The 67,685-nt window shown below is 43.6% G+C and overlaps 9 protein-coding genes across 13 annotated transcripts in view; 3 read left to right on the forward strand and 6 right to left on the reverse strand.

The window, feature by feature from the left end:
- plk3 (polo-like kinase 3 (Drosophila)) overlaps positions 1 to 9,608 on the reverse strand; it is a 9,911-nt gene extending 303 nt beyond the window's left edge. The window contains exons 1-15 of the mRNA XM_030363939.1: positions 9,279 to 9,608; positions 8,099 to 8,206; positions 7,866 to 7,982; positions 7,333 to 7,462; positions 6,965 to 7,052; positions 6,495 to 6,590; positions 6,039 to 6,237; positions 5,410 to 5,536; positions 5,067 to 5,182; positions 3,970 to 4,090; positions 3,539 to 3,622; positions 2,550 to 2,712; positions 2,197 to 2,326; positions 1,938 to 2,051; positions 1 to 1,789 (exon numbers count right to left, since the gene is read on the reverse strand). The exon at positions 1 to 1,789 is cut by the window's left edge and continues 303 nt beyond it. Of these exons, the coding sequence (XP_030219799.1) occupies positions 1,592 to 1,789; positions 1,938 to 2,051; positions 2,197 to 2,326; positions 2,550 to 2,712; positions 3,539 to 3,622; positions 3,970 to 4,090; positions 5,067 to 5,182; positions 5,410 to 5,536; positions 6,039 to 6,237; positions 6,495 to 6,590; positions 6,965 to 7,052; positions 7,333 to 7,462; positions 7,866 to 7,982; positions 8,099 to 8,206; positions 9,279 to 9,497 (2,010 nt within the window). The 5' untranslated portion in view covers positions 9,498 to 9,608 and the 3' untranslated portion in view covers positions 1 to 1,591. The remainder of the gene's footprint in view (positions 1,790 to 1,937; positions 2,052 to 2,196; positions 2,327 to 2,549; positions 2,713 to 3,538; positions 3,623 to 3,969; positions 4,091 to 5,066; positions 5,183 to 5,409; positions 5,537 to 6,038; positions 6,238 to 6,494; positions 6,591 to 6,964; positions 7,053 to 7,332; positions 7,463 to 7,865; positions 7,983 to 8,098; positions 8,207 to 9,278) is intronic.
- A 594-nt stretch (positions 9,609 to 10,202) lies between these two features.
- cacybp (calcyclin binding protein) lies at positions 10,203 to 13,735 on the reverse strand. The gene is made up of 6 exons (XM_030364157.1): positions 13,348 to 13,735; positions 12,313 to 12,523; positions 12,118 to 12,214; positions 11,930 to 12,029; positions 11,571 to 11,665; positions 10,203 to 11,171 (listed from the first exon to the last, which is right to left on the reverse strand). The coding sequence occupies exons 1-6, from the start codon at positions 13,363 to 13,365 to the stop codon at positions 11,009 to 11,011; spliced, it is 684 nt and encodes a 227-aa protein (XP_030220017.1). The 5' UTR covers positions 13,366 to 13,735; the 3' UTR covers positions 10,203 to 11,008.
- Positions 13,736 to 16,068: 2,333 nt separating this feature from the next.
- Positions 16,069 to 18,484, reverse strand: mrps14 (mitochondrial ribosomal protein S14). Of its 2 annotated transcripts, none has more exons than XM_030363522.1 (4): positions 18,206 to 18,469; positions 17,700 to 17,849; positions 17,210 to 17,374; positions 16,069 to 16,598 (listed from the first exon to the last, which is right to left on the reverse strand). In XM_030363522.1, the coding sequence occupies exons 2-4, from the start codon at positions 17,769 to 17,771 to the stop codon at positions 16,416 to 16,418; spliced, it is 420 nt and encodes a 139-aa protein (XP_030219382.1). In that variant the 5' UTR covers positions 17,772 to 17,849; positions 18,206 to 18,469; the 3' UTR covers positions 16,069 to 16,415. The 2 variants fall into 2 exon arrangements, with proteins under 2 accessions (XP_030219382.1, XP_030219381.1); XM_030363521.1 differs by having other exon boundaries at positions 16,074 to 16,598; positions 18,352 to 18,484.
- Positions 18,485 to 18,703: 219 nt separating this feature from the next.
- On the forward strand, positions 18,704 to 25,890 carry LOC115548715 (G2/M phase-specific E3 ubiquitin-protein ligase). 3 transcript variants are annotated; one of them, XM_030363517.1, is made up of 13 exons: positions 18,704 to 19,059; positions 19,460 to 19,579; positions 20,398 to 20,604; positions 20,821 to 21,059; positions 21,156 to 21,256; positions 21,383 to 21,543; positions 23,117 to 23,311; positions 23,620 to 23,706; positions 23,808 to 24,061; positions 24,142 to 24,267; positions 25,045 to 25,185; positions 25,352 to 25,460; positions 25,575 to 25,890. In XM_030363517.1, the coding sequence occupies exons 4-13, from the start codon at positions 20,838 to 20,840 to the stop codon at positions 25,790 to 25,792; spliced, it is 1,614 nt and encodes a 537-aa protein (XP_030219377.1). In that variant the 5' UTR covers positions 18,704 to 19,059; positions 19,460 to 19,579; positions 20,398 to 20,604; positions 20,821 to 20,837; the 3' UTR covers positions 25,793 to 25,890. The 3 variants fall into 3 exon arrangements, with proteins under 3 accessions (XP_030219377.1, XP_030219376.1, XP_030219378.1); XM_030363516.1 differs by lacking the exon at positions 19,460 to 19,579; XM_030363518.1 differs by lacking the exons at positions 18,704 to 19,059; positions 19,460 to 19,579; positions 21,383 to 21,543 and having other exon boundaries at positions 20,045 to 20,604.
- On the reverse strand, positions 25,774 to 28,624 carry LOC115548716 (uncharacterized). Of its 2 annotated transcripts, XM_030363519.1 has the most exons (6): positions 28,144 to 28,611; positions 27,901 to 28,034; positions 27,163 to 27,310; positions 26,811 to 27,059; positions 26,428 to 26,698; positions 25,774 to 26,100 (listed from the first exon to the last, which is right to left on the reverse strand). In XM_030363519.1, the coding sequence occupies exons 1-6, from the start codon at positions 28,536 to 28,538 to the stop codon at positions 25,900 to 25,902; spliced, it is 1,398 nt and encodes a 465-aa protein (XP_030219379.1). In that variant the 5' UTR covers positions 28,539 to 28,611; the 3' UTR covers positions 25,774 to 25,899. The 2 variants fall into 2 exon arrangements, with proteins under 2 accessions (XP_030219379.1, XP_030219380.1); XM_030363520.1 differs by lacking the exon at positions 26,811 to 27,059 and having other exon boundaries at positions 28,144 to 28,624.
- Positions 28,625 to 29,025: 401 nt separating this feature from the next.
- Positions 29,026 to 35,740, forward strand: ripk1l (receptor (TNFRSF)-interacting serine-threonine kinase 1, like). The gene is made up of 11 exons (XM_030363515.1): positions 29,026 to 29,176; positions 29,481 to 29,655; positions 30,008 to 30,164; positions 30,405 to 30,542; positions 30,721 to 30,952; positions 31,412 to 31,561; positions 32,073 to 32,149; positions 32,390 to 32,465; positions 32,814 to 33,416; positions 33,568 to 33,708; positions 34,343 to 35,740. Exons 2-11 carry the CDS (start codon positions 29,498 to 29,500, stop codon positions 34,636 to 34,638), a joined length of 2,028 nt encoding a protein of 675 aa, XP_030219375.1. The 5' UTR covers positions 29,026 to 29,176; positions 29,481 to 29,497; the 3' UTR covers positions 34,639 to 35,740.
- Positions 35,741 to 35,742: 2 nt separating this feature from the next.
- On the reverse strand, positions 35,743 to 44,220 carry LOC115548718 (opsin-5-like). The gene is made up of 6 exons (XM_030363523.1): positions 43,976 to 44,220; positions 43,045 to 43,135; positions 41,955 to 42,117; positions 41,495 to 41,622; positions 40,604 to 40,941; positions 35,743 to 37,695 (listed from the first exon to the last, which is right to left on the reverse strand). Exons 1-6 carry the CDS (start codon positions 44,003 to 44,005, stop codon positions 37,039 to 37,041), a joined length of 1,407 nt encoding a protein of 468 aa, XP_030219383.1. The 5' UTR covers positions 44,006 to 44,220; the 3' UTR covers positions 35,743 to 37,038.
- A 12,443-nt stretch (positions 44,221 to 56,663) lies between these two features.
- Positions 56,664 to 66,963, forward strand: mep1bb (meprin A subunit beta b). The gene is made up of 14 exons (XM_030363996.1): positions 56,664 to 56,794; positions 56,927 to 56,945; positions 57,096 to 57,146; positions 57,301 to 57,344; positions 57,436 to 57,514; positions 58,090 to 58,207; positions 58,577 to 58,755; positions 60,236 to 60,454; positions 61,186 to 61,338; positions 62,094 to 62,309; positions 62,818 to 63,285; positions 63,957 to 64,136; positions 65,236 to 65,407; positions 66,039 to 66,963. Exons 1-14 carry the CDS (start codon positions 56,711 to 56,713, stop codon positions 66,259 to 66,261), a joined length of 2,205 nt encoding a protein of 734 aa, XP_030219856.1. The 5' UTR covers positions 56,664 to 56,710; the 3' UTR covers positions 66,262 to 66,963.
- The window catches only part of phlpp1 (PH domain and leucine rich repeat protein phosphatase 1), a gene marked incomplete at its 5' end in the record, with an annotated part of 17,293 nt that continues 16,331 nt past the window's right edge, over positions 66,724 to 67,685 (reverse strand). The window contains 1 exon segment of the mRNA XM_030363995.1: positions 66,724 to 67,685. This exon segment is cut by the window's right edge and continues 2,146 nt beyond it.

Below are 67,685 nucleotides of genomic sequence, written 5' to 3' on the forward strand. Positions count from 1 at the left end.
TTAGGGTTACAGTACGAGTACAATAGGTCATCGGCCGTCATCTCTCGATAGTAGATATTACTGGGTTCTACGTTTATGATACCAGTCGTTTTTCTAAAAGCTTATACCAGGTAGTGAGACTGTAGCGCTATTGGGCAACTCTATTTCCATCCCAACTCCAAGTACAAAACGTATAGCAACTGCCTTCGAAATCTGGGGCCGACTCTAGTTTGCATCCAGCACGACATACGCACAAGGGCCGTTATTGCACTTCACAAACATCCCCCAAAAGGCACTTATCTCCCCCTCCCTCCCCAAAGCTAACCAGCAGTTGTGTTATTTTCTCAGCAGTCCATTCCGCATGTGGCACAGACATGGTTCACCAACTTGAAGCTAAAATTAAATTAAAAGAAAGAGGGTTATTTTGGCATCTCTAGGTTTAAAAATTAATAAAAAAAAAGAGTGAAGAAAATAAATATAAATGTTTAGCTTTTCGAAATTAAGATGTATATAAAAAGGAATTGATCTAGTGCAAAAATTGTGTGACTCCCATAGCCCCTTCTGTATGCGGTGTACTAACGTGATTTGAAAGCAAACGTGACCACAGAGCAAAAAGAGAATCCTTTACATTCTCTCACACCTATTGGCATCACCATAAAAAAAATAATAAGGCTGGAAATGTTGCTTGTGCGAGTGAGATCCAAGACTACCGTAAGCCAACGCTTCTAGTGGCTGGCGAGCGGAGAGTGGGGGGAAAACTAGGGAATGAAACACAGATTTGTGTGCACCATGTTCCAGACCGTACAGACACCATCTGAGGGTGGGGGTGCCCTCTTGCTGCCCCCCCCCTCTTCCACACAGGTCCCAGGGAACCTCTTCACCCATGGGGGTCCCATCAGTTCACCGGTCCCCTTTGGAATAGCCGGACGCCCGAAAGACACCCAAGCCGGTAGGCCCCTCTTTTGGGGTTTGCGAGTGTTTCGGATGCAATCTCGCTTTTCAATGGAGATCCGACATCGGGAGAGAGGGGGAGGGGGGGGGGGGCAACACTACTTACAGTAGGTGGGTTGGCTGACAGAGCAGTCGTTTTCGACCCACGATGAGTGCTAGGGATTCGGGAAGGGGCATGGTTTAGTTTGGCCTCTGCCCAACAGGCAGCCTACTTGGTTCCAGGCAGACTAAAACTGAACCATATATAATGGTGGTTAGTCCCTTATAGTGTAGGCATCGAAAACTTCCAGGTGGAAAACTTCGAGGCTGAATAGGCACAAACCTCTCATTAGGGGGTTGCCACTTTAAAAAAAAAATATATAACTAAATAAAAACAGGCATCCACTTCCTGACTACAACTCCCAACATGCTCCCTCCAGGGAAAACAAGAACTTGACCCGCTTTCCAGGCACCAGTCTAGATAGAGCATATTGAGAGAAAAAAAAAAACACAGTTGAGGTTCCGATCCACTGCCTTTAGCAACAAAACCCCAAATAAACCCCCAGTCCCTTAAGAGGATCAGTACGTTGTTGGTGGGTTGGGGGGGGGGGGGCAGAGGGGAACGCGTCTCCCAGGCATCCATAGTTCAGTGAGCCCGGTAGCAGCAGCAGCGAGCAGCGGCTCAGGCGTCTGCGTGGTGCTGGAGCAGCTGCACCACGTAGCGGAGGCGGTGGCGCAGCTCTGCCGAGCAGCCCATCTCCGACAGCATGCTGAGGAGGTACGTGCAGGAGACGCGCTCGCGGCTGATGAAGGTGAGCAGGTAGGAGCCGTCCGCCGCCTTGCACAGGATCACCTTGGTGTGGTCCGTGTAGAAGTTCACCTGATTTGGGGGGGGGGGGGGGGGGGCAACGTTGGGTTATTAGTGGAGAGTTTAACGCAGGAGAAACACATTTTTTTAGTTTGTAGTCTTTATAAAAATGAATAAAAAAAGTGTTGAAAAATATTGTCGAGGGGTTGTCGGTTCGAACCTGTAGGGTGCCGTTGTTGAAGAGCATGACCAGCGCGTGGTCCGTCTTCACCCACTGCAGCAGCAGCGGGGGTGGGCTAGAGGAGGCCTGGTCCTCACAGTGCAGGTCTCCGCCCTGGGGTGGGGGCAACATCAGCTTACATTACATCACTGCAGTGTTTTCCCCGTGTTTTGAAGGTCAAAGTCAGTCTCTCTAGAAAACCCACTCAAGTCAATTTTTAACTGTAAAGTGTGCGAAAAAGCACTCCAATCGGCCTCACCTCCATCAGGTTCTGCTCCATATAGTTGGCCATGAGCTCCACGATCTGCTTCTGGCTGTGGAGCTGCTCGGGCAGAGCGCTGGTCTGGAAGGTGAAGTGTTTGTTGTTGGTCAAACAGTAGTGGATAGTGCTGTTCAGAAAGAAAACAAACGGCCGTTAGTTACGCCACATCATACAAGTCTCCAGGGCCAAATCCAAAATGGCTGTTTTACTCTTCCCCCCTCCCCCCCCCCCCCCAACCTGAATAGAGCCATTGTGCAGGTGGTCAACTGAATCGGCCTACAGACTACTTTTGTTAAACCAACGCCCTTAGGTCATCGACAAACATGGCGACGATAAGAGTAGACCCTTACTTGCGCTGGTCACAGAGGCTAAAGTGGGTTCCTTCGTTGAAGAGCACGCCAATGCTATGGTTGGACAGCTGGTAGCCAAAGCCGTATTTGTTTGAGTAATCGACCCATTTGGTCACCCACAAGAAGGGTTCGGGTCTGGACAGACACGGGGGGTTTCTTGTCGCTGGGGAGGAGATTAATAGGAGAGGGAAGGAGGGGGAGAGGGAGAGGGAGACAACAATGGAAGGTTAGAACACGCCATGCGCAATGTGATTACAATGTAGTAAGGGGAGATCGGGTCAGTTAATTTGGAACATTAAGGAAAATAAATGGTATGTAAAAGAAGGACGATTTGAAGGAGTCATTCCACTCGTGACTCAACACGAGTTAAGAGACGGGGGGGAACGGACCTAATTCAAAAATAAATAAAATGTATCCCCAAGCAAAGGAAACGAAAAAACTGGGCACCGGGGCAGAGTAAAACACTGACAATGGCTGTTTGTTATTTAGTGTAAACGCGACATTTAACACCCCCTTTTACTTCACTTGCAAAGCCACTCCCTATGCCATTTGTATCCCGGACTACTGGAGAGTCGCTTTTGATTCCACTTTCAATGCGTTACTCTAAAAGCCAGTCCCACTTCTGTAGCCCTGTTTTAGAATGTTGCAATCTCCCGTCCCTAGAGAGAACGCAATTACATAACCAAACTTTTCGCCGGAGAAGGAAGAAACGCATCAAGACAGCACAGAAGAAAAAAAAGACTCCCATCTGCAGTAAATCTATGAGAACCATTTTAAGCAGCATCAGCAAGGCCCCCGAAGAATGTATATGTACCAATAGAAGAGTGGTTGAATACTCTACTTGGTCAGGTTCAGAGATAGTAAATGCATTTACAAGATGTATATCTGTAATTGCTGTGGCTTATTCTCTTTTTTTTTTTATTGCATGTTGTTGCAGTGCGTGCTTCAATTCTGCAATGCTGGTAGGAAGAGTGAGGGATTTGGCCTACCTGCGGGCATGGCTGACAGGCATGTGTCGAGGACTTTAGCTGCCGATTCAGCAACAGCTGCAGGGGTGGAGCCATCCTCACACGCTGAAAGGAGAGCAAGGGGAAAGGAAGTCAGAAATGTTTGTTTTTTTTATTTCAAGTTGCCTTTGTGATACTAGCTAGGCAACGCAAGCTAGTGACCTGGTATAGGGACATGGAATGACAGCAACAATCAAAAGGAGGAACAAAAAGCCATTTGTCAAAGACATGAGCCATCCGCCAACACACAAGCCATTTTTACTCAAACAAAGTCATGGAACAAATGTAATTATAATCCACAAGCGGCTTATCAAACCCTTCAAAAGTAGAACGGCAACCATTGCAGAAGCAAACCTATGGAATGAACCCATGAGCAAATGGCATGCATTTTCTACAGCGCTGCTTTAACCTACGTTCTGCGCTGCTGGCCATGGTGCCCTTGAAGGAACGCGAGACAGACTTCCTGGACTCCTCCTCAGCCGGTGTGGGCTCCAGGGGCAACGAGCTCACCAGCTGACCGGCAGGAGAGGCCACCTGGCACACAAACACAATGCGGGTTGACAACATGCTGACGGGGGGGCAAAGACAACCTGTTTTTCGGGTCATGTGTTTACACTCAAGATAATGATTTGAAGAGAAGGGTCCACATCAAATCAATAAATGGAAGGGAGACTTCCTGATCGATTTACTTAATGGGATAATTGGGGAAGAAAACCAACTTAAACTATCGTAATGGAATCACAAGAGCGCTATAAATAGCCTCCCAGACAAGGGTGACAAGACACTGCCAGCTGCCATCTTGGCTTGCCTGACGCTCAATTAAAAAAATAAAAACATAAGTGCCATGATTCAGCAATACTGGATCTTTTTTTTGCTGGAAAATAAAGTAGGTCAGCTAGCTGTCAACACCCAGGTACTTTTTCACTTTATTTGTCTAGTAGCCAAAATAAACAAATGCCAAGAACAGCATATGCTTATTACACTGCAGCTTAAAAAACAAGGCATCTTGCAACTAAAAGCTCTCCAGAGAACAAACTACACATTATTTATCCGCAATTTCCCCAGAAGGATAAATTAAGTATTTCTGATTGGGAGACATTTTTTGTTCTTCCCATTGGTTCAATTTACTGGAAGCCAAGTGTCATTATCAAACGCCTTTATAATTTTGACTCAGTACGAGTCTAGTTACATAACATTTTTATACTAATTAAAAAAAACCGCTTCACGACTTTATTTCACACTATTTCCCAGAAAAACTGCCGAGCGTGAACGAAAAGGCAGAGTGGAGGTGTTAATTAAGAGGCTGTGCTGTAACCTTTGAAGTAACACATCTCCCGGTTTCAGAAGGGATGTGCGTGCGTCTGCCAACGCAAACACATCAGGTACTCTCCCTTCAGCGTGCAACGAACAAACGGCTAAACCCCGGTCGCTACGGAGCATAAAACCAACACCACTTTCAAATAAGCTTCTACCGCATAAAAATATAATGGCAGCAAAATAAGGTCATCACCTCGTTCGATCCGACTGTTTTGTAGCTGATCTGTCGACTGATCGAACATTTTACAATCCCCGACACCAGCCTGGAGAGATCCTTCTCGTCCTTGTCGTCGCATGGAATCTTCTCCGCTGTTGAATGAATCCAATCAATCAATCCACTAGAACGACGGGATCATAAACTACAACATTGACGTTCAATGTTGGCATCATCCTTTTTAAAATTTAGCTTACAGACCGTATTGAATGTCACGATGCATTTACAATCTTGGTGAGTCTACCAAAATAACACAAACGGGGGGGGGGGGGGGGGGGGAGTCAAATGGGACGTTGACTCGGCAACACAAGTAGGCCCTCACCTTTGGCTTTTTTCTTGCCGAAGAAACTCTTTGCCATCTTGGTGAAGAATTTCTTGGCCGGGCTGGGCGGATGGAGCTCAGGCACCATGACACAGCTGCTGGCGGGGAGCTTGTCTGGAGTGAAACCCTGCAAACAGAGGGGACAGAATGGAGTCAGCGACCCAGCACCAAGACAAACAACCAGGGAGACGGGTCGCTCTGCGTTATAAATAAATGATCACGTTCTTCTAGAAGGAAGTCTACAGCTGGGAGGTTAAGACGCAAACGTTCTCCAGGGTCTGCTGCTCCCATTCGGAAAACAAGGGCTTTCCGCAATTACTAAATAAATACTGCTGAAGTCGGAGAGGCATTGGTGGAATTGTTTCCAATTGCTAAATTCTTGAAGCTCACAGCATCAATGTTAGTCCCGTCTGAAGAAAATACCAGGACTTGTTCATTATCCCACCGATACTGTGCATATTTGGATTAAACTATGCTAGTCAACAGTTGGTTAGAATAGGCCAAAATTAGCGCCAGGAATCCTTCACAGGCTCCTAGCCAAAACGCTCACCGCAAACTAACTGAATATAGCCTGTAGAAATTCCTTTCTGGTGGTACAGAGAAACACAAAGGGCACATTTTTTGCATACTTTGGTGAAGAATTCGTGGCCGAGGATTTGGTCCAGGTTGAGCCGGTTGGCGGGCGCCTTCTGCAGCACGCTGCTGATGAGCTTCTGTGCGGCCGGAGAGAGGTTGGAGGGCAGGTTGTAGCGGACCTCCTTGATGCACTTATAGGTCTCCTTCAGGTCCAGCGTCTCAAAGGGAGGGTTGCCGCACATCAGCGTGTACCTGGCCGGGGGAAATAACAATTCTGTTAGTTGAGCAAACATTGCATTTGCTCAACTGAAATGAACATTTAGGAAAAAATATATATACTGAAATCAATGGATATACATATTTTTTTTAATAATATTTAGGTTTTTTTGTAGCTTCTTAAAAAAAAAAAAAGCAAGCAAATTAACAGTTAAGTAGCACAAGTGTTCAGAGAACAAAAAGACACACAAAGAACCAGTGTGTCCTCACACAGTAAATAACCAGAGACTCACATCACGCAGCCCAGCGACCAGACGTCAGACTCGGTGCCGTGTCCTTGTCGATTGAGGACCTCGGGTGCCAAGTAGTTGGGCGTTCCACAGATGGTCCTGGGACACAAAAGCAAAACTCTGTTTTGTCTGGTCATTGTTTGTACTGGATGACCTTTGGGGGAGGGACAAACCCACACACACCTGTGGTGAGAAATAAGTTCCTCAAGGCTTACAAAATGAAAGAAAGGAATTCTATTGTGTGTGGTGTGGATCGTGCGTCTGATCATTGAGAATAACACTAGGGTATATTTTACTAATAGCTTAGTAAATATCGACTCACAGATATAGTTTAGATAATGACAATAAACTTGAAGTTTTTCATGCTCACGCTTTAAGATATGGAAGCTTCAAACTGGAATCGTGTAGTTTGACAATGGGTATTTTTATACACATTGCATACTCGTACAACCGATTTCACGAACATAACTCACTTTTTCCTCATTTCCACAGTCTCCAGTTTAGCTGCCAGGCCAAAATCTCCCAGCCGCAGTTCCATGTTCTCATTGATAAAGAAGTTGCCTGGAACAAGGGGAACAAAGCCATGCGTCCAGTCAGCATTCTGAACAGGTAGCGCATACCGAACCCCCCCCCCGCCTACATTCAGGGCTGCCTTTACAACGCGCAACACAACGCGACATGGATTACACCACACACATTCCCCGCTAAATCAATTAAACACAACGAGCATCCCACATAAACTACCTACTGCTCACTTAAAGGGAAACTCGCCATTTAGAGCATGTCCCACGCCATGACAGAGGCCTGTGACCCCCGTAGTAGCGTTACGTGGGCTACATACCTAGTTTGAGGTCTCGATGGAGGATGCCTCTGTTGTGAAGATACTTTAGGCCCGATATGATCTGCCGTAGATAGTAGCGCACCTCCGGCTCCGTCAGTGTGTGCCTTGCCTTCCAGATGTGCGCCAAGGACTGTGGAGAGACAAGGATAGGGTGTAATGAACGTGGGGTCACACCTCCACCCATGCGACACACAGCCATCGCCTCCTCCCTTGGCATGAACCAGGCCGCTGGCATACACAACACGCTCACTTCCATGGGGCAGTTCCGCAAGGCATGCTGATGAATTGCTGAGGGGAGAGTGGGTATAGGACTTGAGTGAAATCAATCCTGCATTGGCGGACGGCCAGGGAAAGACTGAGGTATGCTTTGGGTGGTGGGGGGGGGGGGGGGGGGGGGGGGGATCAGAGGGGGTTCTCTTGCTGGCACAGTGCGGAAATTAATCATTGGCATTATTCAGTGAGAAACAAACCACGGGATAAAGGCTGTTTGGAGATGGAAAGGGGCTCCATAGCCGACCGCACACGGAACCCACCTTTCGACTGCAGAGCTCCAGGAAGATGTAAATGTTCTCTTGGTCCTCGAAGTGATGGGAGAACTTCACCACGTGCTTATGCGACAGGGTTTTGTGGAGCTCAATCTCATTCGTGATCTGTTGGCGCAACACCATAGCATTGGGATTCGAATGAGTGATACAAAATGGAAGTAGGGGGCCTCTCCAGCACCAAATATTTGCGTAGTTTAAGCATTGAAAAATGAAGAGCGTACCTTGTCTCTCTGGTGTGGTTTGGAGACCCGACTCTGTGGAATCACCTTCACTGCATACATTTTGTTGCTCGTCAGGTCAGTCATCTCATAGCATCGTGCAAACCCACCCTGGGCCAGACAAAAAAAAAAAACAGCCACGAACGGTCAGATTGGAAAGCAGCAGGTTGGAAATCTGCAATGACCCCCACTAGCATGGCTTTGTCTGGATCGATAGCTGACAACAACAACCAACATGATTAAAGCTCAATAGTGATGACATCGTCTTCCTGCAAGGCCCGACACAAACACAAGACAGTTCGAAACAAAGGGATTCCTATCTATCGATAGACAGCCCATTGAAGACAACTCACCTAAACGGCAGATATGACAAACGTTTAGGCGAGTCCAACATGACTGTTGGAATCACGTGCAGACACAGTAACTGAAGCAGACACAGTAATTGAGGAAGGACCACCGTGCGTTATCCTTAGTCATCGACAGTTAAACGTTTGATTAAGACTCTAGGAGGACCTATGGGGGGGGGGGGGGGGTGTAGCAGACGGATTTACTGCATTCATTAACCGTGAAATTGACAAGAGATTCTAAGCTATGCGGCAGGGAACAGAAGAGACTTGGCCGGCTGCCCGACGGAGCGCATCGGTGTCGAGCAACACGTTGGTAACAGTTGCTCCATCATCGCGCATCGCAATTTCATCCTGTAAATAATTCAGACAATATCGCGATTCTTCGCATTTCTCGGTTAGACAGGATGACGCTGTGGGAGGGGATGGCAAAATCAGTCGTTTTTTATACAATGGCTTTTCGATGGGTCGGCCTACGTGTGAGGGGCTATCATTAAAATCCCATTCGTTAGATACTAGCAGACCAGGGCATTGGGTCCCTACATTTACGCGAACGGCGGGCACACCTTGAGCTTGATTCATTCAGCAGTGACGCGCGGAGCGGTGGAAGTGTTTGGTCATGTCCAACACGAGGTCGTTCCCCGGTCTAAAGATCGCGGCTCTGGGGTACAACTATTTGTGATCCAATTGACGTCGTTCATTCATGTACGTTATCCATAGTCGTTCAAATGCCATTGACACGACTCGTCATTAAATGACAGCCTCATCCAACAATCCAATTGTGTTAATATATGTCGACAAAATAGGGTTACTGATATCAAAATCAAAATTAAGACTACCTTCCCCAGGAGCTTTCCTTTACTGTAGGATCTGCCCGTCTTTGGATCAGTCACCACCGGAGCGAGCTCGGGTTTGATCTGCTCGGTTTTATTCCTGTTGGGTTTCATCCTGGGAGCAGCTGGTTGTGGTGGTCCATGTTCCGGACAAGGTTTCAGTAAATCTGGATTCATGGCGTGGCACGAAAGGCGCTGAGCAGCGCTGAAACAACCGGTATCCATGTAGCGCAATTAGGAAATACTTATGTCCAAATATCCTTTTCGATTGTCCGCTCTGCAAATCACGCGTTGGTGGCAATCAACTCCAGTCCATCTGACTTGCCTGGGCAGAACGCTCTGGCGGATATATCAACTGGGAGCTGACGTCAGAGAGAGGGGCGGGTAAAAAGGTGGTGCACTTTTGGAGAAAGTCGTGGCGATTTGTCCAGACATATTCCCGAAGAAACAGCTGTGCAAACCCAACGCACCGCCCTCCCCCTCCAAGCTTGACTTAAAATTATGAATGAACCTTAACAAAGAGATAAAAGCATCGGACTTACTGCGGGATAGTCATTTAGCAGGCCTGGACGATTATAAATGATTCTAGCAACCGTATAAGCCCGCCGGAACAATGACAATTACTTAGGTTTGCAATAAAGTTTGAGACACGAAGAGGGTATGATATTCAAATATGCTATATTTTTTCATAGAAAATCCATTATACCAGAGAACTACACTAAAATCGATTACGCATGAGGTTACACATACTGGTGCGCAGTATTGGTGCGCTCATCATAGTACGTAACAGTCACTGTTGCCCCCTGGTGGACGTTATGAGGAGAAATATGCATTCAGATCTGAAATAATCAGACAACATCTTACCAAATAAGAACTGAATCACATTAATGGCCAGCAATTAGACAGAAGTCAACACAAAAAAGCCAGATATTAGAATATGGTGCATTGTTTTAATAGTAGCCAAATCATTTATGGAATGCCACAGGTTTTATAAACACCATCATATTTCAACAGATTCAAGTAGGATTTCATCAAGTTCACCTCAATACAAAAGGTAGTACTTGTGAATGAAGCAGTATATGAGCATTAATTTGCATTAAGCCAAGAGAGGACTGGTTTGAAGGAATGATAAGGGACTGTCTGGCACATACGGCGAATGGAAGGTTACTATGGATCACTACTAGGCCAATGTCCGGATTCAACTTGGTCAGAATGACAGCAGGTCAACTTTGACAAACATTAAAATGTCTGACATTTAATTTTATACATTTCTGGTCATGTTATTTATCAGGAAGATTGAATCATGATACATAACGGATGTATGTATGGATTTCACACGTTTTCCTTATCTTGGGATATGTGCTATTCACTGGAATGAATTCTTCATAGCAATGTCATCACTATCATATTTGCATCCCCGTTTTCATTACTATGAGATAAAACGTACAGTTGGAATAAGCCATGCTACCATTTATGGACCACATCAATGATGCCACACAGAGAGATGCGAACGCAGACCCAGCCTCAACCCAAATCAAAAACATCAGTTTCATGTAAAAAAATTAAATAAAAAGAAAACAAAATGCAATCGTCGACACATGCATCCGAATCTCAAACGACAGCAAATCCAGCTTCCGACCTTACAGGTCCATCACGACCCCTTGTGTGACACGTCGCGTTGCCGTGGAGACCCAGGGAAAGGGAGGGAGGGAGGGAGGGAGTAAGAAGAGCACAGCTCAGAGGTCCATCATGTCTTCTCCTTTGAGCTTCTTCTCCTGGGACTCGGACCAGGCCTTGTTGATGGTCCTCTTCATCTCGTCGTCCCCGTCGGAGTAGATCTTCTTCAGCATGCTCATCAGCCCATCGCTGGGGTCGGCGGTCTCGTTCGGGGCCGGCTTGCTGTTGGAAGAGGAGGGGAGGCGGGTTAGTAGAGGCTACGGTGTGTGTGTGTGTGTGTGTGGGCCGGTGTTTGGTTGTCAATACGGTAAAGGACTGCAGGACGCTAGGGGCTAAACGGGGCCAGTAAGGATAAATGTTTCAATGGTAGCACAGACCACATCCACCTGAAGATTAGACCCACCTTCTCTAGTGACAATTAATGTGCTGGTAATGGATGTAGCTGGCTGGTAGCCTACATAATTAGCCCAGAAATCGTTTCAAAGGGTACAAAAATAAGCATAACACATAACACAAATATGCACAATTACCATAATCCTCTAAAGACACATTAAACTTAACAATGACTGTTCAATTATTTGGCTATAGTGTATTACATAAATACAGTAATTATCAGCTTACTCCTTGTCTTTACTCTGCTTCTCAATCTGTGTTAGACACTCCCATTTCTTCGATGTCTGTTTCCTGCACATGATGAGTAGCATGTCCGTCTTTATCTGTTGGGATAATAAATCAATTATTTTAGTAATAAATTAAATAATGACATTACAGGCAGTTACGGAAAGAAAGCATTGAAATTCCACTGTATAATAGATATGTGGTGTCAAGATGAAAACAACAGATACAATGCCAAAACAATAGATACAATGCCACCCAGTGGACAAAGTATGACTTGCATTTGACCAATGCCAAACCCAAATGATAAACAACCTTTATCTAAAATAACATTTACAGACTAATTTAGAAGGGCTCGTAGTCACCTTTTTACAGCTCTCCCCTGCATCGATGGGGCTCAGTAAATTTAGAATGGTCATCTGATGATTCTTTCCGTCCAGATCTTTGACCAGAACAGAGAATGACCTGTAGAAAATCAAAAAGTTAAAAAGCGAAAGATGCTTCAGCTTTTTGAAGAGACTCCTTTAAATCTGCAAAAAAAAGTGCAACATACCTTTCTTTAAATTCAACCCCCACATTTTCTGCTGGAATTGTGTGTACACCCTTCAATGTGAGGTAAATCTTGACAAATTTATCAGACTGGTCCCACCCTGAAATGAGAAGACAGACAGTGAAAATGACTTTTAGTCTCAGGGCAACCCTTGGAATTAAAAGTCCAATGCAAGTCCAAAGAGTGAAAATGACACACCGTAGTTAGTGATTTTGACGGTGTATGCTGCTTTGGTGGCAGCTGTGGGGTCTGCCACTCTCCTGGCTTGTTGCTCCTTCTGTTGACGTTTAGCTGTGATCTCCTTCTCCACCTTCTTCTGCTCCTCTTTCAGCAACTCCTGCACCCTCTTCCTCTCAGCCTTTGCAAGGAGAGAACCCAGCTCCTGCAAGTCTGCCTCCAGTTGGTTTATCTAAATTGGGGTCAACAAGGTACCAAACTTCATGACAACAGCACTGAAAAGACAACAGTCAGCATTGGCATTAATGTTGTTGGCAGGTGCGAGATTTCCCTAGTTAACTGATTAAATAAATTCACTGACAATACTGTTACCATACGCTCTTCATATGAATATATTATAAGAGGTACTCCTGATTTACCACTTGCATAACCATGTGCATCATAAGACCACACAAGTTAAAAAAATTCGTTTATCATGTTTAAATAAAACAATTATCATAATTACGGATCATTATCATCAGCAACCAAGGTAAAACAATTTCACTGGTTACCTTAAAATAAAGATTATGAACGGTATAATATAATATATAATTTAAAGCACTTAAAAGAGTAAAGAGTATAAAAATGGTATAGTACAGTACTATGGAATAACCAAATACCAATACCAATGGCTTTTATGCTTCGTGTTGGAGTGTGTCTAATTATCGAGCTTATAGCTCCAGAAATATCGGAGTGGGGTAGCAGGATATTCTAGTTAGTGTGCCGCCAATTATTCCTAAGAGTCAAACTGCATGTTAACCACCAATATAAAAAAAAAAAAACACAACCGTTTCGGACATGCAATAAGGATATCAATTAAAATCCCAATCAGTTGAACGATAAAGAAGATCAACCTCACTTTCGATCCGAGTGAGATCAAATATGACAATTGTATGTGTCGGTCGCTATCAATGTGCTAGCTACCGACCGCTGTACTGCGTCGTATTATACTTCCACAAGGAATCACTGTTCAGTTTCTCTATCCACATATTAAGGAGGCATAACAACCAAAGGTACCTGTTCGGTAAGGTCCATTGCGGTTTTGTTGTGATGTCCTGTGAAGCTAAACTTTCCTTTTACACTTTTCTGCAGTAACCTTCCCGATAGCCAAATCTACTAGCCTGGGAGTTACATGAAATTACGTCCGACCGACTCCGATTTTATTTAGTTCCGCATGTACTTGAACCTCAGCACACTAATAAAGTTAGACGCATGTAAAATCACAGAGACAGACAGAGAGAGAGACTGAGAGAGCAACAACCACCACATGAAGAAACCTAGACTGCTTGGTTAAAAAGAGTGGAAAAGAGTTAGTGCACCTCTACCGAGCCTGCTGGTGCTGACGCTGACTAACACACATCAACCTGAGCTAACACGTGAATCAGTGCATCTCGGTCGAACCTCTGTGCCAGCTGGTGCTGCAGCTGACAGACACCAAGCTGAGCCAACACGTGAATCAGAGGCAAATCCTGACCCAGTCCACATTCTTGCAGTGGAAACAGGAATATAAAGGACACAGAATGACCTCGCTGCTGCTGAGGGATCACCGAATGTGGTCTTGTGGTCACTGTCAGGCAGAGAAGGCTGAGACAAAGGAGCACTTCCTTTTTTATTTACATAAAAAAGACATTTTAAATCCACCAAATTACAAATATACATTCTGAATTTTGCAGACATAGAACATAAGGACAACATTGCAATTTTTCTTGGTGAAGGTCCTTCTGCTGCCCTGGAAGCGCAAATGTCCTGAAGTGTCATAACCTGAGAGATTCAGTCTGACTTTGTTTATAACTTTGTTGGTGTGTAAAACACACATTTTAATCTTTATTTTCTAAGATACTAACATACATCCACATTACTGATGTTGCTTAATTATTTGTAACCAATCTGTTATTTGTGCAATTATTCTTGTTTAACTTAAATATTTCTTTGTCAATACTGTACTCAAACAGTCATGCTAATAAAACACTTTTAATTTAATTGAGAGAGAGTGAGAGAGTGAGAGACAGACAGACAGACAGACAGACAGGGAGACAGACAGAAAGAGAGACTGAAAGGGAGACAGAGAGAGAAAGACAGATAGACAGAGAAAGAGAGAGAAACAGAGAGACAGAGGGAGAGAGAGAGAGAGAGAGAGAGAGAGAGAGAGAGAGAGAGAGAGAGAGAGAGAGAGAGAGACTGATTAGGGAAGAAGCAGTGGCTGCTTCCTGCAGTGTGTGGCAGCAGTGGCTGCTTCCTTAACTTGACTCACCACCCCAACCCGTCCTAGGAGCTTAAAACCAGAGGAGCTTAGCTCAAACCCTCTCACTGACTGCTGCTCCATCCCTTAGACCGGTCACATCTCAGAGTCTGGATCAAGGTCAGTTCTACTGTTCTATACTCATATCACCTATATCTATATCTTTATATCATGTACATGAGACAGTGGACCATGGCTGATATAGGGAGGATTATAGTACTCTGTGTACAACAGGTGTGTTTAGGACATTTTGAAACAAGGATTGTGTATATAGTATTTGGCATGCTCATTCTAGTAAGTGGGATATAAAATGTAATTCAGTAATGAGTCAGAGCTTATAAGAGCTGACCTAACAGAATGTGCCTACATAAATCTATGTTTCTGATAAATAGATAGTTGATTTCCTGTGTGTGTATGTGTGCTTGTGTGCGTCTAGTTGTGCTAAACCAAATAGTATTTAATTAATAAGAAGTGTATCAGCATTCAATATACAAAAATCCCCCAAAAATAATAAATAGTAGTAACACATATAATTTTTGTTGCTTTTCAAAATGAAGATAGTAATAAAATCACACATAAAAACAGCCTAAAAAGCAGAATGCTTCATTTAGAATAAAACTAAGGACAGACAGACAAGGTAGTATGGAAACATGTCGACGAGTTCAAAGCTATAGAATATAGTGAAGGACTATGCAGACTGAGGTGGTTAAGAGACAGAGAGAGAGACAGAGAGATAGACGGAGAAAGAGACTGAGAGAGAGAAAGCGAGACCGAGACAGAGAGAGACTGCAAATGTCTGATGTATTCAAATGATTCTAAATCATCTATTTACATTTAGGCATCCGGTCCTTCTACCGTGTGCCTGCGTGTGTTTCATCGCTGCAACTCTCCGGAAAATGCTAGACGTCTCACTCTTGAATGTTCGATGGTGTGTGTGTGTGTGTGTATCGGAGGTCAGGCATATTAAAATCACCAGGCCGGTGATCACAACACATTAGTTTAGGCCCTTTCATATATTCTTTATGGAGATAATTGACCCTGATTGTCATTTAAATGACTAATTCGGACTGCTCCTGCTACTCATTTCCATTTTCATACTTTAAGTGTGTCTTTATAAAATCGATGTTCAAATGTCATTCCCGATTCTCAAAGACCAAACAGCACAACACAACGAAAATAACAAGCAGGAGCCCCTTTGTCCCGGTGAGGTCCTCACAGTGGGTTTGTTGTCTTACAAAATGTGTGTCTGTGTGTGTGTTTTGACCAAATAAGACAATATTTATTGTAAATAAGATAAAATATTTGCCTTGCTTGATAAACAAAAATATGAAACAATGGGAAAAATATATATGCATAGTTGCTATATCTATGTGTGTGCACAAGCGGGGCAGTGTGTTGAACTTGGTTGGGTTCCTGGGGAGAGTGCTGACGGCCTTTGGAGCAAAACTCAATCTCCCTCTCTGGGCTATTGAATCAGTTTGAATGAACATTACGAATGGTAACATTATGTACATTTATTTCACATGTATGCATAAATAGGAAGTCAAACAAACACATGTAATCATCCATTCAAATTGAGAGAGAGCAAGTGGCAATGCATGAGGCTGGCATGAGCATGAATACATGACAACATTATAGTGGAGAAACCAAATACCAGCCCATCAATATTCATGTTACATAGGATGGTGCCTAGTCCTGATGGACACCAAGGTACTCTGTGGAATGATATTGCAATCATATTTATCCGGAAGATGAGAGAGGCCCAAAATGAGCAACCGTCCGCCGGTTATGGTTCCGTCCCGTGTTCAGCTAGCCATACCCCCTCGGCCACCCGGCTCGTATCCAATCACCACATGGCTCTCATGATCCCGGACATCTGATTGTGGTCTGCAAGGTGACGGAAGACGATGCGGCTGAGCCTCCACCTGCGCTTGACCCCGCGGGGTCGCGAGGTCATCACACACCTGTTGCGGATCCTCACGGGGCAGCTGTCCCGGGGCAGCGCCGCGATCTCTTTGTCCGCCACTTCCTGCAAGAACACACATTTTGGGGTTATTTTTGTAGGAATTTAAAATAAGAAATGTATATTAAAAAAAACAGGTTGTTTGATTCAGACCATGGAGTTGCTAGGAGACAGTATGAATGCTCAATGCATGTGTGAATTATTGTATGGTTATGTACTTAAATCTATTACTTATTAATGATTCATATTTTCCTTCTGTGATTGTGGATGTCAATTGGACAGGAATATCTCATCGTGAAATGATCTCACAAGTGTTAATAAGCCAGGTTAACACTTGCCAAATGTAATTTACAGCTTCCGCTATAATGGTTCATAAAATCCCTAGTACTTTTCTCTGAAATTAAAATCCTCAAGGTTTAACCGGAGCCATGCAGATAGATACAGAGGGATTTATGAACAGTTGTCTTGACTTAGTAAGGTACATTTATAGAGAGAAACATTATATTCATGGTGTCATCTAAATATCATCGAATGAACTGTGTGCATATAGTGAGAAAAACAAAGTTGCACCTGTTACTCTTAGACATATTTCTAGTCATGACAATCCATAACTAACACTAACAAACATTGAGTTTGCAAAGCAATTTGATCCTTACTGTGTTTCAAAAATGACCAACCTGAAGCTCTTTGGGCAGGATAGTATTCTTCCGCAGAGCATTGATTCGTACTCTCTGGTCCGCATAGTCAAACGCCATCTGCCTTCTCTTGACGTCTCTTAGCATCCTCCAGTCCACATAGTAAGATCGAACTTGTTGCACCCGACCCCAGCAGCTCGTCAGGGCCTACAAAGAATCGTTTAGCAATTGCAATATAATAAAACATCCCTGCTGTTTTCGGTGAGTCACCAGGCAGGAAAGCTACATCTAGGCATCAAGCAGTGAAACTCGTAATTTATTATAATTGAACTTGTCATGAAACTTTTCGGGTGTAATATGATAAAATAAATACACATATGTACGTAGATTGGACTGTATTTGTCATTGCAGGTCAACAATTGCTTGTCAATGCTCATTTTGGATCGACACAATATGTCTGTCAACGAATAAGATACAAACTAGAAAGAGGTAACTATCACACATCAATCAATACAAAAGTTATGATTGTCACCTGATTTGGTGCTCCAAGAGTTGAATAAAGGGCATTTAACCCCCGCGAACACGCCAGCCTGCACGCAGCCATGTTTTTCAAAGCTCCTCTGTTTGTGTTTCCTGCTAACGTCGCCCCTCAGCGGCCGGGAGTCTGCGCATTGTGGAGGCGCTGTTTCGAATAATAAAAGGAAAAAGGAAAAAACGGACGAAACAAATTAAAACATGAATATGCAACAAATGAAAATATTCCTACAATGGATATTGATTAATCAATTTAATAAAGTCAATCTAAATCCCAGAATCAGTTAATTATGTGTTGTTTTCAGCCGTTGCATATCTATGTGCAGTGAGTGATACACAGGAATGAATGATACATCACTCCATCATTCGTACTAACTAGTGAATCATGCTGAACTCGTTTACTGTTTGTAAATTGCAAGCGTCGATTAGCAAGAAGTAAGGTTGGGCGCGCAAAGCCCCATTGGGTTTTAAAAGGTTCTTCCTGATTGTATCGCAAATGCTTACCAGTGACATCTGGTGGTTAGAAGACATGATGGCGGCTGTTAATTCAATAGTCCAGGACGAAGCTAAATGCCACTGCCCCGACACTTTGGGTTAACAGAGGACAACGTGTTATGATTCACTTGTGAATAAAAAACGATTAGGCCTACCTGTATGTTTTATTTAAACCATTTTTGCTAGTGCTGAGAAATTTCTGGTACAAGCTCTGACACACTGTGCCGATGCAGATTGCTTTGAGGAAGTTCAAGTGACACGAGCATTGGCGCCTCGATGTCCCCCTTTGCAAAAGGTAGGCTAAATAATAACAAGTGACTCAACGTAACCACACCTGGTATGGAGGACTAAAAGTGCCACAATTAAATAAATAAATACACCATTAAATAATTCCTTAAATGTGTCATTAATTAATTAAAATTGGAATTAAATACATAAATGTTTTATTAAATGTGTCATTAATTCATTAATTAAATACTATTTAATTAATTTACATTTACATTTCATGATTTACATTTACATTTCATGATTTACATTTACATTTCAGGATTTACATTTACATTTCATGATCCTGTGTTGCAGTGCTTCATGAAATGTCAAACTGTCAAACTCGCCCATCAAAGTTGGTAGGCGGATCCTAACGCCTGATTGGTTACCCTGCGCATCAAGTCAAGGCAAATCAATTCCAGATAATGCATTGACGCAGAGCGAGTGAACGCATACGGTTTAAATGTCTAAAAGCTGCCCGGAGCTGCTGCGAGAAGCCGCTAATTTAATAGAAGAGGCTCTGAGCAGAACTCCTCCGGCTCCGACGGCTCAGTCACAGCAGACACCTGCTGCTCCATTACGTACACCCATCCAAGGTAAGCTAAGTAATTTCATGTTAGCCGGGTGTGCTACTAATCACAGCAAGGGCTAGCTAAATTTGCTTCGTGTGTAATACGTTCGTTGTTAATGGTGGGAGCATAAAACTAGTTCGCTAATCGGCTAAATAGTGTGAGCTGATTTTTGGCGGGAGCGTGTCTATGTTCCCCGGGTCCTATGTTCCCCGCTTTGTATGAGACAGGGGAACATATGACCCTTTTAAAAAAAGGGTCATATGTTCCCCGCTTTTCCCAAAAAGGGTCCTATGTTCCCCGATATGTATGTGACCGGGGAACATAGGACCCTTTTTCTGAAAAAGGGTTCTATGTTCCCCAGTTGCGGCGGGGAACATAGGACCCTTTTTTCTGAAAAAGGGTCCTATGTTCCCCTGTCTTCCAGACAGACCATTACTGGACCATTACTTCCACCATTACTGGAAGAGGACGTCTGGTTACGGGAAACCCATTTGATACCTGTTCCACTGTTAAATAGCGGCCCAAATTGGTGGGCGCTATCCTGGTAATTTCTCTGCACAATTTGATTAGCTAAACATTTGTTTAGCCAATTCATGTAAAACTATGAGGGTTTTGATTGACCCGACCCTATATTTCCCTATCCTCGAGCCGGGTCGGGCCGGGCCTTTGATCGAGCGTTTGTGTTTTTTTTTAATCATTGCTTTATTGGCCTAATCTGAGGAGAAATCTATGCCATAAACAGAAATATTATAGGCCTTTATTGCACGGGTCTTCTCAATGCCGTGGAACGCTCCGTTCACTTGCATGGGTAGTGGTCCGGTAACTTCAACCCCAGCGTCTTCGGTTGCTAAGCGACGTCAACGTCTTTGGCGGACTATTTCACTGCTGATCAACACTACGAATGCTGGTAACGAATAATTTGTAAAAAGACACACCATGTGAAGTTATTTTTTCGTTTTGGCAAGTAGCTGTGGATTGTGTAATAAGCGGGATAATGTATAGAACGTCGCCGGTCATTATCGAAAATAAGCCCCTTCAGGGCGAAGCAAGACACCTCCGCTGCACGTCGGTGTCCTGTTCGCCCTGTCGGGGATTATTTTCCCAATGATGACCGGCGTTCTAGATTCATTATTCCTTACATATATATTTAGCAGAGTAGGCCTACGTAACTAATGTGTACAAAGTTACACATGTATTAAAAAAATGTCGGGTTGAAATCGGGCTCGGGCTCATAATATTACATAATACAGAACGTGCTCGGGTCTATTTGGGCTATAGAACCCCCTAGCTCCGGTGTAGCATCCCAAGATAGAAGTTGAGGCTGCTTTAGCTGTCTGGTGACCATTTTTATCTATGTTGCAGCTGAGGTAGCAAGGCTCTTTGCGCCGTATAACGGCGGAGCCAGAAGAAATATCACGAGACGACCAGCTCAAGTCCAAGTGAGTCGAAGAAGCTATACACACACTGTGTGTTGTTTGGCTGACCACAAGGCGGATAAAGTCCCAAGCGTACAGCTTAAAGCGGACCTTCATACTTCAGGACTTGGAGAGCACAAAGTGACATTTTCAGGTCAGTGCGAAACTAGGCATTTACCAAAACCAAAATAAGTTTGTACTGTCCGGCTCGTTGAAATGATTTGCAGTTCTACTCAGCATTTCTTTTTATAGTTATAAATATTTCCTGTTCATATTTGACTCAAACTTAATTGATTTTCATAGTGTGAATAATAGTTATCACAGGCTTATTTGAGTCAATATGAGTTATGATTTTTTTTATTTTCTCCAGGGAATGACAGCAATCCCATGGTCATAACAAACAAGTTGATGGAAGTATTTCCGAAGCTCCAAGAAGGGGGAGGCTTCGAATTTTTAAAAATTGCAGGATCTACACGGAGTCGAAATCTGGCATTGCTTCAGTGTCCCAGCACTGGATACACGCTTGCCTATCTAAAGGATCCAGCTTCGATGATTGGACAGGCTACAATCTTCATTCGTCCGCTTCAACAGGATCTACCCTTCGATTGTGTACATACATTTACAGAGACCTAGTTCAATACATAATCAAAACAAAGCTTACTGGTGACTTTCAATCATTAATTAAACGCTATTTGTTGTTGTTAGGAGAGCTCAAGTTCTGCCTCTGGTCCAGTCATCCCCTGCATCACCTGTCAGAAGGAGGTTCCCTTTTCAGAGATGAAGCTGCACAGATTGAGCTGCAATGGGTATGTACTTCCTAAAGCAATGCAAGGGTCGCATATTAATTTTTCTTTGGGAAAATGTCTCTCTTAAGAGTCTTGTGCACACAAATAAGGGAGTATGACCATAATTTAAATTTTGTTAACTTCAAGGACACCCATGCAGGAATCAGAGAAAGAACAAGAGGGAGGCCCAAGTGATAGTGAGACCGTCAGTGACAGTGTTCCAGTGAGGCCTGGAACATCAGCTGAAAGTGCAGAAGTGCCAGCAGTGATGGTCAACGAGGAGCTGGATAGTAAAGAAGCAGACAGCGGTTTGTGTCATCACGATAGGGTTGCTATAACTGAGCAACTGAAACAAAGTCAATAGAAAAATAACACGATATAATTAGATAAGATAATACAGTTACAGACATTAACCTCTTAAATCCGAGCGCCCCCGGGGGCGGGGGCAGCTGCACCAACGTGTGCTGTAAACAGCTGTAAACAGCACCACCATGCTCCAACATGTCCATGTTGCATACCCACGTAACGGGAAGAAGCTCGGCTAAAAGCCCATGATAACCATTTTTACCTAAACAAAACACAATTCTAACAACAAGCAACTAAATGAGCCCGTAGCAAAACACGCAAAACGTGCATGCGCGCATACTGGCCGTCGCCGATTTCGCTACTCCATGCCACCCACACAAAATAGGTCATATGAAAGCTGAGGCTCCACAAATTCCAATGATATCACTCCCATCACTCTACGACGAAAACTCACCGAACTAGCAACCAAAGAAGAGCAAAATAAACAAAACAAATCAAAAACGTTATACAGTGTGATACTTTTGAATGGCGAATGGTGTTTTTTTTACATGGATTCGGGTCCCTCGATTTGACGTTCCCTCGACTCTATTGGCTCTTACGGTTCGATAGAGGTGTCAATCATCCAAATTGACCAATGCATACCCACGATATCTTGGGTATATCCAGCAGTGGCATGACAGCCCTTAGTGTTTATAGTTAGTAAGTTATAGTTGTTCAAAGTTGCTGCCAGCGTGTTTATATATATATATCTTTATCCCTAGTGATTGTAGTTTTTAGCTGTGTTTTTACCTTTGATTTTACAGTTTGGTTTTATTATATGTATTTCCCAAATATATCTGCTCCAGTTGGAGTCAAACTTCATTTCGATTGTATGGTTTACTTTGACTGGAAAAAATGTATAGAGCCCTGGGTGAATTTTCAAAACAAGTCAAAAATGTTGAATTTGGATGGAATGAATACCTATAGTGATATGTCAGTGAAATAAAATTAGATTTACAGTCTGGTACCTTAGAAAGGTCAAATGGTGCCCAAAAGTGCCCAAATGGCACCATTTAGTCCGCCTGGACCTACCTGTACTAAAACCTCTCTAAAATCACTTTATTAGCATTTATCCTGGAACAGGGTACTCATTAGATGTTGTTATATGTTTCCCTAAAGGTTCTGGGCTACTATCCCATAGTTTCAAGGTGGTATTCACTCTAAGTAATGTGTTTTCTCTAGGCGAAAATTTAAAATTGACATTTCTTACTATGTTCTAGCAGAATTTACTCTGACACAGTAACATCTATATTGATTCTGACACTTCTGCAGTCCCCTCACAGGTGTTACCTTCTTTTTGAAACCAACTTTATTCATATAGCCCTTGTAGTTGTGGAGGCATACTCTATTCATTTTGGGCATGTCATTTCGGGCAGGAGGCCTGTGAAATAGGCCTAGGGCTTAACAGGTTAATAACATGCAACTGGGTTATATTTTCTAACTGTTCCTATATTTAAATTTTGTTCAGAATGCTGTTTTGCTGTTGTCTTGGATGTCTCTCTGGAATAGATAACATTATTGTTGTTGTTTGTTTAGAATGGAAGCTTATTGAAGAACCGTCTCAAGCTGCCAAAGTTTTCAAAGAGAATCTGCTGAAGGAACATGCATCTGGGACACCACTTCGAATGAAGATGGATTTAAGGGACTCTGAAGAGGACAGGGAACGGGAACTTCTCTTGTTCTATAAACAGCAGCAAGAATGGGCATGTCCACTTCATTGTACTCTTGTTGGTAAGCAATATAAAGTTTGTAAAATAAATGTATAAGTAAAGTTTATACCACTCAAGTATCTTATATGGAATTGTTAAATGGGAGAATGGAATCCAAACAACTATATAATTGATGACCACTAATGAAAATATACCATGCAATATTCTCCTGTAATCTGAAAGAATCAATATTAAGGATGCTATTCTAGAATTACAGCCAATAGAATATTGACTATTTTTTCCCTTGCTTGTTAAATGTTAACTTATCCAGTTACCTGTATTAGTCAGCCACTGTTTTTCCACTGTGTTATTCTCAGTATTTTATTTCAGGTGATGCTGCTGTCGGAGAGGGAGTGATGAGGTACTTTCTGACAACGGTGATATCCAAACTCCAATTTGGATTCAGTCTAGATCTTGGTAAGTCTCTTACTATTTGAAGGTTAATATGTACTTTTAAAAATGTATTTAAGTGGTTTAATTGTTGTGACTTTATCCCCTGCTCTCTTGATATTTTACAGGAGGAATGGGCCGAACACTGCTGTTTGAGGGTGAACCTGACCATCTTGTTCCAGCAGCATCAGAGGCACTCATTGAAAGCAATCTCTTCCGGGTTGCAGGAAGGATGTTGGCCCACAGCTTTCTGCATGACGGTCCCCATGTCACAGGATTAAGTCCTGCTGTGATTCATGTACTGTTCAATGGGGATCCTGAAATGGCAACTGTTGTTACAGAAGACTGTCCTGATCTGCACATCAGGAGTATCATAAAACTGGTATGTAACATATAAGAAACTTTGTCTTGCAAAAAATATTGTTTGGGCAAATATAATAACTTGTACGGTCTTGATTCTAGCTTGAACAAGAAGAACTCACACCAGAACAGAAGGACACAGTTTCAGATCTTTCCATGTCTTGGGATCTTCCAGCAGTCACCAAAACAAATCGGAGATGGCTACATAACAAACTTCTACTCCATGCAGTGAGTTCCTGCTGGTTAAGTCACATAATTCATTGCTGTAGTTGTTGAAATTATAGTTATAATTATAAGTGTTGTAAACTCTGGCTTGTTATGTTATCACTGGCAGAGATGGAAAAGGCCAAATTTCAGTGGTGAAATTCATGCTATGAATACTTAATGATATTTAGTCTTTGCCTATTGTCATGTTAGTCCTTCAAAACCACCATTTAATGTATATACAGTTTTAAAAAATCACACTACAGTAAATTGAGAGCAGCTTAACAACACATGTCTGGTTATGTGAATTTGCTTTTTGATAATCTACTTTAAAAAGGTGATACAGTCAAGAGTTCACCACTGTTAACTTCTTTCATTTACAGTTTTTAAACATTCGCAATAGACACAAGTTGCTGAAATTTAGAAAGTGGAATTCCCCCATTTATCCATTAGTTATGTCTTAAGCAGAACATTTTTGTCAAGTGTGCATGAAGCACCGCATATTCTCAATCACAGGCAAACTGGGACTGTAGACAGGACAACTAGCACTCTTTAACTTGTCATCCAGGTAGAATGTGATTTGTTGCAAAATGAAGGGAAAATACACATGTAAATAGTGGCATACATTATTTTAAAATGTGTAAATGTCTTGTAAAGGGTTGCTATATTCTGTACTAGAGTTTGAATGGATTTTATAAAGCACTTTATTGTGCTTTTATGAACATTTTCCCTACTATGCCAACTTTTGTAAAATTTGGGTTGAGGATTTGGACTGTAATATGGGTCGGTTCTGTCTCTTAGGTCATTGGGAGGACCATGCGCCAGATCAAACAGTTGAGAAAGGGACTGAAAGATGTGATGGTATGGCCCCTGCTGACATCTAGGCCAGATGTTGTCCCACTTATTTTCCCCAAAATGGCTGAAATGCAGTTCACACCCCAGGTAAGTCAGTAATTTAGTTATATTTGTCACTTTACTTGATGAATTTACATGTATTTTCAATGACTGAGCTGGTTATTTTTCCTTTTACCAAGAATGTGATCTGCATATTCCTTCACCAAAATAAATTCTCCCTTTTAAAATAATTACAATTTGTGTATTCTTTAAGATGCTCCTACAAAAAATCACATGGCCAGTTGAGGACAGTGATGATGAAGACTTTGACTTAGAGTCCACGTGCCGCGTCACTGGCTTTCTAAGGTTGTTCATTGAAACAGGTATAAACACCTTATTTGGCTAATGCATTGCTCTCTTTACAAATGCTTCTATGTCTCATGGATAGATGTGATCAATTAGAACTAAATGTCTTGAATCCATTTTATGACTTTTAGCTTCATCAGGTACCCTGGCCCAGCTGTTGACATTCTGGGTTGGCTGGGAGATGCTTCCTCCCAAACTGAGAGTGGAGATTTCTGGGGGAACCCTTCCTACGTCCTCCACATGCTTCGAAACACTAAAGCTGCCAGCTCATTTCAAAACCTACATGGATTTTGAGGAAGCACTTGTCTCTGCCATAAATAGTGCACAGACTGGATTTGGACTTGTTTAATTTTTTCAGACAGATGTCATTGAATGCACTGTTAAGTAGGTCAGGTCAATTGACACAAGTTCAGTGTCTTTGAAAACTAATAAACAAATAAAACACTGGGTTGGACATCAGTCTGCTATGATTCTTGATAAAACTTGCACAGTCTCTACGTATAATCTAAGTGCATCAGTTAAAGAAACTCCTGGAGCTGGCAAAATGGCAACCTCTTCATCTGAGAGCTCACGGGCCAGCTGAACCTCAGGGACTGACACAGTGCCTCCATGAAGACTGTGAGGTCCGTTCCAGTCGATCCCATACTCTTCAGGAACCTGAATGGAGGACAAGCATGATCAATCTTGTACTTAAAACTAGTTTGACATGTCATTACACAATGTAGTTAAGATTGTTATTTTTGGTCACCAAGTCGGTGAGAAATTAAATGTTGCCTATTCAATTGTTGTTTTGTAAAATAATACAGTTGTGCATAGTATGCACCGTAAAAATTACAGCTCAGAGGTTGATCTTTGAAAGCTCAGGAGACTGAAGAAACTATAACCTATGTTTCATTTAAAGTAGCACGTTTAGCACAATATCTTGTCCCATTATTCCTTTGGGGAAACAGACAGTGAAGTGTTCAAAGTTGATTGTTCTTTAACCTCAGTAGGATCCTCCATAGGGCCTTGCTCTCTGTATCTTCTCCAGAGTTGCTGTGGCGACTGATTCCTTTCAGTTCTAAGACCATGAAAGTTCCAAGCATCTCGGAAAGAGTCGAGGCTTTGCTGAATTAGTGGAAGGAAGATCCGGTGCAGTGCGAAAAGATGGACTTCATTGTCTGGATTCAGTGTTCCCTGATCTTGCAATGAAGTGAAAATCTGATAGAAGAGGTCCAGGGCATGTTCATAAACATCTCTCCACATCCTCTCTATTCTGTGTTAAGGATAAAATTGACAAATTGTTAATTTACGTGACATATGCTAAAGAAGTACATTAAACTGGTACGTTTGTTTTGTGAGCCTAGTTGTCAAACATATTTATTTACCGCTGATTGTGGACACTTCTGCCTGTGATGTGTGAATTCCTGTCGGTACCTCTGCTTCTGATCATGAATTCTGCTACATCTGCATTCTCCCCCCCTTTATCAGACCGTACCCTTGATGGCAGCCCATACTGCTCGGCAGCGGCAATAAAGCTCTGTAAGACCGTCTGAGCACGATTATTGCCAGCCACAGTCAGGTAGACCACTAAACGACTGAATCCATCCACCCCACCATGGACAACAAATCTCCACCTGTCAGCCAATTGTGAACACATGAAAAATAACAACTTTATTGTAAAGCAATTCTAATGAAACATCTAGAAAGATGCATTGTTTATTTACTTATATCACTGACCTGATGAGCTTATGGTGGCCATCTATATGCCACAAAGAGTTTGGGCCAGGAACAGAATACTGTCGTCGTCTTAATACACGCAGCCTTAGACGTCTCATGTAGACTCCCTCTGCATCGACTCTGCGTAAAGACTCTTGCAGTCTTGAGACTGAGGGGAGGAAAATAAAACGAATAACCACACACTCACTGGCTACTTATTTTGAGGAAATAGTGGTGTCATAATGAAAGACATGACGTGTGTATTTTCTATTTTGGATTTTTGAATGATTTTTTGTTTAAGAAGACTCATTCCCCCTGGGTTGTATGCAGTAAGCGAGGTGTGTTTATTTACGTTGCATGTCATGTTAATTAGGTTTGTTGTCCCGTTGTCATGGCGACCACTGCGGTCCAAAGGAAGTCCGGTTTTCGCTACGGCTAGGATACTTGTTACAACTGTATTTGTGTTATCGCTCCTCCAGTGATAAGCCAGGTCTTGATTTTAAATACAGGGCTTTAATGATCGTCAACCCGTGAGAACCAGGTCAAAGAAAGAAGATATAAATGAACAAAAAATAATGCTGTATGAATGTCTAATAAAGCTTGCGTCATAACATAAATACAACTAATCATCTGACACTGGAGGTCTGCAGCCAGACCCCTCGCAACGTCTTTCCATAAGCGGACTTCCTTCACCTTTCAAAGGGCAGAGCTCTGTATTAAAAAAATAAATGTAAATAATGCTCATATTAATATACTCACTTGGAACACGCACACCTCTTGCATTCAGATGACCGCGCATTAGCTTGTAGCCGGTGTTTGGATGTCTTCTGTGAATTTCACTTACAATACGGTCTAACTCCTCATCACTCATAGCTGAATAGAGGTCTGTCTTTCTGCACAAACAAAATATCAACATCAAGTAATGTTACCTTAAACATAATATCCTTTCTGAGTGGATGAGACCAGCAATCCCTAAACTGAATTAAAAAAAAGTGTAAATACCTTAAACCGTTTTGTTTCATGCGCCTCCTGATGGTCCTCTTTGACACTCCGAACATCGCTGCAATTTGACCCGCGGGTAAGCCACTAAGAACTTGATGCTCCAGAACTGCACTCGGTATGTCAAACGCCAAACGCCCCGGTCCCTGTGTGTGTTGGGCCTGATGCTCCCTGGTACCAGAGAAGCGGTGGACTACTTCTTCTAAATTTGCAGTCACTCTATAATCAATATCTTGGTCAGAAAGTGCGGAAATAACTCCAAGAACTTCAATAAATTCCTCTGCTTTACTCGCTACATGCTCTGGGTCAGCAGGTCCTGCTTCCACATCCTCTGCTAAATCTAAAACGTCTCTCACCAACTCCCTAGAAAGTTCATGAAGATCCTCCATCATCATCATCTTCTTCTTCTTCTTCACACTCTAGATAAAGTTTAAGTTCAAATCAGTTTGACAGTTTAACAATTCCTCTTCTTCTTCTGCATTACCGCCACCTACTGGTATGGAGTGCTCCATTTTCTTTATCCAAGCACTCTACTTCAGACCAAAGCAATGGATCAGACTCGATTAGCGTTAGCCCCACCCACCGATTTTGATGGGCGAGTTTGACAGTTTTACATTTCATGAAGCACTGAAACACAGGATCATGAAATGTAAATGTAAATCATGAAATGTAAATGTAAATCATGAAATGTAAATGTCAATTAATTAAATAGTATTTAATTCCAATTTTAATGAATTAATGACACATTTAATAAAACATTTATGTATTTAATTCCAATTTTAATTAATTAATGACACATTTAAGGAATTATTTAATGGTGTATTTATTTATTTAATGGTGTATTTATTTATTTAATTTTGGCACTTTTAGTCCTCCATAACCTGGGGCGTGGCGTGGCGTGACGTTATCCAACGTGCTGCTCGGCGCTTGACTTGTCGGGCTGGACCGTGGTAGTTTCACTACGCATTCTGCAACCAGAAGTGATTCCCTTCCCGGAACCGTTCTTGGAATAATTCACATTTTTGCTATGAGATAGGTAAATACATTGCTTCATTTTTTGCTGTACTCTTAACACAATGACATGTCGATAACAGCGATATTTGTTTCTAATTGTAATTGTCAAAAAATGTAGTTGGAGAAGTTTGGCTTACTTTTGCAGCCCTTGCGCCTGGACTTCTGTTCCTACAAACCGAATCGCCCAGATTGAGCACCCTTTAGAAAATGGATCGCAATTGAATTGTGTCACGTTATTACAACATATGTAACGGGCAATATTCCGGTTATGGCGTGTATATAGTATATAGCCTACTTTGTTAAACGTGTTGTCTCTATTTCCCTAGAACTTCAGGCCCGTATAATGGCCAGTTCACTCGAAACTTTTCGAATCCGATCAGCTGATATTTTAACCAAAGACCCGCTCGACTACGGAGGATTCGGTGAAGTCTTCTTATGCCGCCACAAAACCCTCGGACCTGTGGTCCTGAAGGCTGTGTTCACTGGCCTTCTTCGAAACGAGTGAGTTCTCTGTTCAGTGCGCGTCAACATTGGAAATCCCCTTCTCCTTACAGCATCTATTGTTTATAATGCATGTATATTCACTGGTTCAATTAGTTTAGAGTTGAATGTTTATTACGTGGTAGACCAGTTCATCAACCCTTATCTAATCATAAATGACGAATGCCTACATTGAAGCCATTAACTTTATTAACTTTATTTTCCTCATGATGTTCCTCTTTTCATCGAGAAAATACCCACTTATTTTAATTCTTGTTTTACGCCTATCTATACACAGTAACTGTTGACCTTTCGTGTTTTTTTTTAAATTGTACTTATTGATTCAAAAAATCTTTTCCCCGTACCTTCACAGAGATAGTAAGAGATCGCTGCAGGAGGAGGGGGCCCTGATGACCAAACTGTGCCATGAGCGTGTGGTGAAGCTTCTGGGTGTCATTATGGAGGACGGGGACTACTCCCTGGTCATGGAGCTCATACCAATGGGCAATCTGAAGTCCATGCTTCAACAGGTATGGATTCTATTCGTGTTATCATATTATATAGTTCAGTGTTCTGTGTGGTCCCCGACCGGACCTCTAGCGGGTATGCGGAGGTACTGCATGAGACGCAATGAAATCCCTAATAACAAAACAAAAGACATGTAAATATGACAGTCAGTAAGACTACAGTTTTATTTTCTGTATGTTGATTGGCGATGGTTCATATTTTATTGGAAGCATGTCAAATATCCTGCCATCGGTTTCTCACAGGTTACAGTGCCAATATCGATCAGGGGCAGAATCGTTCTCGAGATTCTGGAAGGAATGGTTTACCTCACAGAAAATAATGTCATACACAAGGACTTGAAGCCGGAGAACATCTTAGTGGACCAGGACTTCCACATCAAGGTAGACAATGCTTTAATCATCACAGGGTTACACCTGTGTGTGGAGAGGCATGTGTGTCCGTGTGAATACTTAACATGTTGTGCGCTCTTTTATGTAAAGCACTTTGAATTGCAAATCTTGTACGAAATGTGCTATATAAATAAAGTCTGACTTACTTACTTACTCTATTCGATCCCAGATCGCTGACCTCGGCCTGGCCACTTGCGAGTCCTGGAGCAAGCTGACTCGGGAGGAGTCCCGCAGGAAGAGCCGCTCAGTGGCCACGGCGGGCACCCAGGGGGCCGGCACGCTGAGCTACATGGCCCCTGAGCACCTGGAGGACATCAACATCCGCTCCACGGAGAAGTCTGACGTCTACAGCTTCGCCATCGTGCTGTGGGTCATCCTCACCGGCCGAGACCCTTACGAGAGTGAGTCCTTACGGGAGTGAGCCCGCCATAGCATTTGTTTAGAAAATGCTGACAACCTCCATCATTGTCTAAACCATCACAGTCTGTTGTACAAAAAGCAACAACTAAATGTAGTGGTGAATACTTGCCTGTGAACACCATTGGAAGGTGCGGTTTGGTGAGGTTCTCAGTGAATGGGCTCTGTGGCTGCATTACTATGTTATTGCTTGTCTGTCAAATGTACTTTTCTTTTGTTGTGCCGCAAAACAAATCGCGTTCAGCTCGTTGTTTTTTGGAGGGTGGCTGCAAACATCAGTGACACCTTCACACAGTGACCGACGGCAATAGAAATAAAAGGAAAGGCCGAGGAGGGATACTATTTGTTTCCTGTGTTGTCCATCTCTGTGAGCCTTAAAGTAATGCATCGTAGGGCCCAGCAGGCCAGCAGGGCGGCCAGTCACTTGTTCCTCTCCCCTCCAGACGCCCGAAACGAGAACCAGGTGTGCATGTGTGTCCGCAATGGAAACCGCCCAGCGGAGGACCTCATCGCGGAGGACATTCCCCGCGAGATGGTGGATCTCATGAAGAGCTGCTGGCACAAGGACCCGAAGCTGAGGCCCACATTTCAGGGTACGCCTCTTTTGGATTTTCGATGTGTGTGCGTGTGTGTGTGTCATAAATATTTTAAAGTAACATCAAAATAATACAATCTTGTATTCTCTGATATATTTTTCTCGATAGAGAACGATTATTTGTATGCTAATATTAAGAATAATATTAATAACGTAGTAGTAATAATAATAATTATTATTATAGAATGTATATACTATTATTTGTATAGTATATGTAGTGATAAGTGTAGTGTAAAATTGCTAAACTTTTCTGAAACTCAGCTAATCAATTATGCCCATGTTACTACTATTGGAACATCATCCATGTGATTTGCTTAAATGCCATGTCTCTCAGAAACAAGTTTAATGTTGTTTCCATGAGTGTATTTCCGCTGTGGTGCCCAGATGTACAGTGTGTGCAGTGCAATGTTTGGAGAATGTCATGTCTTGCAACCAAACTTAATGTCATTATGTCAGTCTCAGATCTCCTCTCTATTTCTCTCTCTCTTCCTCCTTCTCTCCTTCTCTAGAGGGTTACAAGATGTTCCTACCTTTCTACACGGAAAATCTCGAAGACTTAATTGAGAAGGATTCCCATCATTTGAGGGTAAGTGTTTCTCTTGCTCCTGACGAAAAGTAAGTCGCTTTGGATAAAAGCGTCTGCTAAATGTCTTGATGTAAATGTTAAAACGTTATTTTTATGTAGTCAGGTGACCTTGTGTTCAGTCATGTTCGTTGAAAACAACGAACCATAGCAATTGTTTAAAGTGGCTCTTCACAACATTGCCTTGGCCCCACCAATACGCTTTATGCTGATCTTGATTCCTCTGACCTACACACCCCGCAGGAAATGTACGATGGTCCCGAAGGGCTGGTGGAGAAGTTGAAAACCCTAACTATCCCCTCTGAGTCTGCATCAGCAGGTGATAATTCTCATCAATGAATTCAAAGCCTGTACCGTCATGACTAGGGGTGCAACGGATCACGGATGATCCGTGATCCTTAGGATCAACACTCACGGTTCGGAACGAACGTGATCCGCGTATTGGCTAACTGCAAAACAAAAAGAAGAAGAATGTTTTTAGATATTTCAATATTTGATGTAAAATAAGAGTGATTCATTGTTGATGTTGAAATAAAACCAAAAAAGCATTTGAAAGCTAAGTCACATTTGTTAGCCAAGTCTTGTTATCTTTTTATTGGTGTTGCTTCTGAAGAACACACCTCCAGAAGCGCAGGCATAAAATCCGAATACTGATCCCTCCATGCAGACGGCCCCGCCTCCCTGCTGAGCTCAGACCGAAGCGGCCCCTCCCTTGGCCCCTCCCTGGGCCCCGTGGAGGCCAGCGTGGAGGACCTCCACTACGAGGTGCCCGCCGACCCCATCCAGACAGACGCCCAGGGGGTGGGGGCGGAAGGCCCCCACGCCACCAGCCTGGAGCAGAAGCTGGACAGGGAGCTGCAGTACCACAAGAACGGCAGCTACACCTTCGTGGGCCAGCCGCACTCGGCCGACCCCAGCCAGCCCGACCACAGCCGGCTACGACGCGCCGTCTCGGAGCTTCCCCAGCACCCGGGGATGTCCTCGGTGCGCCCGGCGACCGCCGAGCCCTCGGAGGACGGCTGCTACCGCCCCGACATGGGCATCTACGAGTCGATGGTGTCCGCGGCGTCCTCGGCCAAGTCTCACCACAAGTCCACTGTGTCCAGCAACCCGTCCCTCGCCGAGCACCGGCTCGTCCCTCCGGAGCAGGCCTCGGCCTACGAGCGACAGAAGTCGTGGCCGACGTACCCAGTCCCGGACACGGCGGCGGCCGACTACCCCGCCGGGCTCCGCTTCACTCCAAACACGATCGGCCCCCTGCAGGATACAGGTGCTGAAGGAGGGGGTTTGTTCTCCTGGTTTTTTTTGGTTTCTGCTGCTCTTCGGCAAATGCTAGATGTCTGACTAGGTTCCTCTTGAAGTGACAAGTGTGTGTGTGTGTGTGTGTGTGTGTGTGTGTGTGTGTGTGTGTGTGTCCACAGGTTACCAGGGTTGGTGCATCCAGAACGCGAGTGCTATCCAGATTGGTAATAACAACTCTCTGAGCATCAGGGGCTCAGACTCCAGTCTGGGTGGGCCGTCCAACTCTATGCTGCAACTCAAACAGGCTCTCCTGAAATATGGTAAGGGTGGCGTTCACTTTCTCTTCGTTATATACAGTTTATCACACTTATGTTGCGCAGAGTCTATTAGAGGAAAGTTCATTTCTTAATTACAAATCTCACAAGGTGTATTTCATAAATGTGATACATTTATGAAATCCATTCATCCATAAAGCCATCATTTTGTGATATTTAAAAGTGATTCGAACTAGTGGACCATATTTCAACGATGTGAAACACATCATGAAGAAAAGGAAAAAACGGTTTTGTGCTTTTGGTCATCAGCTGACCAAATAGTGAAACCGTTCCATTGCCTCAGATATCATTTGGCAAACATCCCCAAGTCACTGTCGCTCTTTAATATCCATGAGCACGTTGCTTCTGTACATCTGGTCGAACAAAAAACTCTGCGTTTGTAAGCCCAAAGCACACACGGCGCAACCGTATCCTCCTATTTGAAGTGGGACACAAACAACAGACAGAATTATGTTATTTCAGCAGAGCCAAGAACAGGAAGGGCGAATAAAGCAGGGTCAGTATCTTTTCACCTGTTTCGAAAGGAACCCACATTTTCAAACAGTTATGTTATCACCAAGGCTGTGGTGCCTCGGGGGTGAACACGAAGCACACCATCTCTTCTGACCGTTCCCCACAGACGACCAGGCGGTGACTGAGGAACACCTGAACCTGCTGAGGGACAACATCGGCTCCAACTGGAAGCGCTGCGCTCGGCGCCTGGGTCTGACCAACGTGGAGGTGGAGGCGGTGGACCACGACTACTGCCGCGACGGGCTGCATGAGATGGTGCACCAGATGCTAGAGCGCTGGAGGATGAAGGAGGGCAGCTTGGGCTGCACTGTGGGCAAGCTCTGCCAGGCACTGGGTAGCCACATCCCCGTGGACGTGATCCAGAAACTGTTGTCCGCCTGCCAGAAGAGCAGCTCCACCTGAATGGGAGGGAGATGGCAGCACAAAGGATAGGGAGTTGAATTTACAACCCCTCCAAAAATCAAAGCCATCTCTTTCCAAGCAAAGTCCTTCCCATTAAGTACTTAAGATATGGTTGGGTCATGATTCTCTCTCTCGCTCTTTCTCTCTTTCTTTCCTTCCTTCCTTCCTTCCTTCCTTCCTTCCTTCCTTCCTTCCTTCCTTCCTTCCTTCCTTCCTTCCTTCTTCAGAGGGATAAAGATGTTCTTTCCTTTCTACAAGAAAGTCTGGAAGACTTAATTGGGATGGATTCTCTTCCATTTAGTTGAAAGTGAATTTTCTCAGCCGTACAGACTGATCAGTTTACAGTTTTGGTTTATACCAACACCTCTCACTACAGCCTGATGCTGTAAGTCGAACACAAACTGTTTTTGACACACAATGTAAGAACATAATGTGTTGGTTTTTGGTTTGCAGCAGCGGGCTGAGGCAAATTCACTCAACAAGTACAAACGTACTTCCAATATCCTGATGAGAGAAAATCAAAAATTCTCCAATTGTTAGATGTTTACTGTTTTTGGGGGATTCAACTGTATATCTGGCATTTACCCGGGCGCGATGGATGTATTTGAGCCAAAAACCTGAACCATAACATGAAACATAATAATGATTTTATTTAGTGTGGAAGGCATAGTGAATTAAGTAGTTGTGTCATCATCATTAATAATAACATTTGAAAATGTACCGGGTATTCTTATGAATGTGAATTATGTTGAAATGTGCAATTTTCTTATATACTATTATATGTATAAATTTCTTTCAACTGTTCCACTACAATAAGATGTAGAACAATAAATATGCTTCCTGTGCAAATGTATGCAATTAGCAAGCTGGTTGCTAATGGCTTCTGTGCTATCACCCTATAGTATAAAGGCAAGACTATTTGTTATCTTGTAAAGGTATTTTTAAATGATAAGTTTGACCAGTGCTTTCAATGGTCAGCTCACTGTAATGTGTTTGTGTGAGTATGTATGTATGTGGGAGTAAGGACAACGAAGTTGCATATCACTAGTGCTGATTCATTTTCCAAATATAAATTTCAAATAAAATAAAAAGTTTTGTGTAATATGTTTAATTTAGGCAAGACCAATAACTATCTGTTGGAATTACTATTTTGTGATTTCAAAATAACTCATTTTATTAACTAAGTATTCTATTTAATATTTATATTTTTTACTTATTTGTCATTTTTTTTGTTCTGATTGGTCCTTCTTAATAAGAATTATAAGACCACAGTATCGGGATTAGCATTCATGTCTGATAATAGTAGCCTACTATTTCCCATTTCCGATTTAATAATTTCATTTAAACACGCAGCAGCTTCCTGCAGTTTGGTTGGACAGTGAGGGTTAAATTATCGACTAATTCTAAGCCTTGTGGAACATGGCCAGAAACAAGGACAGTTTGTCAATGAATGCATGGTAGTCACGCTTAGGTGAGTCTTAGGACCACCATGGGTGTTGGGTAAGGAAAACAAAGAGTATGTAAGCCTACTTCAGACATGTCAGCCGTGCTGCCACCTCTCACATATGGATAATGTGTATGGACGAACAGTTTATGGTTCATCATTTCGATTTGCTGGTGGTACTTCACAGCTGCAGAATCAGTTGGCTCATTCTCATATTGAGCTGCAAAAAAAACAAACAATACAGACTGAGCACCACACAAAAACATCCAACATATCCACATAACATAAGAAACATTATGTACGTTCCATCTGTGTATAACGTAGTTGCTAAGTGTAAACAATAACTTTTCAAGTACATCAGAAGTAAATCAAAGTGTAACACCTTTAGTAAAAAAAATAAGTTTGGTTGTATTTGAGGCATGTATTTTCCCTTTGAGAACAGGATGTGGCTACCTGACTGCAGAGTGTGACGACAGAGACAGGGAAATAAAAGCATAACCACAGCCACAACTCTAGTTTACTAGGGAAGTACTAAGTATAAGCTAACACAACGTATTTCCAGAGAACATCTGGAGGCCAAAACATTTTCATTGCATTATTTTTACTCAATTTATTAGAATTGGCTTGAATTGAATTGGCACATTTCTTTGAAGCTGTTGAAGCTTCGTTAGAAAAAAGTGGTATCTATAATTGGATGAAAGAGTACATGACTACATTCATTTGACATAGTTTCAGTTGAGCACTTTGAACGGTCAGTCCCTATATCAGTTAGAAAAAATTAATAAACATGACAGGATAATCTCCTGCCAGAATATACTACAGAATCTTATTGAACTACATTCCTGAATAGGATTCCTGAAAACTGCATGCATTGAAATGCACAGCATTGTGAAGATCAACGTCAATACTTATTCGCTGTAAACAATAACCTATAAAAAGGAGAACATAAAAACGGTTTAAGGCCAAGCTTCTATCGCGTGCCCCGGCATCATCTCCAGGTTGATGTGGAGGTTCTCAATGTCTGAAGTCCTTTTCTCAGCCACAGTGGTCGGCACACAGTTCACCTGAGAAAAACGCAGCGTCCCCCGCTTGTTATTCCTCTTAGAATCCGACCCGGACGGGCATTCACAGGCCTCGTGACCCTGGGGGCCGGGGTGACAGACCCGACACCGGTGCCGGCAGTGCCGGAAGCACTCGAAGGCGTCGCCGCGTTTATCGCTGCGGGACTTGGTACCGAGTGTTTTCCGCGAGGATGGGGACGAGCTGCCCTCCGTGTCGGTGGAAAACTGGTGTGTCTGTTGGACGGAGCGTGGGCCGGCCGCCAACGCTTGAGGGGCGGGGCGGGGCGGCGGCGGCGGCGGGGGCGTCTGGAACGCACGGCTCAGGCAGAAACGCCACAGGAAGCCCAGGTCCCGGCGTAGGACCCGGCGGAAGTTGGGCCTCAGCATCAGGTAGATGGCCGGGTTGTAGATGGTGGAGGACTTGGCCAGCATGGCGGGCAAGGCGAAGGCCAGGGGCGGGATGGCGTCCACGTGTCCGAAGGCGGCCCACATGGACACGATGGCGTATGGGCTCCAGGCTGCGAAGAACCCCATGCAGATGGCCACACTCAGCTACAGGGAGGAGGAGGAGGAGGTAGATGAAGATGAAGATGAAGAAGAAGAAGAAGAGTTTTGAAGCGGTAGGGAAGAGAAGAGCAGAATAGAGTACAATTTTTTAAAATTAGCAACCCAAAAAAGGCTACCCAATTAAAACTACTGATTGGTTGGGTTATGTTTTGGGGTATTAAGCTGGGTTACCATTTCAGCACTTTTTACCGGGACCTCTGGAAGTTAACAACTTGGAGAGGATTGCAGCCAGGATTGAAGCCATAACAGTGACCCGTCAGTGAGACTTGGCATAACGACGGCCGTAACATTAGCCGGAAGTTAATTTTTGTGTGCATTACATAATGAAAATGTGTACATAATGGTCCTCCTGCGAGATACTACACGCCTGTTATTTCACACAATAGCAGAGATGCTACAATAGCAAGCAAGATTTGAATATGTAGACAAAATAAGACTTTAGTGTGAAGACATGCGAAGCTGTAGCCAATATTCATAGTGTTTTAGCACTACTAAATAATAAATATACTGCATGACATAACTTTTTTGTCATCAGAAGAATGTTAATGTTTTGTTCATCTATAACGACACAATTATTATCATTTTCAAGGGTCAGGTTTGAAAGTAGGAAGCAAATAGTAATAAGGATTCCTACCGAGGGGGCAGCCGTACAATTGAACCCTACTAGTACTAGTATAATCTCAAATCATATTCATTATATCTCTCAAGAATCAGATGGTATGACATGGTATTCAAAATGTCCATGTGTGTTCCCTTCATAGGAAAAGGAAAAAGAATCAACGCTTTTCAGTGATGATGGATCGGAAGTCGAGAGTCAAGCGCAAATTGAGCAAAGGACTGTTTCAGCCATAGAGATGTGTCACACCCTAAAGCCTCATCCTCTATTCAATAGTAGTCACAGTTATAACAGTAGCCATCATAATCAATGCCTTGTGGTGTTCTCCACTGTGAATAACACAGGAAAACATGAATGAGAATTCCATTTCCGTAGGGTGGTTTTCGGGTCGTTTCCATGGGAACACGTCCTCCATGTGAGCCACTCTGGGTACCAGCCTCTCCCTTCACGCTGGGAGTCCCTCAATGCAGGCTCAAATGCTTTAGGCACTCCTTTGTCCACGTGTCCATCAAAGCCAAGCCGAGGCCATCCCTGTAACCCTTTAAACAGATTTTAACTGTACACGACGTGTACACTTTGTGATGACCTTATGCTGATGAGGCTGCCTTACCCTTAAAGCACGTGTAATGCACATCATCATGATGACTACAGGTGTGTTGGAAGATGGGCAGAGTGCAATGTGTTGGTAGATGGCAGTCTGGGCGCGTACTGGATTGGTAAATGTGAATGGTTGACTGTGTATGTACTATATGTTTGCAATGTGTTATTTGGATTTTAACTGCCGAAACAGACGAATGAATCCAAGAGAAACTTCCCCCAGCCAAACCAAAACTTGGTACTTTTTTTTTGTTTATAACTTGACTAGAAATGAGAAAAGAAGGTATATATATAAAAAAATGTCTGTTGTTTTTTCGGGACAAGTATTGTTTTATCAAATTAACCTTTAGCGATGAGCATTCATGTAGCAGCCGGTAACAGCAGCCGGTAAAAGGCTAACAGCCATGATGCAACACCAGCTCCTGCTGCTTTCTTCTCCCCAGGTATTCCCAGAACGGGAGATTATGGCTCTCAGTGAGAAGCTGCTTCCATTTTGGGTTTTCATTCAGTCCTTCGTCCATTTCAAATGATGGAATAAGGAGGAGTAGGGATGCTACAGAGAGAGCTCTAGCCTCTCTGGAGACACAATATTTACTTTTGATATTAAAAAGAAATCCCTAGGCATTACGAAAGGACGTTCATGGTACTTCCTGCTCGACTGTAACACAGATTTGGTTCCTTCCAGCTCTAAAAGCCACTTATTTCTTGTGTATTGGCATTGAATCATAAAGACATCCATTTATCGATAATCAATAAAAACATGGAAATAATAGGATTTTAACCATAGTGACACCAGCCCGGAGGTCAGGCTCACCCTAAAGAGGAGTCATCCAGTAATGAGGAGAACTGCTCGAATGATAGGTTTGACGAAAGAATGAAAGTTGTATTACAGATTTGATGATTTGCATTTGGAATTGTTGAACCTAAAACAGACCACAACTCTGAAGTCCAAAGCATGCAGCCCTTACACAGTGTAACTCGTCCTACAGAGTTGGGACCGTTTTCAGTGCGTTTCGCTGTGTTAATAACGATACGATTCTCTTTCTCCCTACACGCTCACATTGTGCACGTCCGTCGATGGATCTCGATGACTTTGCATGGTGCGCTATCAAAATGCATTGTGGGTCAATCCGTTCTGTTGGCTCCGTTGCTTGCTTCAAAAAGTTGACTTTTCAGGCAGCGACGGATCCGTCGGCCAAGCAGATCACGTTACCCCTTGTTCACACTACCTCCATCCGTCGACGGTTCTCATTGACTTTGCATGGGGCGCTCGCGAAATGCATTGTGGGTCCATCCGTTATGTCGGCTCCACGGCCTGAGTCAAAAAGTTGAGAAATGTTCAACTTTTCAGGCAGCGACGGACCCGACTGCGTTATGCAAATATACGCAAGGACACTGTCCAATGAAATCGCCTTTGTAATACAACCCGGAAGAACACATGGATACGTCATATAGCCCCCATCCGTCGACGGACGGACGCATGTAGTGTGAACAAGGCGTTACCCATACGTCAGGCACGCCCTCCGTCATCCATCGACGGACATGCACAATGTGAACGCGGTGTCATTTGCGTCACACTGCATCACTATCAACCAAAATTCCTCGCTCCATCCATTTTCCTTTCATCATCCCTATTAAGAAACTCATGTTTCCGGTGTCGCCGACTCGTCGTTCACTCACCTTGACTATCACCGCCTGCAGGCTGCTCATGTGGGGACTGGGCCGGGCCGAGTGCCGCTCCATGGTCCGCTGGGAGTCCCGCAGCCGGGCCATGATGGCCCAGTAGGACGTCACAATGGCGCAGCATGGCAGGATGTAGCAGAAGAGGAAGAGCGCCACGGTGTAGGAGCGCGCCTGCGTGTGCTGGTTGGAGCGGCGCCAGTCGATGCAGCAGGCCGTGCCGTAGGGCTCGGGGCCGTACTCGCCCCAGCGCGCCAGCGGGGCCGAGGCGAACAGCAGGGCGTACGCCCAGGCGCAGCCCATGAGCCCGCGGCCGTGCCAGGAGTTGAACCGGTTCCCTACGGAGACAATGTGATGGTATCGTTTGCCTCACAAGCAGAACTGCCTCAAGTCATATTTTGGCCAAGTTGTGATGCCTGCCTAACTCTACTCTGCTAAACTGCTGATTCACAATGCCTCATTGGTTCACCCTAAGCCAATCAGAGTGCTTTTAACGTTTGATTCATTCATTTATTTGACTGAGGAATTTTTGACGCTGAATACAAGATGAACCTTAAAGGTGACATATTATTCCACCAGGTTTGCCCACTTGTTATGTCAGAGGAGGCAGTTTCCAAAACGGCTTGGAATGGCTAATCACACTCATGATGGTGGTATAATATGACACCTTTAAAATATGAGGCACTTAGGCATCTATATTATTATTTGCGTGATCAGTGCATCACCGGACAGTGCGTTCTACACTGTCCGGCAATTTGCCCCTTGCTGCTCAAGGACGGTCCTGCAGTCTTTCCCCTCTCACATTCTGGTCAGGGAGAATGGCAGAGCCCGCTCTACCAACGATAGCTCAGGCGGAAGTTCAGCTACGGCGTCTTTGAAGAGTTTGCTTACCGTAGAGAGGATGGCACACTTTCACAAAGCACACCATGCTCAGCAAGGTGAGCGTGGTCAGACTGCAGATCCCGAACAACATGCCGCAGAAGGCGTACAGGTAGCACACGGTCTTCCCGTACAGCCACCTGGGGGGGCCGGAGCGTCAGGAGAAGAGAAAAGGAAAGGGAGGGAAAAAAGAAAGGGAACGATGGGGAAGTGGAATTGAATGTGGAGGGGGGGGGGTGACACCGTTGAGAACACAATGAATGTAAGGCCCCATTCTTGTGGATAACAATTTTAGCATTGCGGACGTGCCCAAACAACATTTGTCCTTTTATTGTCAATGTGTGCTTGGATCATTCCCTTTTTTGGCGTAACCATCTTTTTTATCCCCTCAACAATGTCCCCGTCAAGGAAAGAAAGACCCTTATAAAAGGAGAAGAGCAGCAAAAACAAACAGACTGTGTGGCGGCGGCACCTGTGATATAGGCTGGACGAGATGGCCATGGGGTACAGAGAGAGGGTCAGGCCCAGGTCGCTGACAGCCAGGTTCACAATGAAGTACTCAGGAGGCTTCAGCAGGTGCTTTTTCTTGTAGGAGACGTACAGCAACATGCTGTTGCCAAACAGAGAGCAGACCCCTGGAGTTGGAGGCAGAACCCCAACCCCACCCCCCCACTGGACTGTGAGACATGCCAGCGATGATCAAGGCAAACACGGCACGCATGAGCAGGACTGCTCAGTGAGAGAGAGCTTTGGGGGGGGGGGGGGGGTGTTGTCTCTTTGCCGGGAGTGCGATCAATGATTATGGTTTTTTAAAGGGTGGGGAAACACGTATTGTCTCTGGGGCTAGGCACTCCATCATGCGTGGTCGAAGAGCAGGAAAAACAGTCACCGACGGGCCGAATCATGGCCGGAGATAAATTCTTGAAGATCCTGCTCTTCAGCCTGGGGATTGTTGTTTTTTTTTACCATGAAAACAGGAATAACAACAAAAAGGTGATTCAACTACAAACAAACCCCAATCCAAAGGTTCAGTATTTTAGCTTTATAGGTGAAAAATATCCATCGAATGGAGGAGGGGGATAACATGTGTTGTATAAAGGCCCAAGGGGGGGGCTATTTAGGGACTTCAACACATACAAAACATATTGTCTTACATTGGCGAGCTTCACCGAAAAAAACAAAGGGTTGTTGAGGCACTACCCTCCAATGCTGCTTTGGGCCATCCAGGATCAGATGCTCGCAGCAAACATGTTCCTAGTTCCATAGATACCGTATTGTTGGAAGCACATTTAATGAGTATCGGCAGAGTAGGGAATGGGAAACAGACATGTCAGTTGTATGTGTGTCGTAGTGTAAGTGCATCGCAGATTGCTAAGTGAACATGCAGGCCAAAGCTAAGGGACACTCATACAACCTTTCACCCTGTGGGGTCTTCATTGCGTCACGCTGTGGTGGGGATGTGCGGAGGGGAGGTAAACCCAACCATGTGTTTTGGGGTGTAGGCGGGCCTACATAACGCATATTCCCCACCACCCCCCCGAGGACGGGATGCCAAAACTTACCGAACACAGAGTAGACCACGGCAACGGTTATATCCATGGCGACAGGTATGTTGGATATGAACGAGCTGTCATCCTCCAGATGCGAGCCCATCTTAAAGAGAGAAAAACCCAGCGTTTCTCAGGGAAATAAAGACAAGGAGGAAGAGGAGGAGGAGGAGGTCATGTCTACACACGTCTGATGGATCTCTATTGCCTGGGTGCGGTTGCTGATTCTACTTTCATAGCGGAACGTCAGGTCAGGAAGTGTCAGACAATATTGAGTGACACAAATCAATAGGCATTAACGGTATGTGTATGAGCAGACACCTATAGGTTAAATACAAAGTGAATCAATCATTCTATCAGAGGGTGTGTGTGTGTGCGTGTGTGTGTTTGTGTGCGTGTGTGCGAGTGAGCGAGTGAGTGTGTGTGTGTATCCTGTACATTTCACTGTGGTTGGCAGGTCAGGTTGTTATGAAAACGTTCCTCCCATATATTCATTTGGAGAAAACTCGACCGATAGAAGTCAGTTAAGGTTTTAACTTTTGAGCATGGTTTCCTAATTGTTTATTCCATACAAATTGGGCAGATAGGGTTATGCTCCACCATTCCACAATACCAACATAACATTATATTCAAAAGTTTGAGAATTTGAATTACAAATCAAATTGTAGACTTATCTTTAACGCGTGTGTTGGGGGGAGGTTATGCGCAGGTATACGCGCCGCACAACAACCATTATTTAACTTTACGTTATATTTCTACCCTAAGAAAACGACGGATATAATAAAGTGCATACCTTTCGTATTTATGTATTTTTTAACATCAATCTTAAGAAGACATACATTATCTCCGTGAGTGAGTGCTGCTTTCTAGTCTCGTTAGTAAAAGAAAAGAAAAGGAAAAGGAACAAAATGCATCTTCATGAAGGAAATAGGCAACATTCGCTCACCATGGAGTGCAGGTCAGGCACCTTGTCCATGTTGGTGAGGGTCTCCGTTGTAGATGTTTATGAAGATCCACTCCCCCAAAGATGGAACAGCGCCTAAACGCCTTCTGATCTCAGTGTTGCTTCGAATGCATGCAGGCTGCAAGGCACTAGCACGCATCGCCCGAGGTGTCGCGCCAATGAGCGTTTCTCCTCAGCCTGTCGATGATTAATTAGGAGAATCTCTACTTCCTTCGTGCTCCTGAATGTCGAGCACTGAGCACTGAGCACGGAGCACCGTGCGATGCTCTCTGATCAAATTGATGACGTCACTTACAACTTATCTTCGTACGCCTCCGCCCAGCCCCCCCCCCCCCTTTTTCCATCTTCCAATGGTTTTGTTGAGCTTTTCTAGAACTGCTATTGACGCTGTTTGCTGCTTTAATTGCCAATTTGTGTCTGTCTGTCTGTCTGTCTGTCTGTCTGTCTGTCTGTCTGTCTGTCTGTCTGTCTGTCTGTCTGTCTGTCTGTGTGTGTGTGTGTGTGTGTGTGTGTGTGTGTGTGTGTGTGTGTGTGTGTGTGTGTGTGTGTGTGTGTGTGTGTGTGTGTGTGTGTGTGTGTGTGTGTGTGTGCGCGCGTGCGTGAGTGTGTGTTTCTGTGTGTGAACCCGCGCGTTATTTTCGCAGGGCATATTATATTGTTTAAAATAAATTGTAAGTTAAAGTAAAATGGTTGGTCGCAACCTTTTGGATGCAGCACTTATTCTAATCACAGACCTTTTAAAAACCTAGGATTTAATCCACGGGTCAATTTAGATTTTTAAGTTTCACATTTTGTTTATCAATTCATAATGAATTGAGCACTGTATCATTAAACGACTATCAGGCCATGATTGTGTCCGCGCTGCTGTCGTTAATTATATCATCAATACATGCATCAGGTATGTGGAGCCGTGGATTCATTGGAAGAGCGTTACCGCACGTTGCTGTGGGATTGCTTTAACAACCCCACCCTGGGCCTTGCAACCATGTGTCATGGGATAACATTCAATTTGGTGCATGGACAAATTCTAAGAAAATCAAAGAAGAACATTATTTGAACACATACTTCGAAGGTTGGAAATGAGATGAACGACATCACTCCAGGATGTGCCATATGTTAGTCTGGCATGCGGAGTGTGGTAGGCCATCATCTCCATGCAATAAGCTTTTATTTATGTTTCAAAAACAATTTAAATAATAATGACTTCGATTAAAAAAGTCGTTTTACAGATTTTGTTTTTATATAATACGAAGGTATATTGATAAGAAGAAAGAGAGAAAAAAAAGAAAGAAAGAAGGGAGGGAGGGAAGGGGGTTATCTACGTGGGGAAAGCAATCTTGAACGAATTTTGCTGTACGAAACTTGCGGTAAACACTCAATCCAAACAATCCAGGCGGCATGTACCTGACTACCGCAAAGGAAATCAATAGAAGTGAAGTCAAAGGCACTTATGGAAAAAACACAGGAATATAAAATTGAGAGCTATGGAAAATTGGAGAGTGTCACAGCTGCATTGGTCATACACTGTTCCTGAGCGTGCGATGGTTATCCTCCGAAGAGTAGGTGTGCATGGGCAGAAAATTGGTTTGCATGCCTAATTTTTGTCTAGGAGTAGAAAATTGCTATGCACACGCACACACATGAAAGCATGTTCACACACCGACACATACACACACAGCCACACTTAATTCATGCATAATATTGTGTCTCACTATGTTAGTGTAGGAAAGCTATGGAAATGGTAAAGGAAGAAAAACCAACAACGAGTTGGCCTCCTCCAAACAATGTCCCTCCTTTTATACACCAGCACATATCGTCGTGGAAAAACGACACTGTGCATGTTTTCAGAGAGTGTAGTGGAGGTGTTCTCCTTCGTTGAAGGTTAGACTCAGGATGAAAGAAAAATAAATGTTCAACTATTTATTACAGAAGGCAGGATACCATGCAACCCATCGTGCAATCAAGAGCTGGTTACAGACGCAACTCGGGGACAAAGGAAATTCTATGGTATGTAGGTGGTGAGGATCACATGGTAAAGAGCTCCAGCCTATGTATTAAAGGGAGTCGGGTTTCGACCTCATCTAGTGTTGTTTTGAGCTCTGGGGGCAGAGCTCAAAACGACTGGTTGTCCCTCACCTCCTTGTAGCTGTGAGAAGATTGCCCGAACCCCTGTGTGGGGGCAGAAACTAGTCAGAACTGGTCAGAACTACTGTTAGCTCTAACATTGTGACAGGTCCAATCTGGTAATAATGTTAGCTTTAATTTTACACACTTATTTTAATTTGTTTAGCATACAGGCAATACAATAATAGTGTCAGTATATAATAATTACATTTCCTTTGAACTCCCCAATTTTCCCCACAATGTTGTGATTCCAAATGTCCTACTATATAAACTGCAACACCCATAATTCAGAAGGACCCAGTCACATTACCATGGTACTACTTTCAGATGGTATGTAGGAGGTATTGCGCTGTGGTCTGTGATCCAAAAAGTTAAAATAAACGTAAAATCGTCTTAATTTTTGGATGCAGTAATTTGACTGTGCCCTTTTTGCCTCTCCTCCAGGGCAGTGAACAGGGGGACAGCCGAGGGGGACAGCCGAGGGGGGGGGGGGGGGGGCTCTGCTGAAGTAACTGGGGCACGGTGAGGGATGCCTGTAATCTACAGAGCACCGCTGGCTCTGCAGGAGGGAGGGTGCGTCAACCAGAGGAGCCTCCTGTCTCCTTATGTGATGAGGGAGCATGCATGCAAAACGTCATCACTCCTTCCATCTCTTTGTAGCTATGTTTTTATTTGTATCATGCAAATATTCATTAGTAACCAACTAATATCAATATATTTTTTATGCATAAATATATAGTAGCAGACTCGTGGGTGTGGGGTTTCCAAGCTACCAAGTCGAATAGCAAACACACGGAGAGCAATTTAAGGTCAAAAGAAGGGTTCTCATCCAAAGCAGGACGGTACACGGTGAGGGTAACCGTGTCAGACTCCAGGTCTCAACAGGTAATCAATGCAATTCGGTCTCTCCCCTCTCGTCGGCGGCACAAGATCACTCATAGCTGGCTGTAGTTGTTAGGCCCCATGTGGCAGCCTGCTCTACCTTTCAACTCCTAGCACTGACTGACTGCTTAATGATCCTCAGGCTTGCCTCATCAAAGGAGGTAGTCTATTCAAGGTTTGGGGTCGGAGACAGCGGGGTGCAAGATATCTTTCACTATTACCCTCAACCCTCCCTGCCGTCTGCCAAACATCCTCCCCCTCAGCTCCAACCGGGAGAGCGGTCCAGCTCCGACCGGGAGAGCGGTCCAGCTCCCCAGGGCCTTCCTCCCAGAAAGGGCATCGGCATTCCCCTGGGCTGCCCCTGACCTGTGCAAAACAGAGAAATTATGTAGTGATAGGATCCAGCAGGTGGCCTGGGCGTTACTGTCCTTATTCCGCAACATCCAAACCAGTGGTGCATGATCCGTGACCAGGGTGAAGTGGCATCCAAACAGATATTACTTCAGGGTTTCTAGAGCCCATTTAATTGTGAGACACGCTTCTTCACCATGTAATATATTTGCTCCAGCGGCAACAACTTCCAGCTAATAATTGACTGGTTGTCCCTCACCTCCTTGTAGCTGTGAGAAGATTGCCCCAACCCCTGTTTCGGATGCAGTTACCTGATCACAGGTATTTACCTGAACACAGTGCTCCCTTTAGGTTCTTGAAGGCTTTCTCTGTCTCCTCGGTCAAGGTCACTCGGGCAGGCAGACGGTCCCTGGTTAGTTCCTTCAGGGGGCTGGCTAGGGACGCAAAGTGGGGAATAAACTTCAGATTGGAGCTCGTTAGCCTCACAAACGTCCTGCCAACGTCCTGCATCGCTTCCACTTTCCTTGTTTGGGGTTTCACACATCCCCTCCCGATGGTGTACCCCAGGTACTCATTCTCCTGCAGGCCGAGCCAAAACTGATTGATTAAAATGCATGACCCATCCGGTCCCATGGATGACCATATCGTTGATATAGGACGATTGGGGCGGCTAACCCAGTCCATCAATCTCTGGAAAGCGGGCGCGGCCCTCTGCATGCCAAAGGGTAACTTCTGTAGTGGAACAGCCTCCTGATTTTGCCATTCCAGTCAGGACTGGCAGAAGTGCTGCTGTTAATCTATTCGGGGCATTGGTTAGGCATCACACTTTGATGTTTAATTGAGCTTCCTAGAATTAATACAGAAACTTATGGTGCCGTGGGGTTTCAACACCAACACTATGGGGCTGCACTCACTGTGCGACTCCTCGACGACTCCCGCTTCCAATGTCGTCTTAGGCTTGATCTTGACCGCATCTCTCCTGGCTTCCGGTAGGGTCTCAATTTCAGCTTTTTCCCGGGCTTGGTGATGTAGTGCTGTACCAGATTGGTGTGGTCCGGTTCACTGGAGATCATGTCCTGGTTCTGGTCAACCAATTCTGTCCGCTCCTACCTCTGGGCTGGGCTCAGCTTGTGCCTGAGGGTTACTTCAGAAGACCGTGTACCGGTGGTAGGAATAGAGCAGAGTACATCCCGGGCACTGCATTTCTTTAACAGGTTTCCATGGTCAATTTGGGTCAGTGCCTAATGGTGCTGTTGGATCCTACAATTCACTTCCCCCACCTTCTCAAAGACTTTTTAAGTTCCATCAGCCAGAAACGTACACTTTCTTGTGGGGACAAGTACCAACACTTTGTCTCCTCGCTGGAAGTCTGTTGTCGATTCGCTTGGGCATCCTGGGCCTCCTGCATGTGTTCCTGCACCGGGTACCACAGGGTGGCCATCCGGTCCCTCATGTTTCCCACAATATCCACCAGGGTTTTCCGGGGCAACGGTTACTGCTCCCAGGATTCTTTAGCCACGTCCAACAGCCCCTGGGGTTGTCCCCCGTGGAGGAGTTCAAAGGGGGAATAGCCGGTCCGCACTTCTCGGATGGAGTACATCAGGTAGGGGAGCAGCTTGTCTCAGTTCTGTCTGGCTGCCTCCATCACCTTCCACTGTCTGCTAATATGTTTTCGGGGATGCCTACCTGGAAGAACATCAGGACCAACTTGCGTGCAATTCCCTTTGAGGCCATGGTGCGCAGGGGAATGGCTTCGCTGTACCTAGTTGCATAATCCAGTATCACCAGAATGTATTTGTGCCCTCTGTTGGTCTTTGGTAGTGGCCCCACCAGCTCAATGGCAATCCCGCTGAAAGGGACGGAAATAATGGGTAGGGGAACTAAGGGGAAGCGGAAATGTGTTTTTTGCACCACCTGCTGGCACTCCGGGCAACTGTGGCAGTAATCCTCCACTGCTCTCTTCGCCTAGATCGAGTCCAAAGTCTTTTCCAATGATAACCGGCATTACCTGATTTCACCAGGGAGTTCCTGCTTAACTTTCGACAGTTCAGCTCTCCGCCACCAAAACACAGTTATCCTGAAATAATCTGTCAAGCTGGCCACCCCAAGAAAATCAAAAATATAATAAGAGGAAAAAGCGATGGTTCCAGAGTCGGAATTCGAAACTGGACTATAAAGACAAGGTTGAGGGTAAATTAAAGAAGATGCCTTGAGAGGACCGCAAGAGATGCCTGGAGAGGACTTAACTCTATGATGGGAAGGAATCACAAAGTAGCACCTCAGTGTGAAGACCCTGTCAGTCTCTCAAATTATCTGAATGTCTTTTATTCTAGGTTTGATGGTATTTCAGTACTCCAGCGTGTTAACTCCCACAAGGCCCCAGGACCAGTTGGCCTTAAGGGAAGGGTACTGAAAGAGTGTGTGCCACTCAACTGGGTCCAATCTTCACCAACTATACCAGTTGTTCCTCAACGCCAGTTTCAGTAGGGCCGAGCTCTTCGAGTGGCCAACGACGTGCGTCGCGACGTAGGTCGCATTGGTCGCGACGTAGGTCGCATTGGTCGCGTGATGAGCATCGAACAGCCATTGTGATGATTACCAACCTAGGGCCACTACCACTTGTACCACTGTGCCATTGACGTTTTGTCGTTGTACTTTTATTAAACTATATAACTCTATGACGAAGAACTTTGTACCTATACTTTATTAGGCTTAATGACATTTAACAAAACAAATAGGCTTTGTATAATTTCGAAAATACATTATTTCAATATGCCCCAAATTACAACTAATATATCACTCTATAACGAAGTGCTTTGTGCATAATATACCTTATTAGGCTTAATGACATTTAACAAAACAAATATATAGGCTATATATAAGATATAAAATTCATTATTTGACTGATAGACTGATAGACCAACGATTTTATCATTTTAAACTGTACTTCAATATAGAAATATTAAAACAGTATTAGCAATAAAGAGCTGTAGGTAGCTTTCGCCCTTTCTGGTACTTCAACTGTCGCAAAAAACCCGTTAATAACATGCAAATTAACTGATTAAGGACCGCCCATAGACTTTGAGCGACCGAGCCAGCCAGCGACCAAAACGGCAGCCAGACGAGAAAACGGCAGCCAGACGTGCGACCAACACAGCGACCAAAGCGACCTACGTCGCGACCAATGCGACCTACGTCGCGACCAATGCGACCTAGGTCGCGACGCACGTCGTTGGCCACTCAGAGAGCTCGGCCCTGCTCGCCAGTTTTGTCCCTCAGGCCTGGAAAATGGCGACCATTGTCCCAGTGCCTAAAATTACACGCCCCAAGTCACTCAATGACTTCAGACCCATTGCCCTCACCTCTTTATTATGCAGTGTGTAGTCTAGTGTGTAGTGAACTAAAACGGCAAGTTTCAACTCATGGACCACCCCATGTAATTTGCTTACAAAGCTGACCGAAGTGTGTATAAAGCCACCCTCACCCTGTGAGATAAAGTACACAGTCACTTGGCAAACTAAAATCCCCCCCCCGCCCCACTCACTCATGCACCACCCCGCCAGGGCTTATGACGAATTTCCAGCGTGGACAATAGAGTGCTAACTACTCCTAGACGATCACTCAGTTGCTGTCTGTAATTGCTAGGCCCCATGCGGCAGCCTGCTCTCCCTTTTAACCCCAAGCACTGCCTGCTTATTGATCCTCAGGCGTGCCTCCTTGAAGGAGGAAGTCCATATAAGGCTTGGGGGTGGAGCCAGCAGGCTGAAAGTTATCTTCCTTCAATAAATATTCACCTCACCCCTCCCTGCTGCCTGCCACAATACATATTTTAGTTATTTTGTCGTCTCACAAATCAGACTTCAAATCATACTTGGCAGATGGGTTGATGGAACAACTGTAGTTCACAAAAGTGCATAAATTAAATCCTGGTGAGAACACCTACATATATGGAAGATGTCGGCAACATCATCATTAACCTTGCATTCTCATTCAACTTTATATATTCTAGCATAAAATCATTGCAATGCAAGTATAACCCAGGGTAAACGTCACATCACCATGATCACAGTTGAATCGCATGAACTCATATACTAATATATTGATATCACCAAGTTCAATGAATTCTTGTCACAAAAAACAAAAAACACTTTTTGTTTAAATGAACATACACTACATTGATTGCATATATCGCATAACAGAAACATGTTGTCTTTAAGACTTAGAAACTCAAATTAATTGACCTATTAAAAATCCACCACTTAAAGTGCACTATCTCCGTTCGCTTTCTACTTTCATTCTACTTAGTACTTTCGACATCACACATTTGCAGTTTCTAAACCTTACTTAATTCAATACTTTGATTGAATCCCTTTATCCTATTTTTAGGCCAGGCTACAGTGAACTTTAATCAAGTGAGTCACCTCACAGTCCATCCCTGGATGCATTGCTTTAGAAAAAATGTGTAATTACTTACATGCAGGAGTCACATAATTACAGTCATGGATGGATGTGTGGATGATGGCTGGTTTAGGCAGCCTCACCTGGCCCGAGTCTGACCGATTGGACCCATGGGCTGGTTAAAGGAGAACTCCTATGGGGGCAAGCTCTTTCTTTTTCGCTTTTTGGGCTTCTAAACACATTCAGAAAAACATTCCAAGACCTATGTAACACGAGTTGGTTCCTTACGAGACACCAACGTGCTCGTTTAATTCAAACAGTGTGGCAAAACAGTATAAACTTTGTGTTTTTGCATGTAAACACTCACTGCAGATTATCCCGTTGACATATCCAGAAAGCCCTTACTAGCCGATAGCAGAACGGATGCATGGATGCACGGACACTGGCTAATGGCTGGGAGCACGTCCGTTGAGAAATTTGAGAAATCATAGTGCACAGTTTAAACCAGCCATCACCACACAGGCCACATCACACAGTATTCAGAACACTTGCTAATACCAGCACTTCACAAGTGGCTTCAAGCTGTAATTGTCTGGTATATCCCACTAGGCCTCCAACCTTCAACCACTGCATTGATCATGCATTCACAGCAGGCATGTTTCAAATCAAATCAAAGATATTTTTGTCCTATTAATCAAGGATAATCAAGTTCAACTATCATGCAGCATGCAACATTGAAATTTGGGGCGATGTTTTTTTTCGTGTATTTGAAAGCTAATTCAACTCCACACCAAAGCACATTTAATATAACCTTCTGGCAAGAAGTGTTTAATTACATTTTTTTTACCCACAGGCTAAAAGAGGTATAGACGTTTGGTGCCCATGCGAAGGAAATCATGGCCAGAATAGAGTGAGCAATGTCCAAGCTGCACGCCATCTTGGTGGCCTGTAGCAAACACTATTGTTGTTGCAGACAATGATACATGACTTTGGTCCTCCTTTCCATGCAGGAGCTCTCTTCCTGAGTGTGTGTGGTGGTGGCTGGGCCAGGGGAGGCAGCTCTAACCTGCAATCATCCATTCACTCACACAAATGTATTTATTTTTTAAAAAAAGGAAGTTTTCTTTCATTGCTGGAGGTACTTTTATTAATTTCAGTCTCTGTGCTATTTCTAGTCTTGTATTAGTTTTGCTTTTAGAGTAGATACCTCCTCAGGTCAAGATTAAGAACATTTATACACACTTTCCCGAAATAATCTGACGTCCCCAAAATTGGGTTTAACCCATCCACCGTGGGCTTCCATCAGATAATTTCATGCAGCGACATGAATAGAACGAATATACAAAAGGGAAAACCATACATTGATAGCATTTATAAAAATCCATGACATTCTGATTCCACACTTCTTGGCTCATGTCACATCTTTCTGAACATCTGTTAAAATACATGTCAGGGACCATGGAATTTGCTTTGAAGGTATTGCATCAGGCAATTATAAAATAGGTCAGTAGGATTCAAATATAACTAGGTTATGTGATATATGACACATTCTTGGATGTAAAAAAAAAAAGAACATGTCCACAGATTAAATAAACACAAGAAAATCAGCCAACACACAGAGCTTGTTACTCCTCCACATGTGTTTGTGTGTGTGGACGCGCTAGTGTGAGAGAGGGCAATTCAATATAAAAAATCGCAGCTTGACTGATTTGTGAATGGACTTGAAGGTTGCTGATGATAACTCAATGTTACTCTGTGTGGGCTATTCTGCCCCAGCTCATATTGATTTAAATTGAGTGGTTATTGCTTTGTTTTGCCTGCTTGGTCTCTTATTTGCAGAAGAGGTGTAGTATCTCTCGGGTATGTGAAGAGGCTCTGCTTGTGTGAAGAGGCAGCATTACATATTTACACATGGCTCAGGGGATTGCATCAGTTGTTGGGAGAGAGTGGAGTACAATTGAATGTGGCCTGATACATCACAACAAACGCAAACGTGAACAACTGGATGGTCTCAGTAAAACTGCGCTTCACAAAACTCTACTCATTTTATATAGCTGTTTACATTACCATAATCGTTTTTTGGATACTTACAACACTTCTATTTATAAATGGATGTTTAATTTGACCCATCATCAATTTTTTTATTAAATATCGACTCTCAAGTAAGAAAGGTTCATTGCAGTAGATTAACCCCATAAACTCCCTCATAAAAACATGTGTATCATATATTAGACACTAGAAATAGCCACTGGGTGAATCTCTGTTCTATGTCTATGTCCTCTAATGCCACATCTGACATGATAATGCATTTTCAGACCGTCTGTTGAGGGCTTCTGTAGCCCCTAATGAAGTACTCTATTCTGGCCATCATTTCCTTCGCAAGGGCACCAAACCTCTATGCTTCTTTTAGCCTGTGGGTACAATGTAATTCAACACTTCTGGCCAGGAGGTTAGATTAAACGTGCTTCGTTGTGGAGTTTGCTTGGGAATAAGCTTTCAAATACATGTAAAAACATAGCCAAAAACGTCAGAGTCCAAGATAGTGACCAAGACTATTCTGGCTAAATGTTTTATGCTGCATGATAGTTGAACTTGATTATCCTTGAATAATAGAAAAAAAAAATCTTTGATTTGATTTGAAACATGCCTGCTGTGAATGCATGATCAATGCAGTGGTTGAAGGTTGGAGGCCTAGTGGGATATACCAGACAATTACAGCTTGAAGCCACTAGGAGAAGAGCTGGTATTAACTTTAAGTTTTCTGAATACTGATGTCTGCATGCAGCTACAATATACATTCAAATCATTTATTAAGCCAGAGGGCAATATGGTTGAGCCTTTATGTCTACTTAAAGGTATTTTAGGAGGTTCTTTTTAAGCAAGCCAATGGCATAATAACACAATCATATCGAAAAAATAGTGTTTATTTAGTTACATGAGCTACTGGATTTATCTTTTTTAATAAAATAAATTATAATGGTGACCACCATTTTTGAAACACAGTAGTGTTAATTGTATTCTTCATAAAGATGTGTGGCTTTATCTACAAAGAGACTTGATAGACCCAGGCGGGGGGATTGGTATAACAAAACGTGTGTTAGTTATCCAAACACATCCGTCATCATCTCATCGTCATCCGCTTATCCAAACACATCCGTGGACTCTGCTATTATACTCTGTTACATTATGTGTTTCTGAGTGGGCGTCAGAAGGCATCGACTGACCTGAGGGACACAACTACAGACTCCTATAGTGTAGTCTTATTGGGTCTTACAAATCTCCCTTCCCTTGCGGAGATGGCCGCCAGAATGAAGGATTTGTATGCTTTATGGAAGCGATAAGATAAAGACATCTAGTAGACATGTTTAGAGCTTTTGTTGATGATCTGGTTATCTTAAGGGTTAGGGTTAGGGTTAGTACTAACTAAATACTAATTCAATCAAGGGAGAATAAATGTGTAAGTAAAATGTATGGTTTCCAGTGCTATTGACAGTGACAACAAATAGACTTTCTTTCAGTGTCGTCAGAGCATCGTTTAATGGGTAAGCAAAAATGTATTCTTACACGAGGACCTGAATAATGTAAAATAAGTGATGGATGACCTCAGGCTAGCTGCATCCGTTCAGGACCATTAGCGCTATCTATTCCAAGAGGCCATTTCTCTCCGAAGTTATATAAAGCAGTGTGCTGGAAACATCAACAAACAAACAAAAGCAAAACAAAGCAAAAATATGATTATGCCAAACTATTCAGTCTATATCCATGCGATAGCACAGTTCCTTAACAACAGCTTCCTAGGCTGTTGTTTAAATAATCAGTCTCGATGTATCAGATCGGTGAATTGTCAGAAAATCCCTTCCGCAGGATTTATCAGTGTGATGAACACGGTGATAAAAACGGGTCTGGAAACCAAAAATATATCCCACATCTAACACACTAATGCTTAATGGTTTGGGAGTCATGTGGAAATTGATTGCTTTTCCCAGTAGGGATCATTAAAAAAACATGATTGGATGGACATTTTCTCTCATCAAGAGGATTGTGGTCTGTCCTTCTATGGAGGTCCTCGTCACTTTCAAAATCCATGCCCTTCTCTTAAATGAAGGATAAATCATGGTTATGAAAAAGTACTTGCATTAAAACTAATTGAGTCTGACGCGTAGATTGTAGATTGTCGTCCGCAGACTGTGACACATGGACTGACCTCTCATGGAAAAATTTGACTTTTGTATTTTTTAAATCAACGTCTGTCGGTTACAACGGAGTCTGTGGACGCCATAACAGTGAATTGCCATACAAATGAATATACTACACAAAATGTCTTATCACAAAGAACAAAGTGCTCTCTTGCTATTGTATACATTCGTGCAACGCAAAAATGCAATTAGGCGAAATCTGCACAACCAAGTGAATTTGACAGAGGATATTGCTGGTGGAGGATATAACGTATGTTTAAGTGAATGAGAGACAGTTACGATGGTTTGATCACCCAGACATGGTGCTTTCTGACCTTTCTATGTGCCGAACAAATGATTTTTCGTCACTCCGTTTTATAAATTTTGACTGTGCTTATTGACATTGCTCAACTGTTAGCCACGGAATCTACAGAGGAAGTGAGAAGAACAATTGCATTTAATACCTATGTTTAACAATAATTCTGCCCCTGAGGCTTCTCACATCAATGTTACCGCCTTACTTTCCCATCACCGCCTTGGTTACATAGAAAATCAATACAGAAAAAAACACAGGTTTACTGTGAATTCCATCCAGCTACAACAACTATGACCTCAACCTTGAGAGCTTCATGAGAGATAACATGAATCTTATAGCCTAGCATGATGCATGAAGTCAATTATTGATTTGCTGATTATACACACTTTATTGTTTATGGCTTGTACTTTAAGAGTTGCCATAACTTTGTGGTGGTCGTCACTCCAAGTGTCCAATGTAGAAGGACATTTCATGTCTGACATGGAAGGACGCAAGAAACGTGTTGTGTTGGTTTTGGACATTGTATGCTTCTTGTTTTCATCCATCTATGGGTTGGTAAGAAATATCGTTATTATAAATATAAATATGTCATGGTCATTCATGTTTGATTCATGTTATGGACTAGTATGGACTTTATCACTCTATCGAATAATCTAATTTGATTTGTATTTTTTATTTCTCAAAAAGCCAACTGCAAAAGTATTGGGTAAGTGATAGACAACATCCTGAATAAAACTTGTATTACCTTCAGGATATTTATACATATAGAACAGTTGATTGATTGCTTTCAACATCTATTTTAATGTTGGAATGTTGGAATTCATTTAATTGTTTATTACTTCAATCGTTTCCACAGAATATGACGTTGATGGCGGGCGGGATCTGGATATTTTCGATATCAATGAAGGTTTGAACAATTTTGCTTGTCATAATAAATGTGTATAAAGTTTCCTATTGCACCCACATCACAGAAAAAGCTAAACTAAATGCATGTATATACATGAACCTCTTCCGGCCACACACGCTGTTCCACTGAATCCTGAACCGCTCGGTGTTCACAGAGGCCGGCTTGAACCTGGTTGAGGGAGACATTGTGCTCGACGAGGTATGTTCATGAGCCTCACCATGGAAAAGCAGTTACCTTTCGGCTCATTGTATTCTCACCAACTTCTGAACGCCTTTGACCGCCGCTACAGAGGCAATCCAGAAACTCCATAATAGGTGATGAGTACAGATGGCCCAGGACTGTTCCATACTACATGGAGGACGACCTTGGTAAGAGAATACACCGTCGTAAAATACCCCTGCCTCCCCCAACAACCGATAAAGACTCTCTTTAAACACTCATAACTGCTGTTGCATCGCATCTTTTACAGTTTCTAATCTTGGTAAGTTAGTATCTTCCAAAAGGTATTATGGCTATTAGATCTCCTGATATTGGTTAGGTGTTCTTAAACAAATAAATAAAAGGCAGGAAAATCTAGGTAATAACAATGAGAACCGAATGCAGAGCAAGAGCCAAACCACTTTTCCGATAGAGTATTTCTAATAAATTACAATCTGATTGAATAGTTCAGTGTTCAGCAAACCTAAAGCTACTATTATATTACAGGATTTTAGAAAGGACTATTGATAACCAATGTTGAACCAAAAACAGGGCAAATTACAAAGTTCTCTTTAATATGTGTCGCCTCATGTCCACAAAATGTGAAATCCCCAAAGAGTTAAGAAAATAAGTCTGCATTATCAGAGTAAACAGTGCCCAAGAGCCTGATAATCTAAGCTTTGAGAGGCACTTACGAGATTTTTTTCACCATGACCCGTTTCTTCTTTTGCCTGCTGTCCTGCAGAGATCAATGCTAAAGGTGTCATTCTGAAAGCTTTCGAACAGTACCGGCTGAAGACCTGCATCAACTTCCAACCCTGGTCTGGAGAAGAAAACTACATCTCCATCTTTAAAGGGAGCGGGTAAGACACAAGGCGTTCTACACTTGTTGAGCCAGGTTATTCATGTGTGGCAATATTATATAAAGTTTCATCAGAGATGAGATGGAAAAACATAACATGCTATACATTTAAAAAAAAAAAAAAGTTTTAATTTATATTAAAGTTTCCATATTATATCATAATATATTAAATATTATTATATTTAAATATAAATTATATACATCATGCATATTTATTTAATATTAATATATTTATTATTATTATTTGATATTTATCAGCTTTTTTCTACAGCTTTTTAACATACATAAATAAAAAGTATGATCATTTAAGGAATCATAAAAGGTCCGGACCAGTTATGTGACGTTTGTAGCGATCCGTTTTAATTTCTAGATGCTTCTCCTCTGTGGGGAACCGGCGAGTGGGAAAGCAGCGGTTGTCCATCGGGAGCAACTGTGATCGCATAGCAACCATTGAGCACGAGTTCCTTCACGCGCTGGGCTTCTGGCACGAGCAATCGCGCTCAGACCGTGACGACTACGTCACCATCATGTGGGATCGCATCTCAGCAGGTACTGTCAGTGACACCAAATACATGACGATGACGCTGATTAATTATTAATCTATTAAAAAGGGTTCCGCAGGCTTGGTTGTATGTTAATCCAAATGCGTCTAAAGCCTGCCACACACATAAAGATTTTATAAATCTCAACCGATTTTTTATCGGTGAGAGACCCCACACATTAAGATTACATTAACAGTTTTGATCGTATTGTGTGTGGTGTCCTGCGATATTCCAAACACAGCACACCACACACATAAAGATTTGTCTTCAGACGCACTAGAATCTTGTCCCTCAAGCAAGAAATCTCGCGTGAACAAACGTGATCTGACGTAGTACTCTGACTGACCTGTGGGGGCAGTCACACCAAAAATAGTCATTGAACTAACTACAAGAAGAAGTGAAGAAGAGCGAGTGTAAACCGGTGTAAACTCATGGAGGACCAGCTGGATACCGACTGCATGATGGTGGTTTCGGGATTAATCCTAACTGAAAAATCCCTTAACTTTAACTGTCTTCGCCATATTGGTGGTATTCAGGGATATCGTAGCCATGGAGATAGCTCGTTATAATTCCGTGTTCAGTCAGCTCGCTCTTTATTGGTTAAATTCAATATTACGTCACGTTGGAGACTCCCGATTGTCGGCTTCCCCCCCACACAAGACGTTTGACACCATAACGTTCTCCGCCGATAATCTTAAATATTGAACATGTTTAATACTTACGATTATCGGCGCCGACTGATTTCGAAGCCGATTGTCGGCCGAATTTCACTCTTAACACACCACACACTACAAGAGAATCTTATAAAATAATCTTAAGAGCTTAAGATAATCGGGCGATGTCTGTCCGTGATCGGAAGGGGGAAAATCGGGGCAAAATCAGCCCGATTATCTTTATGTGTGTGGCAGGCTTAACAGGCGCACAGAGCATTTGATTCACAATAGCTCACGGATGGTTGTTACTTGAATTTCATAAACAGATATTGTCGGCACACGTTACTCAATCAGGCTGTCATGTATTGTGTGAAATAAATTAAGGAACAGCCAGGCTAATTCGTTGTACTGTTCACGAATGCCTTCTCAGGTGCCTGGTAAAAAAGTCACAATGGTTTTATTATCCTTCCTTGGCATCAGTCCAAACTGTTCAAATCTGTGAAACCATACCGTTTGAATCTGCAATACAATAAATCAGACCGGTTATTAATTGTTATGAAAAGATTAAGAGTGCAAAGTTCGCGTTTGAGTCAGCAGAGTACTCGGCGGCCCTGGAAAATAATGTCCTGAAGTCACCTTAAAAACCCAGAGACCTGGGGCGCCATTAAGGCCCGGTCCTTACCACAGCGACCGGGTTCGATTCCTGCCCGTCCCTTTGCCGAATGTCTTCCCCTCTATCTCCCATACCTTCATGTCTTACTCCGTCTACACTAAAAAGGATGAAACCTTCAAAAATAAATCCCCAAAAACTCATTGATCCCTCTGGGCCCGCAGGGAAGGAGCACAACTTCAACACCTACAACGACACCACCTCCAGCTCTCTGGGCGTCCCGTACGACTACGGCTCCATGATGCACTACAGCAAGAACGCCTTCCGCAACGGCACGCTCCCCACCATCGTCACCAACATCGCGGCCTTCAGCGACGTGGTGGGCCAGCGCATGGAGTTCAGCGACAGCGACCTGCTCAAGCTCAGCCGCCTGTACAACTGCAGTGAGTGCCGTCAAAGTCAAAGTCTGCTTTATTGTCAATTTCAAAGATGTGCCAGACAAACAGACGAATCGAAATTGCGTTTGTCTCTGACCCACGATGCAATAAGGAGAAAAGGAGGAAATTATGTAAAATAAAATAAGTAATATTTACAATTAATCCTCAGGTTGAGCCCGCGAGTGCTCATGTTAGGTAGTTAATGCCGGATGCATAGATGGAGCTGGATCAAAACAATGTCCAAATATAGATGATGAATTGATAAATAGGGATCATAAGTCGCTAAGCCTCTTGTAATAAGTATGGTAATGACGTCAATGTTGGTTAATGAAAGATTGCAACAAGGTCCCTGTGGCTTCACTGGGCCGGTTAATTGGACAAGTTTGTAGTTAATGATACTTGGCCCTGCTGCTCCATGTTGCCATGCGGGAGTTCTGTGCGTGTGTGTGGTGATCACACACACATATGCAGCATCACCCAGGCCCAGAGTCCAATAACTGGGACTTGGGCCAGGTGAGGTTGCTTAAAGCAGTCATCATCCACAACAACTCCCACAAATATATGCTAACCTTTTACAGCGGGACAAAGTTTGATGATACCTGCTATTTAGCTGACTAGTAAGTCTGTGTGTGTGTGTGTGTGTGTGTGTGTGTGTGTGTGTGTGTGTGTGTGTGTGTGTGTGTGTGTGTGTGTGTGTGTGTGTGTGTGTGTGTGTGTGTTGCCCACCTCCCCTTCAGCGCAAGCCTCCACCTTCCTGGACTCGTGTGACTTTGAGCTCCAGAACATCTGTGGCATGGTGCAAGGGCCAGGGGCCACCACCGAGTGGGCCAGGCTAACGACGGCCCCCGGGGGACCCAGCACTGACTACTCCAACCTGGGGAAATGCACGGGTGAGTGTGTGCTTTCCCACAACAACCGACACACCAACACACAACACATGCATGCATAGCACTCTGCACCACTAGCCAAATTGAATAGGTTTCTGCGAAGAGTGGGTTCTCCAAAACGCCCTTGTTCTCCAAACTTGAACGAATTCTCAATTGCCTGAAGAGACTTAGGGCCATTCTACAGCACTTCATCCCATGTGTGGCTGCTTGGCTGTGGTTGAGTGGTGGTGTGTGATTACCACAGCGATTCTGCCCGCACACCATTCATCTCAATCGTTATCTCGTACACGAGATAAGAGTGTGTCTGCCCTCCTGGCCTGTTTTCCAATCTCTCTTATCATCGTATCCATAAGGGCAGCATGGAGGGAGGTTGCGAACACAGGAAGATTTCCAACAGCGTTGGCATCAGAGGTGCTATCATGGAGATTTGAGAGTTGTAACGAGAGCAGAATACAGCAGAAGATGAATAAACAACCCTCCCTCCCTGGGTTGACAAGTTTTTGCATTTCCCGCACCTGTGAAAGACAGGCAAGACGGCTTCCCCTGAACCAATAAGGGAAGAGATGCTATGATAGGTCGGATCATTAAAACAAAATTGCCTCATACGGTGCAGAGGGCGGTGCAGAGTCAACCACTACAGATATTCTCACATTTAACATTTGACTCACACAGAGCTGATGGATGGCTGATAACACTCAAACTACAGCTTTTAAGGCCTTCCCCTCTTTAACCGTCACGACTGTATTGATTTCCAACAGGCTCAGGGTATTTCATGCACTTCCCCTCGGGCGCGGCCGACGCGGGGGCTGTGGCCCAGCTGGAGAGCAGACTGCTGTACCCCAAGAGAGGATACCAGTGCCTGCAGTTCTTCTACTACAACAGCGCCGCCCCGGTGGACACCCTGAGCATCTGGGTGCGCGAGTACGACGCCGCTCACCCCAACGGCACCCTGCGGCTGATTAAGACGATCGACGGTGGATATCAAATACTATTACTGACTACTAATATCAATTACTCCCAAAGCCTTTCAATAGCAGCTGCAGCCCCGGAGCCGGGGGCTGTGGTGTGGCAAGGGGCCTGTGGTGTGGCGTAGGGGGCTGTGGTGTGGCAGGTCTTTTTTTTCCGCTTTTTTCAACGTTTTGCATTAAAGTCGGCCCCTAGTTGCCCCCGTCGACTTTTTCACCGTATTTTTTTCTTCCTATATATATATATATATATATATAGCTTTTGTTATTTGATTAATTATCACCTTAATTCATTATTTTTATTGAAATTTAACTAGAAAAAATATATGGTGAAAAAACCCGAAAAAAACTGACCTGCCACACCACAGGCCCAGTTGCCATACCTCAGGCCCCGGCTCCGGGGCTGCAGCTGGATGCTACTCAGGCGTTTCGGTTGCCGCGCTGGTAGCATAGTTGTGAGCTAATGTCGTCAAGAAGAGTCAAAACCTCCCGTTTTTGTTTTTTTTGACACACTTAGGGCCACCGGAGGAGCTGTGGCAGCTGCACCACGTGAGCCTCGACGTGATGACCAAGTTCCGCGTGGTGTTCCGGGGTGAGAAGCACGGCCCGTTATCAGCGATGGGGGGGCTCTCCCTGGACGACATCAACCTCTCTGAGACGGCCTGCCCCGAGCACGCCTGGCGGGTGAAGGACTTCAGCAACGTGATGGAGACCACGCCGCCCGGCACCCCCATCCACAGCCCCCCGTTCACCTCAAAGGAGGGCTACAGCTTCCAGATGACGCTCTACCCCAGCGGGGACACCGGTTACCCGGGGGAGCTGTCGGCCTTCGCCCGCCTGGTGGCCCTTCCGGGGGACACGGGCCAGCAGTGGCCGTGCCCCTGGAAGCAGATGACCATGATGCTGATGGACCAGCACCCGCACATCCAGAAGCGCATGTCCAACCAGCGCAGCGTCACCACCGATCCCAACACCATCCTCTCAGGTCAGGCGTCGTGCCCAAACAGAACCCCGGGGGGGGGGGGGAGAATACGGCAGTATTCCCCCCAGAATACGGCAATCAATTCAATCGGCTCTCGTGTTAATCAATGAGCTCCACAGCCCTTTATTCTGCATTCCCCTTTTAGGATCAATAGGTTTATTTATTGAAGCTTCAGCTTGACGCTCCGTTTTCCCTTCGCGAATACCTCATCCAATATCCACAAAAATAATCGAACGGACCACGACATGAACTTTAAAAGTTTTACTTGCCAAACGCAAGATAACAAAAATCCTTTTCCACAATGAGGTTATAATTAGAGGTAAGAGATAGAAAGAGAGAGAGAGAGAGAGAGAGAGAGAGAGAGAGAGAGAGAGAGAGAGAGAGAGAGAGAGAGAGAGAGAGAGAGAGAGAGAGAGAGAGGTCACACAATAAACCATTATATTATTTCACTCATGAACATCCAAACGTCATCGTAAAATATGAACTTAAATAAAGCAAATAGGCATTTAGGCTCCTACACCCCTTTTTGCCACTTTTTCAACTTAGATTTGCATTCCCTGCTTCGAACAATTTTAGCCTTGACGTGTGTGTGCGTGTGTGTGTGTGTGTGTGTGCGAGTGATCAGTGCTGTGATGAGTCACCTCTCTGCCCCCGTGTCCCCCCCAACATCGCAGACGGGAGCGGGCTGCACTGGGACGACCCTCGTAAGGTGGGCGTCGAGGTGACGACACCCGACGGAACCAAGTACTTCCGAGGGCCCGCACTAGGGACCTCCGTGTACCTGACCCACCTGAGAGCCCGGAGCAGGGACTTCATCAAGGGCGGGGACGCCATATTTCTCCTGAGCATGGAGGGTAAACACTGGCTCCAAGCACAACGCAACGTTCAGGCTGTCACACAGAAAGTCAGCTAGAAGTCCGGCCGGAACTTTACGGCCATCATCAGTGTTAAAGGGGACATGTTATACCACCAAGTGTGAGTAGTGATTAGCCGTTACAAGCCATTTTGAAAATCTGCCTCTTCTGACATCTCAAGTGGGCGTGTCCACCTAGATGTATGACGGAAAGATGAGCAACGTTTGCTACGGTCCACTCGGTAGACTGATCTATTCAGCACACATCTATGTGGACACGCCCACTTGTGATGTCAGAATAGGACGATTTTTAAAACGGCTTGTAATGGCTCATCACTCACACCTGGTGGTATAATATGTCCACTTTAACTGTCCCTGTATGAGATGATATAGTGAGGTCTAGACTGCACAGTAGGCTGCATCTACTATACCGTCCTATGTAATCACACACTCCATTAAATAATACTTGACTCGATTGTGATCATACATACCACCATTGTTTTTATAGGCCTATAACTGATTTAAGTTATTTAATTTACTTAATTTTAAAATGACTTGGTTGACAATACTTACACATCTTGGCTACAGTGATACAAATGCAGCCGTAGTTTCAAATGGAAAGCCGAAGAGAGCTAGCTCTAGGTGAAAAAAAATCTATATCTAGTAATAAAGTAAAGGTAATATCGTTTTATTGTCATGATTAATTTTTCCACAACAACTTTCACCATTGCCATCATAATGATAAATATTGTTAGATTACTTATATAGCCTACTTATTTATATATCGCTATATGGTCGCTATATTGTTTATAATTTACACACGCACACAAATGGTTGTTTGAGCTATGTTTACATCACAAAAACACATTACGTCACATGTGATGTTTTCCATTGTTAGAATTCAACTATTCAATGATTATCATTTAGTTATTATTTATATATCGCTATATGGTCGCTATATTGTTTATAATTTACACACGCACACAAGTGGTTGGTTGAGCTATGTTTACATCACAAAAAAACATTACGTCACATGTGATGTTTTCCATTGTTAGAATTCAACTAATCAATGATTATCATTTTGTTATCTTTTCTCCCAGACGTGTCTCATCTCACAGTGACCCAACCAGTGCCCCCATCAACCACGGCTTCACCAGAGACCACGACAACACCCAACAACAACAGCACCACGCCACCCAGTGACGCCTGCACAGACGTGGAGTGCCTGAACGACGGGGTGTGCGTGTTGGAGCAGAAGAAGCCGGCATGCAGGTGACTTATTATTTTTCAATTTTATCCCAAAAGAAGAGTTATGAGTATGACTCACAGTTGTGTAAGTAAACGTCAGCGACGTCTCCTTGATCTGAAGCAAGGTTTCATTTCCAATAGCATGCATGCTGTGTGCAACACTACGTTCTTTGTAAGGGTAGCTGCAGTGCGTACTACAAGTAAAAAGGAAAAGTATACGAATTGGAATGCAGCGATTCATGTAGCCAAAAGGAGGTACTGTTTCAACCCCTTACAATTTGTTTTCTTTATATGAAAATGGCTATAACAATGTCATTTATAATAACAATAATAATAATAATAATAATAATTATAATAATAATAATAATAAAATAATAAGAAGAAACATGATACACTTCATCTAATGCAAATCTTTTTTCCAAAAAGTTGTGTGACATACATTCATTCATGTAAATAACACAGCTGTGTGTTTCTGTAGGCCTACTCTCACCCTACGTTAAAATACTCCTCACCACATTCCTTTGGGAAGACCTTGAGTCAGGATATAATTAGATAACATCACTTATTATATATCTGGGAAGAGAGCGCAGACAGTGACATTATCCAGTTAAAACGTCAATCCCCCTCTTACCCACTCTGTCTCTCTCTGCATAAGGTGTGCGGTGGGGGATGACTGGTGGTACTACGGTGAACAGTGCCAGTACAGCGGCTCCTCCTCGGACAACCTCACCGTCACCCTGGCTGCGTCTCTTTCCGTGTTGGCGGCCATGATGTTGGTGACGGTGGTCAGCGTGGTGTATGTGAAGAGGTCGATGAACCGCAGCAGCCCAGACTCCAACCTGGCGATGAGCAATGTGAACGTTGAAGAGCGATTCTAAAAGGCGCATCTTCAATATCGGGAACGGAACAGGAAAATACTAGCAATAGCGATTAAATGTGAAATGTGAAAGGAAAAGGGCTAGAAAGAGGCAATGTTGTCGGCATACTGGCGGAGAATAGAAAGAATAACAATATATATGCATGGCCTTTCATTTTGTGGCATCGAAAACTGAATGGTGATTTAATTGTAAATAATGGACTCTAAAGAGGAGGTGCTGGACTCTGGACTACTGTACACTACAGCAGATGGTTGTATATGATCGCCTCCTGCTGGTGATGTCATGTAATTACTGCTCTCGTGGACCGACCTTCTGCATGCATGCATTCAGACCCTTAAATAAATACAAACCTTTACAACAAAAACACAAGATAAAACAAAGTCTATTTCAAATGAGAGGCAACTGTATCCTATATAATTGGATTGCTACTTGACTAAAATAAGAAGTCCGGGACAGAATGAATTATATTCACAAATGTAGGATTTATTTGACCAAAGACAGGAGCTCTGTGGTTGGTTTTCCATGTGGATATATTGGTTTGTTTCACTTGACACAGTCATGCCGGTGATAACAGTTACAGCAAGAGAACAGTGGCACTCAAAACTCTTTGTGTGTGTGTGTGTGTGTGTGTGTGTGTGTGTGTGTGTGTGTGTGTGTGTGTGTGTGTGTGTGTGTGTGTGTGTGTGTGTGTGTGTGTGTGTGTGTGTGTGCTTGTGTGTTTATGTGTGTGTGCATGCTAATGCCTAAACAAACCTGTGATTGGTCAAAGTGATGGCTAAAGGGCAAACCAAAGGGAGCAAACCATAGGGTTTGGTAATTACTATAGTCTATGTAGTGTCTGGGCTTTTTGCATTAGGCAATATATATATATATAAATATATATATATATTTATATGAGCGTGTTTGTGTGTGTCTGTTTTTGTCATTGGTGGACTAGAATGAAAGATAAAGGAGAAGTTGGTCTCCACTTAAGTCACTACATAAACCATAAATCTTCCTACCGCTAAAACCATTCACCAACATACGTGAAGGTAGACAGTTCCTCTAAAAGTGTCAGTATAGAACATTTCTCTTATTTACAATAATTGAAAAAAACGAAACCAAAAAAAACAATCACAATTTCTCTCAGAGAAGATTAGTAAAAAAAGTGACTAAGTCACCATAAAGAGTATGCAACTCCTAGGAGTTAGTCTTTAAATTTCTACAAAAATTCTATGCCGTTTTACAGGCCAAGATTCATGATTTTCTGATGAAATAGAGTCTTTAAAGTGCCCTATCTACAACAGTTAAGCGTGGTATTATTGGTGTGTATATATATATATAAATATATATTTATACGTATACATATATTTTAATTTTTTGATAACAACGCACCTCTGTTTTAAAAACATCTTCCAGCAACATCCCCTACATCACATTATAAG

This window comes from Gadus morhua, chromosome 8, assembly GCF_902167405.1.
Source record: "Gadus morhua chromosome 8, gadMor3.0, whole genome shotgun sequence".
Classification (NCBI taxonomy): domain Eukaryota; kingdom Metazoa; phylum Chordata; class Actinopteri; order Gadiformes; family Gadidae; genus Gadus; species Gadus morhua.

Excerpts from the sequence above, each read along its gene's own strand:
- cacybp (XM_030364157.1), bottom strand. Across the intron at positions 12,215-12,312 it reads CGTCAAAATCACTAACTACG|GGTGGGACCAGTCTGATAAA; the intron begins GTGTGTCATTTT and ends TTCTCATTTCAG. Across the intron at positions 11,172-11,570 it reads AAGCAGAGTAAAGACAAGGA|CAAGCCGGCCCCGAACGAGA; the intron begins GTAAGCTGATAA and ends CTCTTCCAACAG.
- mrps14 (XM_030363522.1), bottom strand. The coding sequence starts at position 17,771 with ATGGCTGCGTGCAGGCTGGCGTGTTCGCGGGGGTTAAATGCCCTTTAT. Across the intron at positions 17,375-17,699 it reads CTCTTGGAGCACCAAATCAG|GCCCTGACGAGCTGCTGGGG; the intron begins GTGACAATCATA and ends GATTCTTTGTAG. Across the intron at positions 16,599-17,209 it reads TCCTGCCCAAAGAGCTTCAG|GAAGTGGCGGACAAAGAGAT; the intron begins GTTGGTCATTTT and ends GTGTTCTTGCAG.
- LOC115548715 (XM_030363516.1), top strand. The coding sequence starts at position 18,927 with ATGTCTAAAAGCTGCCCGGAGCTGCTGCGAGAAGCCGCTAATTTAATA. Across the intron at positions 21,060-21,155 it reads AGGATCTACCCTTCGATTGT|GAGAGCTCAAGTTCTGCCTC; the intron begins GTACATACATTT and ends TGTTGTTGTTAG. Across the intron at positions 25,461-25,574 it reads AAGGTTGTTCATTGAAACAG|CTTCATCAGGTACCCTGGCC; the intron begins GTATAAACACCT and ends TATGACTTTTAG.
- LOC115548716 (XM_030363519.1), bottom strand. The coding sequence starts at position 28,538 with ATGATGATGATGGAGGATCTTCATGAACTTTCTAGGGAGTTGGTGAGA. Across the intron at positions 27,311-27,900 it reads AAGAGGTGTGCGTGTTCCAA|TCTCAAGACTGCAAGAGTCT; the intron begins GTGAGTATATTA and ends TCCTCCCCTCAG. Across the intron at positions 26,699-26,810 it reads AGAAGTGTCCACAATCAGCG|AATAGAGAGGATGTGGAGAG; the intron begins GTAAATAAATAT and ends TCCTTAACACAG.
- ripk1l (XM_030363515.1), top strand. The coding sequence starts at position 29,498 with ATGGCCAGTTCACTCGAAACTTTTCGAATCCGATCAGCTGATATTTTA. Across the intron at positions 29,656-30,007 it reads ACTGGCCTTCTTCGAAACGA|AGATAGTAAGAGATCGCTGC; the intron begins GTGAGTTCTCTG and ends GTACCTTCACAG. Across the intron at positions 30,953-31,411 it reads CGGCCGAGACCCTTACGAGA|ACGCCCGAAACGAGAACCAG; the intron begins GTGAGTCCTTAC and ends TCTCCCCTCCAG.
- LOC115548718 (XM_030363523.1), bottom strand. The coding sequence starts at position 44,005 with ATGGACAAGGTGCCTGACCTGCACTCCATG. Across the intron at positions 41,623-41,954 it reads TCGTCCAGCCTATATCACAG|GTGGCTGTACGGGAAGACCG; the intron begins GTGCCGCCGCCA and ends CGGCCCCCCCAG. Across the intron at positions 40,942-41,494 it reads AGTGTGCCATCCTCTCTACG|GGAACCGGTTCAACTCCTGG; the intron begins GTAAGCAAACTC and ends TTGTCTCCGTAG.
- mep1bb (XM_030363996.1), top strand. The coding sequence starts at position 56,711 with ATGTCTGACATGGAAGGACGCAAGAAACGTGTTGTGTTGGTTTTGGAC. Across the intron at positions 60,455-61,185 it reads CAGCCGCCTGTACAACTGCA|CGCAAGCCTCCACCTTCCTG; the intron begins GTGAGTGCCGTC and ends CCTCCCCTTCAG. Across the intron at positions 62,310-62,817 it reads GCTGATTAAGACGATCGACG|GGCCACCGGAGGAGCTGTGG; the intron begins GTGGATATCAAA and ends TGACACACTTAG.